This window comes from Ixodes scapularis, unplaced genomic scaffold (assembly GCF_016920785.2).
Source record: "Ixodes scapularis isolate PalLabHiFi unplaced genomic scaffold, ASM1692078v2 PGA_scaffold11__112_contigs__length_91849675, whole genome shotgun sequence".
Taxonomy (NCBI): Eukaryota; Metazoa; Arthropoda; class Arachnida; order Ixodida; family Ixodidae; genus Ixodes; species Ixodes scapularis.
Window position 1 is genome coordinate 50,584,558 of NW_024609837.1, and position 53,441 is coordinate 50,637,998.

Here is a 53,441-nt window from a genome sequence, read left to right on the forward strand (position 1 = left end):
GTACGTTATTCAAAAACTTCCTATTATTTGTTCTCATGAGCTGTTTGGACGCGAACTCCAAGCACCGACCGCGAACACCGAACCAAATACTTTTGGCCGAACAACGAACGCCGTAACGCCGTAACGCCGTAACGCCGGACGCCGGCGTCAGGCGTTCAATTTTGAACAGTTCGTAAAGGGTTCATAACAGTTTATCGAACGCCTTCTTATTGAAGCAAGTCTTAAAGAACTGGCGCGTTTTATTGAGGCTCGATTTAGAGAATTTAGAGAACCCTCAGTCTAGAGTAACGCCGTTTATCCAAAGGGGGAAGCTGTCTAAAAAAAAGTAGCGCGTCATTCACTAAGGGGTGTCTACCCAAGTATTTAGCCCTCCCCCCCCCCCCCCCCACTTTCCCCCCCTACCCTTCCTGTTTCTCCCCTCGTAACCCAGGGTAGACATAAAAAGTTTTGCGTCTCCCACTTCCGAATTGTGACTCTATAAAAAAAAAAAAAAAAATCGCTAAGAAGAGGCTCGTCGCCATGTTCTTTACACTGGGTTTCCCTATCTAAATTTTGATAAACGGGGGTCTCCAAACTGGCGTTTGCTAAAATGAGCTTCATAAGATGAACGCCTCCGTTTGTCAAAGGCTTCCAGTGTGAAGTTTGCAGACAATGACAATTCCTGTCTGCGTCAGGCGTCGGTTCACTATGGCGCTAGGTTCGTAGCAGACGAACTTTTTATCCGGTCTGTTAGCAGACAACTTACCTTGTTTTGTGTGTGTGTGTTTTTTTTTTCTTGCCTTTTTTTTTCGTCTGCGAATGATTTTTCGCAGTACACGAGCCGCATTCTTCACTCGCGTAACCAGACAAACTATCTACGAACGCTATCTTAGCTCGCTACGCGAGAGGAAGATTAGATATCATTCTCGCTTTCGGGGTAACTAAAACCAAACCCCTGGGACGCATCCCCATCTTGCATTTTTACCGTTTCCCCAAACGTAGTCGCTCAACCATAACGCAATTACAAAAAAAAAGAAAGACAAGAAACTTGAGTGAGCTCAAAGCATTGTTTCCACGCTTAGGGAGACATACGGCTTGAATTCATCAACGTGGCGTCCAGCGAGATTTCTAGCCGGAAGTACATCATGTAAAACCGGCCTTTAATCTCTTTACGACCGACAATAGTTTCTAAAAAATGTGACCACTGGATGACATATTTCAATAAATGTCCAGTCGAGACCATATGTAAGATAATTATATATATATAGTCTGATTACTTCCGTGCAAACATCTAGAAATGCGGATAATATTTCTGAAGGTAATAAAACAATTTGTTTGCAGGGAAGGAAAGGCTATTTGTTTTACGAATTTTGCAATAGTTTTTGTCTTCCACTTTTTGTGTCTGCGTTGCTTGCCGTTGAGTTTGGCACGTGCTGAAAATGACCGAAGCTATGTTTCCGGGTGTCCATCTTTGGCAATCCAATTGGACTTGTTTCTGCGCCTGTGGCATTCTGAATAGTCACTCAAACAGGAAACTGTGTGCACGCTTGAGTATGGCTCACATCGATAGGTCCACAATTTTTCGTATGAATGCAAGAAGTGGTGGTTTCATGCTTTGGGGCCGGTATACCTGAACGTGAGGAAGGCTCATTACGCCCTTGAGCAGGTGTATTCCTACTGGCTTCACAATTTTGATGATGATCATTTTCGGAGAGCAATAATTGCACTTTGTACAAAGTACAAGTTTGTCTGTGTATGAAACTCTCCCAAGCGTCCCCTGGAAATTAGTTGACAATAAGTTGAAGAGGAGACAATATATCTTGACGAAATTATTCTAGAGCATCTTCATTCCCTGCCATGTTTATTTGTTGTTTTTTTTTCAGCTTAAAGGAAACTATATGATCTCCCACACAACAACGTAAAACCAAAAAAAAATGAACTTTAATTTTATTTCCAAGCACAACTTTTTTTTTTCTTCAGGCTAAATAATAATTCCGTGTTCCTTCTCAAGGTAAAAGCCAGCTTGAGCTTTTTCGAGTCGAATATGATGTTGAGAACAACTTGAGAAAGTCGAAGTTCGGCTTAAGATAAAGTCACATCAATGGATTCGGGGATAAGAGTGAAACGGAGTATAGTTATCATGAAGATCTTGTGTTTTTGGCACTTTTTTTCTGAATTTAGAGTATTTATTTGGGGTTTGTTTGTCTAACACATTCCGTGCTTTTGGTGTCATTTTTTGACGTCGGACATAAACATCGAAGTTTACGATGATTATGGGGGTTTAAGTTTTAAAAAAAACAAGAGAGCGGCATGGAATTTCCAAACATCAATATAACTTGCGCGGGATCCTAGTACTTGGAATGCGTTCCGGTACCGATAATAACGGGAAAATGGCCGAAGGTTAGGAAAACTTAAAAATAGTTGTGGATTAGGGAAGCGGGGAGAATGGTACCTGAAGCACGAAACCTTGTATTCATAATCCAGACGAAGACAAGCTCGTGTTGTATAATCAAGCTTGACCAGTTAAATTTTGAAAAAAACAAGGAAGCACTTAGATGTGCTGGCTAGAAGCTTGCTGCACTTGTTTCGCCATCGTCTTTGTTGGGGTGTTTTGTTCCTATAGTACACCATCCAATAGAACTCGTGGACCTCAGTCTTTTTTCATCTGAACAGGCTGGATAAGTGCATCGGCCAATTAAAAGGCTTCGTGAATCATGGAAATATGCTCGACCCGTGAAGTCAACGACAAGCTGTTCTCCTTCACGGTCATCTTGCAGTCGTTATACGTCGGCGAGGTTCCAAATGACGCTATGTACTGATTAAAAGAAATAACACCACTTGTTTTCTCCGCAATAAAGTCGGTAAAGCTACAACTTCCTACGTTTTGTAGCAGTGTTTGGTTTAGCAGGTGCTTTGCTTTCCCCAAGTTTTGCATAAGCAAAAATCAGATCTACAGTTGCGGAATACATTTATCGTCATGCGATCTTAAGACATGTGGAAGTACTCTTCATCTGATCGCTTCTTAAAGCTACCTTTGATAATTCAAACCGAGGTGCCGAGGAATCTCATCTGATGTGTCCCTAATATTATAAATGTTTAGTGCGTAGTAATTAGTTTGGGTCCTAATCAGGACTTTTCAGCGTTTATACATAAATTTACACCTTTTTTGGGACGTCCCAGCCCCTGTCGTTGAGTATGGTACAAGACATTAAACATTTCTTTTTTACATTCTAAGTTATTGGGTGAACAAAAGGTAAGGGCGCAAACGAGCTGGTGTACATTGCACATGGTTGAAAAAACCCCGAGATTGCGGGTAAACGAGACAACACTAAAAAGTCTGCAGGTGCATGGTTAGAAATTAGAATGCATAACTCCTAGCATGTTCAACATGTTTTCCTCGCTGTTGACAGCCTCAAGAACTTTCCAAACACTATAAGTAACTGCGGTCTCGGCAAGCAAAAACAAAACACTTCTTCAACAAAAAAAGTGAAAGTTGTGACGCGTGCTTCCGTTTTCAGTTTGGACACCAACCACGCAAACAGCACGACGTTCCTCCTCGCCTTTCTTGTTGTCGGAAGATTGTTGACCGGCAACAACCGCGGAGGCCTTGACGATATTTTGCAGAGCGTGTGGGTGGCTTTCCGAACCTCTGTGGCGAGCGTGCTCTAAATGAGAATTCCACTGGTAAACCTGGAATGGTATTTAAAATCTGCTGGGGAATCGAAAATACGCTTCATGCGACATGCGCATTTTTGAAGCGAGCCGCCGTAGACTGTTTGATGTTCAAAATGGCCGCTACTCAAGCTCGCCTGAGCTCGAACTTGATTAACCGACTGAACTCTCCGAAGACCAATTACTACTTTCCTTGTCCAGCTACGGAAGCAACACTTGACACAGGTCGGGTGCATTATCTGGAGTCCATGTAGCAATTAGAGGGGAAGAGGTCGGCCTTTGCCACTGTCCCATGTGTTTCGGCACCCTCGGAACGTTGGTGAAGCACAGTGATCGCAATCGAATGCTGAGAAGGCTTTGATAAACCGAAAGCGGTAGCAAACCATAACTTGCACGGTAGTTGACCTGTCTAAATAATTTTAATTCTGTTGTGTGAATGTTTAGACAGCCGGACAACTTCAATTGACGTCTCTCAGCTCTGGATGAAAATTTTAGCCAGTGCAGTCTACAACCGCTAGCATATTGTATTTAACGTGCGCCACACAGTAGTGACGCTCGGCCATACCCCAGTGCGCGTATTGCAACTTACGGAGTAGAATCATAGAGCCAACCCAGGGCCCGGACTGGCCTATTTGAACGCCCCGATCCGTCGTGCGCCGAAGGTGACGATTTCGCGCTTGCTGTTTGTCGTTAAAAATAAAAAAAAAAATGGCTCTCACGGAGGACGGCAGCGCGGTCGCTTTTTTCGGAGGTGCACTCGTGGACGGCAGTGTTGCGGAATGGACGCCCCCATTCGATTCTAATTCCATTCCGGAGAATTAGAGTTTTCGACCATTGCATTCCTTTCAACTTCTCTAAATGCAGCCATTGAACCTATTCCCACTCCTGGAATGGCTAAATTCCACCATTTCATTCACCTAAATCCTAAACGTGAAAAAAGGGCCATTGACATCCGCGTTTTCTTACTAAAAAAAAAAAGCAGCGTAAAGCTGCTGACACGAAACGCGTAGACGAAAGCAGAAGTGTTCAAAGGCTTCATGAAAGCGCTCATTCTACTAAGCCGAAAAGTGGTCGCACAAAGCGCTCCGTGCCACTTCGTGCCATTGCAAACTTCGATAGCGCGATGAAGTATAAAAAACCTTGCGAGTCGAAACAAAAGCTGAAAATTAAAACCAGAGTTTTCTTCGAACACAGACCGCATGCCATCTGCAAATAGAGGGTTAGCGTGTTGTTTGTTTGATAGGGCCTTAAAATGTCTAGCTCACGCGTGGCGCAAGAAACTAGCAATTACTCTCGGCTTCGAGTAATTGCGCAGCAGCAACTGTAGTGCGCTGTTAGAATCTCCACGCACTACGGCAAGCACAGAAAACCGCTGACAAAGTGCAATTGGTACACGGCACCAGCACAAGCGACTGTAGGACCATATTATGGAACCTGCCTTAGAACGTAAACTTTTACGTTTGTTGAACTATTCTGGTGAATTTTTAACACATTCATTTTAATTCTTGATTTCTTTTCCACGCAAACACTAGGAGATCGGCTGGTTTAAAAGCAGGGAGTCGAACCAGTCGCTCTTCCGGCCCAAGTAGGGTTTTGGTTCAGTATCTTTTCATTTCGTTCCGGTCCGCTTCTGGTTTATAAGCTGGTTTATAAGTTTATAAGTTTTATGCTTTTGAATTAACGGTTTGGTTACCAGTTCCAGCAAGCACGAACTAGTTCAAAACGGTTTTTAATGAAAGAATTCCAAGCTCTCAGGCATTAACAAGAAAAGGAGAGTTCAACGCGGCGTCGTGTTCATTAAAAAAAATCGTTCTTCAGAAGTCGTGCTGCTGAAACAAGGACAACAAAACAAATCTGTGCTTAATTTCGTTTTCAAATTTTAAATTGTTTACGCGAACACCGTTTTATCAATTTTACGTGGTTATACAGGATATTGGTAACTATTAAAGTACTGTACTCACATGTGAAGTCAATCAGCCTGCACGCATAGTGACACCGTGGCAGTAGTAGGCACCTTTCTCGCGAACAACTCAGAAAAGACAAATTAGTAGTTAGCTGTTTAAACAGCACGAGTTTAGTCTGCAGAGTATGGCGACATTAATACCCACTATAGCTGAGAAATTTAGTCAGTGCAGTACGACTGCTAGTCTGGGGTCTTGATGGGCTCACGCAGTATTGACACACGACCGCACACCGGTACAATGATCATCCAGATCAAAAGGGCAAAACTACCCACGCCGCACGCCCAAATGACTTGCGCGAACGACTGAGTTGAAAAGGTTGAAGAGGAGACGACAGCGAACGCCGATCGAAAAACGATTAATACAAAACAAACAAAAAAGGACAAAACTACAACGGGCGGCTTGATGTTTCTGGAAAACGAACACACACAAAACTGAAAAATCTTCAAGCAGCGTCCAAGGCACTGGGTAACTGGCGACCGGTGCCGCAGTGTCGCACAAGTCGCGGTATCGTCAGAGGCTTCGCCTCTTGGCGCCTCCAGATTTTGTCACATCGGAGCAAACGCGCCGACAACGTTCGCCTTTGTTGTTTTTGTTTTGATGTTTATGTTTGCTTTCTGGTCCCTTAAGGAATATTCAGTCGCAGCAACAAAAGCAAACATACACGCGCACGAGCGCACACACACGCACACATACCTACAAAAATATATCTTAATACTTTCGGCATAGTCAGATATATTCCGTTTCACTGCGACGGACGCTGCGAACAACACGAGCCAAATCATAGTTCACAGCTTGCCTCGTGATTTCGCGTTGCCTGCGTCTCTTCACCCAACCGGAAGGACACGGGACACCCTCCGAGCGATGGATTGGCTCCGGCGGGAGGGGTCAAAATGCATGTGTATATTATAGGGCCGGCTCGATTTTGGGAACAGTGGTGGGGGGCTGGAGCCCTATTAGCCTCCACCCTGCCTACGCCACTGCCACTTTGCCGAGTCTCGCGGAGCCAGGAACAACACCTTGGTTGTCTACAACTATTCAGTTTTGGTTGCTTCACTGAGAGGCAGAGCGCGCCATTTTCATCCTTGAAGGAGGATAAGTGAGTGAGAAATCAAGCCGCCAGGCCACCTCCAGTGCAATAATGCTGTTTCAAGAGCCACTTACCATTCGCTAGCGGATTGCGCCATCGGCCTGCAGGCCCGGGATGATAATCGACGCAGCTCGCATAAGAACCAAGCCCATTCCATTTACACTTCATTCCGAGCAAAATACACCTAATTCCATTCCCATCCCATCCCGGAGACGCGAAAATGTGAAATAATTTCGGAATCATTCCGATTCCGGAGTGGCAGCTCTGCAACAGTGGTGGACTGCGATGTGCATCACTAGGGCCCGTGTTGACCGCGACCCAGTGATACATCCCACCGAGCGATAGAATCACCTAAAGTGATTCTGCCAACCTCCGGCAAGCTCCGTTGATTTCTGTGAAGCCACTTCGGCGGGGTTCGAAGCGCTCCAGGGGGCTGCCCCCTGCACAAATCTACGAGCGGATGACCAAATTCAGCCGTATCTGCGAGCGAAAGATGTGCGCTCCAAAAGGGGCACTTTTGGCACGCTCCATATCTGCAAGCACAATTCACCATAAGCGTCTGATCAAGGCAGGGATGGGCAGTATTTCAAATACAAGTATTTGAAATACGTATTTCAAATACTTTGTGTATTTTGCAATTGTATTTAATTACAAATTGGGTAATGTATTTCGCGTGTGTATTTAAATACTAAAACGTGGGTATTTCAAATACAATTGTAATTAAATACAATTTTGTGGGCAAAAATACATCTTGTTTTTATGCATGTGGTTGTAAGATATAGTCTCCATCCTTTATTCGGCCATGGGGCTTTTTTCTTTTTCTCCTCCGGCCTTATTCTAAAGGCACTGTCCAGAGCAGGAAGAAAACTACGTTCTGTACCAAATGCAGTGTCTCTTAATCAAGCAGAAGCGTTTAGTGACTTTGAGATTACGGTGCTAGTCCAGGTCAAGAATAGTGACGAAATCGACGTTCACAGGCAGACTGGCTAAACAAATGCCCGTGACAACTTGTGATGCTTTCCGGCCTGATTTCCATCCATATTTTCGCCTAGAACATTTTAAATGCGCGGGTCGTCCAGACCTTCGTAACTGGTGCGAGTTGCAACAAAAAAAAAATTCTCTAGCTAGTGCTGCGCGTCTTGGTCGTCTCAGTTCTTTGTTGGTCTATACCAAAATGTAATCGACAAAAAAAAGCTGCTTGAACCTCTGTACTTTTTTCACCTATTACGTCCAAGCTGATTACATTTTTTGTGATTATATTTCTATTACGCTACTAGAGCCTCGCACACTAACTCCCGAGTGTGCGATGCAAAATTAAAATGAGATACCCAGAAACCCGTTGCAAGTGCCTTGAAGTCGCTGACGCAAATTTTGAGGAATGTATTTGGAAAAGTATTTGGAGGAGACCAAATGCATTTGGTTGTATTTGTATCTTGTAATTAAATGCTTTTTTGGAAATGTAATTAGATTTGTAATTAGATACATTTTTGACAAAGTATTTTGTATTTGTATTTCAATACATATTTGGATGTATTTTGCCCATCCCTGGATCAAGGTTGCAGATGGAAAAAACTTTCCCTCAGGCAAAATGAAAAATGGCAGGCACAAATTGGTCGCAACAGGAAGAAGACCTTCACTTCCGGTACAAGAGATGTTGTGGCCGCAGATAACGCATCCTATTTGGAACGGCCTTTCATTGACAGATAGTTTTGTCGATATTGTGAAGTTTCATCCACAGTTTGTTGCGTCGAAAGGCTTGCTACGTTCGTTACATCCACACATCTGGCAACATTTAGCCGAACACAAACTTGCTGTTTTCGTTATAATTTTCTTCTGTCTTCCTTGTTTACGGGTGGAGAGAGGGGAAGGAGAGGGGGGGGGGGGGCGATATTTATGTAAACAAGCTTCATTAAGCTACAGTTTCTAAAATTAGATATGTTGTTGATGAAATGTCGCAGGGGTGTATGTCCATGAAACGCCACAGTATCGACGAAATATGCGTCGATAAAAAGGTGTCAACAAAAGGTGTTTTCACGAAACCTGTTTTGACGAAACAATAAGGACTCATACCAAAACGTTTCCAAGCTGTTGACTAGCATTTCCTTGTCTGGGGGAACCTTCAGGGCATATCGGAAAACAAAGTTTTAAAAATAAAGGTCAAACACAAAACGATGCGGAGGTCATACGAGTACGAAGGAGAGTGCACAGACGCAGCAGTTAAAAGATGGAAAAAGGTTTATTTGATAATACGAGCAGGAAGAAAGTAAAGCACGAAGTAGGTGAACAAGTAAAACGATGAAAGTGGCACTGCCGAAACGTCGACTCCTGCCCGCTAAGCCCCCTTTTTCACTTCTCTACTAATAATTTGCTCTAATTTCCTGCGTGTAAATTTGTTTTATTATTTTATATATTCCTTTACGGGGGATGGAAGTTCTTAGTTTATGTAGAATTTTAGCGTATATTTGTTTAAATATAATTACGGTGTTTTACTGGATCAACCACAACGTGATTTACATTCTTCCTACTCATATCATTAAATAGGCTTTTTTTACTCTTGCATTCTTTAACTGCTGCGTCAGTGCCACTGATCTGTATGTCCTTTTGCTGGATCGCGTTTGACCAGCTCCGCCTATGAACGGGAATACGGCCGCGGTCGGCCATCTTTTTGGTAGAGTTATATTATCTCTTGCCTTCATAATAATATGGCGGACAGCGCGGTGGCGGTAGGCTGCCATAAAAATAGCCGTGGATCTAGTACACTGTACCGTGGGTGATGTTTCCTGCTTGATTGAAGTTGTTCGACGAAGCAGGTTCTTGAAACCCGGTATGAACGGTAGCCCCACCTTTGAAGACGCGGCGAAAGTTTTACGAAAGGGCAGCATTGGGGGAAAGCAGCGCAAATCGCTTCGAAAGCAGACGCCGCACCGGGGATGGGCCCCTCCGAGGTTTGACATTGTTGACAGGTGGTGGTGTGATTTCGTTGGTGGTGAAGTCTTGTGCTCCCGAACCGTGGATGTGAACTGAATAAGGGTGGCGATGTGGGTTAGTTGGTTCATACTGACGAAAAGGCAAACAGCGCGCAGAAAACGGGGACTAGAGGAAGTGCAGACAGGACAAGCGCTGTCCTGTTTGCGCTTCCTCTAGTCCCCGTTTTCTGCGCGCTGTTTGCCTTTTCGTGGATGTGCTCGCGATCATTTGGAGAAATCTCGCGAGTGTATCTATTTTCCGGGGTCTCTCCACAAACTAGTGTGCCGATGTGCCCGTGAGTGGTTTATATATATGTTGTCCCTTATATTCGCCTGCGACGTTTTAAAGAAAATGCATTTAAACGAAGTCAATTGATGTCTTTTCCCGATCATACTGGTCAAAGCCAGAGGCGCAAAGCGCCTTCAGCTCGACCGCTCGACCGATCGCGACTGACGGAGCGCATCTCGGCCCCGGCGGCACCGCGCCCCGTGGAGAAATAGTGCGACCAGCCTCTGCTGCGTCCCGCGATGACGGAGCAGCAGAGGTTGGTTGCACTATACCTCCACGGGGCGCGGTGCCGTTGCGGCCGAGATGCGCTCCGATAGCAAACCGAAACTTAAAAACCCGTCGAATTTGTGCGGTTTTTCAGAAAGCTGTAAAATGCTTCGCGTGCCTTCTATCCTTCTGCAATTTGTTGATATAGTGTATTTTGATGATGCTCAGCAATTTTCTAATTGAAACCATGCCCTTAAACACAATATAAAAAAGTTAGTTACGCAAAAATAATTAACAATCTAATTATCCCGAACTTTAATAATTTTCTTAAACAGGCCCCTGGCCTAGGACCAAAACGACATAAGCTTTTGTTTGTTGCGACGCGTAGTTTTCGCAATATCGAAGTTGTCCACCTTTCGTGAAACAACCTGTATATGCAAGTAAAGTGCCCTTTAATTTCTAAATTTACACAACAACTATATTTTCTCTGTCGTGGTGCCTGACATTATCTGAGCCACTTCTGCAGCATCCATCATTCTTTGCCGATTTTTTTTATATAGGCAGATGTACACTGCTCGCCTCGTTTCGTCACAAGCTGATTTGAAAGCAAACCTTTTAGCACGCTGCGGCGAGTCTCCACAACCGCTGTTTAGACAGCAGCCGCAAGGTGCAAGAAAGATGGCGCTTCGATTGACTGCTGATGAAAATTGTGGTGAGGTGAACCTCTATACGCAAGCGTCTGTTATAACTTTCTAACTTATAGTGCCCACCACTGTCGGCATAGTCGAATTTCATTACCACCCACTGTGTAACCCTGTGACAAACAAACAGCCATGCAACAAACAAACAGCCACGCAAGGCAAAAATAAACTGTATGACGTTTATTGACTTCAAAAACAATAAGCAGCGGTATCTCAATTCGTTGATCAATCAGCAATAGGCAGTATTTTATTGGGAACAATAGCCGACGTTCAAGTTCAGGGTCCATCTTTATAGCAGGGGCCACCGCATCTTTTTGAAACGCCGCCACGATGCCCTTTCTATCTTGCTGTTGCGACTACATAAAGAATCCACTGACTTAGACGAGGGAACGTCAACATGTGACGTTTATAAACACGGGCAGGTGGTTCGCGGCGGAAGAATTCGTCAACCAGCCAATTTAGTCAACTCTACTAGCTTCTAGGAAAATAAAAAAAATGCACTAATGACAAGGACAGAGGCAGAAACAGCTACGACACACGGAGCGCAATCTCCAACTATTTATTTGGCGCAAAGCACAGCAGTATAAGTAGCAGTAATCAGCTGGCGACAATAAAAGGAGAGATGAAACACATCCATCCAAACACGTTTTCTTTTTCTGATAGTCAAACTGATTCCATGCTTGTCCAATCGTGACCTTTTTGTTTGTTTTCTTCGTTTTAGGCCGTAATTTTTTTTTTTTTTTGGTAAGACGAGTGTTTTTTTTTAAATCAGGGTAGCAACCTCACTTATTGCAATGCAGTGGCAGATGCCGCCTGAGTTGTTCTTTATCGACAAAAAGTGTTCCCGGGCCTTCAGGTGCAAACATCGAATAGTCTCGCCAATATAGTCTCCCGCAAAAAGCGATATTTCATAAATAACACCTGAAGCGCATTCCGTGTATCGATTGCTGTGCTCATTTTTGCATTCTTGTGTGCTCGTTTTTGTCTTCATCAAAGGGCACATTTTACTTAGCTTACAGGGCGCTGAAAAGACGAGCGAAACACCGTATCTGGTCAAACATCGAATAGTCTCGCCAATATAGTCTCCCGCAAAAAGCGGTATTTCATAAATAACACCTGAAGCGCATTCCGTGTATCGATTGCTGTGCTCATTTTTGCATTCTTGTGTGCTCGTTTTTGTCTTCATCAAAGGGCACATTTTACTTAGCTTACAGGGCGCTGAAAAGACGAGCGAAACACCGTATCTGGTCGCCAATTTTTTTAAAGTTAAGGAACAGGCCCCGATGGTACGGAATCACGCACCCATGCATTTTTTTTATTTTGCTCGTCTCTTTGGAACCTCTTTTTAGCCTCTGTAGAAGGCGCTCACATTCAGCAGAGAACTAGTGTCTCTGCTGCTGAGACCTACAGCAAAGACCTACTCTGCAGCAGTAACGCTGTCACACTGGCCTCTGAAACTGGTCGCCATTTTATGGGAACGGGAACTTTTTTACGCTGAGGTAGAGCTAGGCATAATGATGGAGATCTTAACAAGCTTTGAGGGGGCACTGGTTCGAAGTCCCTGGTTGGAAGTTCCAGTAAGGTGGTTCGAAGTTCCAGTGAGGTGGTTCGCGAGTTAGAGTGTGGTTTCCTGCCTGCAAGGACTGCTTTCTCGGTAGACATTGAGGATCATTTTTTTTTTTTATTTCATGCCAAACGAGGGCTTGTTCACCGGCTTCAAAAAGAGCATCGAGGAGTTCGGTGAAATTAGTTTCCTGAATGCAAGTGGTGCCGGCACCGAAAGTTTTCTTGAATTGCTGCGATTTTACTTGAATTCTACCGTGATTTCGCACGTGGAGAGTTTCTATGTTCAAAAGACCGGCATTTGTATTGGGAACGCGGTTGGCCCCGTGCTTCGTGATATAGATCTGTCTTTTTTCGACAGGCGCTTACAACGCCTTTGCGATCAGCATGCACTTCGCGTTTTTAGATATGGGGGATGATTATCTTGTGCTTTTAAATGTCTCGGGTTCCTATTTTATTGCCAATACTGTTTTGAGCATTCTATCCCTCTTCATTTCAGCATCCGATGGCCTTAATTGTACCCATTAAGTGGCCGTAAAAAGTACCCTCCAGTTTTTAAACCTAAAACTAACGTTGACTGACCACCACATCTGCTGGTCATACCATCCCAGGACTAAAAATGGTCTGTTGCGCTAGGACAGTGCCCACTCAAAGCTTGTTAAGAGAGCCATCATTATGATTAGCTGTACCCCAGCCTTAGAAAAACCTGTGTACATAAAATGGCGGCCAGTTTCCGCGGCCAGTGCAAGCGCTTTGCTGCTGCAGGGTACTCCCAACACTTAGTTTCTGCTGTGTGTGAGCTCCTTCTACAGGGGCTAGAAACCGGTTCCAAAGAGCAGAGGCGCAAAGAAAAATTGCTTGTACAAGCAATTTTGTGTCATCATGGCCTGCCCCAAACCTAAAAAAAAAAGTGGCGGCCAGATACAGTGTCTAGCTCGCCTTTTCGGGCGCCTTGTACACTCAATAAAGTGTGCCCTGTGATGAAGCCAAAAGCGAGCAGACCAGAATGCAAAAAGGGGCACAGCAATCGATACACGGAGTGCGCTTCAGGTGATATTTATCGAGTACCGCTTTCTTGCGGGAGAATGTATTTTTTGCGAGACTGGGCGATGTTTCAACCTGAGGGAACGGAAACACTTTCTGTCCATAAAAAAAAAAAAAAATTAGGCGGCCATCTGCCACTGCATTGTAATAAGTGCAGTAGCTACCCTGATTTGCCAAAGACACGCGTTCTTGCAAAAGCAAAGAAAGTTAGCGAAAGAAAACCCGTTAATGCTTACTTCGTTAAAAAGAAAGGTCACAATTGCATAAGCCTGCAATCAGTTTCATTATTGGAGAAAGAAATAACTTTTTGATTGTCATGCTTAATCTCTCCATTTATCATCGCGAGCTGATTACTGCTGCTTATGTATTTTTCGATACATGAACCAACTAGCCCGCCAAAAATATGTTACTTCTAGCTCCCACTGGTGCTAGGCCAAGGCGCACAACGTTCGCTCGCCAAATCTCACTTGAATAAAAATGTATTTTTGCATTAAAGGTTGTCACGTCGCTACGGCAAGGGGATGGTCGGTGGCCAGCAATAAAGAAACAAAAATAGTTCACCGGGTAGGATAGCGCACAGCAGCTTGGAACACCTGGAGCGAAAGCTCGTGATGCCGAAAAGAACCAAGGTATCTTGGGTTCAATCACCGCCCCTGTCCCTTTTAATCTAGATGAGCATCGTACCGGCGTGTGATAGTGTATCGCTACTGCTCACGTTAAAAACCTAAAGGCCAGCACTCGTGCTGCGGTGGATGGGTTTCTCATCTACAACTGAAACACCAGACGCCCAACGGATCTGACTAACCTATGACTGTCTATACACACATAAAAATGATTACAATTTTCGCTGATCATACAAAATATAATGTGGCGCAACGTACCCGCCTAGCATTGAAAAGTACCCGCTAAATGTTTAAGTAATTAGAGACTGCAACGCTGCTCTGTCAGGGCCTCCTATAGGGTAAAAGCCCGCGCCTTGGAGACCAGAACCGCCGCCATAACTGGCAGAAACAGAACTAGAAAACATAGTAGAAAAAGGATATAAGACTGCTGGCGCCCTCAGAGACACGTGGGCACTTTCCAGAACTTTCCCATCTGTTTTTCATTGTTTTAGACCGCAACTCTTAGGCGCCCCTTTCCGGCTTGAGCGGCGTCGCCGTCGGCGTAACGGTAAGGTCACGTGACCCCCCAGGTCACGTGACCCCTCAGTACCCTTCCCTCTTCCTGCTCAAGAGCTGCGCTCCAATTCGGCGTTACAGGGAGTTGTAAACGGCTTTTATTTTATTTATTTTTTCTGAACGTACGCTTTTTTTCCCAGTTTATCTAAACTCACGACTAATCCTATTTTCCCATTCACTCAGCGCATCATCTTACCCTCTGTAAAAAAAAAAAAAAAAAAAAAAAAGGGTAAGCAGCCGGTTGCAGTCTCTATTTTTTTTCCTTCCCCGCAAAATACAAAACAACGAGTGGAGTAGCTTGCCCTACGACACCAGTGTGATGCTGCAATCCAGATGCTTGCGTTCATGGATTACCGCTACTCATCTCTTTTTTACCGTAACCCGACTGTTTATTGTTCTGGCTCCGAAAGCGCAGGGCCCCCACTTTCGATACAAGAGGCTCTATGGCTCTACGACCCGCAATACGGGGAGTCCGAATCAATTTCCAAATAGTGCACTCCGCGTAGATCACTGCTTGCGTGATGGCCCATTCTTCCGCAGTAAGGTACCCAACGATCACACTTCATCTTGAGCCAGGAAATGTAGGCGCCACTAGGACAGCATCGAGATGGGTACGTGCATATGGCGATGGAGTTGAGGTAGTAGATCTTGGCCCTCTTGTGAGAGCAACCTAAAAAAAGAAAAAGTAAAAAAACAACTGGAGCTTTTTTTTTTTATTGCAACACTCATACCGTGTATTCTTCAAAACAAAAACCTTCTTTTTCTCGTTTTTTTGTTGTTCTTTTTTTTTGGCCGGCGTGAACGAGCGACTTATCGCACGAAGCTGTAAATCTGAGAATGAGAGAATAGAAATAGAGAATGCGAAAGTTTGAAACCATTAGGTTAATGAGATCAAAGGGGCCAAAAATATTTTTATGAGCCAGTTTTCACCTAAGCCTAATATCGTTAAAACAAAAACTTTATGCACGCACGTGGCATTTATGAAGTGTGAAGAAATTACGGCGAAATGCCAGGCTATTGTGTTGTATACGTGAAACGTTCTTCCACCACAAACGTGTAGCGATACTTTGTGTTTTCAGACGCCAGACGCTGACGCCGCTCTTCTCTTCTTGTTTTAACGCTATTAGGCCTAGGTGGAACGTCGGCCCACATAAAAATGGCACATATGTTTCATCCAGGTAACAAAAGTTCCTAAACTTTCGCATCCAATTCCTAGAGCTAGCGTCACATCCTCAGGGAATTTCAGATTCACGCTATGCGTTGTTTATTCACGCTTGCCGATGAACACGGTTTTCTTGGCTAAAAAACACCCGGTATTTAAAAAGTGCGAAAGCCGTTGATTGTACATTAATGAACATAAGATGTACCGTATCTGCTGGATTGTAATTCGCGGACAATACATGTAGAAAAATTTGAATTTTACGGGGTTGCGGATGACCTACTGCTGCTGACTATACAAGGATTTGTTCTTTAGAGCGCAGCTCTTCGGCGCCCGTTTTCTCATACCTTGGCCTCGGCGCCGCCGTCAGTGTAACCGCTATATACGGGAACGGGCGCTTAAGTTTTCTATATTGCAACACAGCGTGCGTTGCATGATGGGCGACACAGATATTTACATCAATTCACCATCCCCGCTAAATTTAGCGGAGAAACTGAATTGGTGCGTACGTCTGTGATGTCCCCTAAAGCAATAGTGCGCGTGCTGCATTATGGGTACCCAATGTACCCTGCTAGCCCTGTCTGGCCTACCTCCAAAGAAAAAGGAAACACGACCAAAATTATATACAGCATATTTCTCTCTCAGATTCTTTATCACGGTGCATAGCAAAATCAAAATACCTCAAAAGCTACGTTCTAATTTCGCATTTCAGAGAAGCATAAACGTCTGTAAGTTTTACATGTCAATCATTCTGATCAGACATAAAAAATAATTGCGAATTACAGAGTGCGTTAATAAAAATATTTGTATATTCCAAGCTTTTTTCAGGCCGCACTGGTTATACCACGTGGAAAACAGCATGTTTGGCGACTTGCTCATTGCGCGAAGTAGTCCTTACAGAATTTGGTTGTCGAAGGAAGAAAATGCTTTTGGCGTTTGAATTGTGTGCGCTTTCATGAAATAACATGAAGTTAATTCAAGATGTACCTATATATACCTTAATTAAACGTATGAAGGTGGAAAATAGTTACCCTCTGTGAAGAGCCGGTTTTGACTACGGTTCCTGAAGTGTACACAAGTATTCGCGTTTGCAAGTACAAACTCTGGGCGCCGCCATCTAGCTGCTGGGGCACCGACCTTAGTAAGGCGTCGTAATCGAATTATGGCGGCGCCCAAGTGCACCCCACGGGAGCAAGATGGCGGCGCCCGGAGCTAGTACTTGGAACCCTGTATAGAGAAGCGGGCAGTTGTCGAGGTGTGCTAATTATAGACTATCACCTCGCAGAAACCACGTCGCTGAAATCGTTGTCACGAGACTTGATGTAACACGACGTTGTCACGTCGTCAATTTGCCTTCTAAATTTAGTGGGCCAATTGACATCACCTGACGCGAGGTCGCATGACGTAGTGACTCGGAGTCAATTTCACGAATACATTCAGCGAGGAAATGGACGCAACAGTTACTCGTGACGGCTATTCTAGCCAAATTCGGCTGATAAAACACTTTCTGCGATAAAACCTTGCGGAATAAACGGCTTTTATCTGACACTGTTCGTTGCGCTTCACATGTGCATTTTGCTTTCAGCCTTACATTAAAGACTAGAGTTGGGTGAAAACGTTTTCCGTGTTTCTCGGCTAAGGATGCTGCAAGCTTTCTGCGCGAATTGCACTGGTCATTTATAAAGTGTGAGGCGAAGCCTCGGATGTTTGGAGGTTAGTGTTACTGTTGATATTACCTTTCGTTTCAAATTAAGTTCGACCGGATTCAACGCTATGATCAGATAGAGCCAATATATCAGCGCCAAAAGTTCGTTGTCACAACACTCGCCTTTTTTGTCCGGCTGCTTTCGATGTTAAGCCAATTACTTACAAAAAGAACCAAGCGCCGGATCAAGCCGCATTCACTGTGCTTGATTGTAGTAGCCGCTCATAGCCAACCTATATAGACAACGAGCGCCATGACAATGCACTTTTTGGGCTGCCTGGTTGACTCTGTCCGATCGTGGCTTTCACTGCGATCGACGTTAACGTGAAACGAAGTGGAAAGATGTTGAGAATCCGCCGAAATTACGGCATAACCTGGTTAGACTTTTTTTGTTGTTGTTTTTTTAGCTTCTATGCGACGTTGAACAAGCTTTGACTCAGGCCTAATTGTTATCCGCGCGCGCGAGAATTTCTAACAAGCTGATTCCACATGGCGAACTCAGATATATATTTCACTGGTTCACGTCAATAAACGAACTAAAGCATTATGAGTGTATTTGTTGATCTTTATAATGCGTAGACATCGGCAGTAATTTTATGAAATATAAAATAAACTACATCACAGTTTGCCCCAAAAATTTTGATTTTTTTCTGTGAAATGTCGGACAGCACTCTTCGTAAGTTAAACCTCGGCTAGTTTTGGCTAGGTGGCGCAAGTGACCGCCGCTATAAAGGTTAGAGTCGTTAACATCCATCCATTCCTTCGTATACAGTCTCAGTTTGATAAATGCGCGAATTTTCGCCGAACTAAATTGAACCCAGGGTTCGAAAAAAAGTTCTTGATATTCGACAATTTCCACGCACCAGCGATATAGCATCCCGATTGGCGACCTCCTCCATCGGGATAGAAGTCGACATGGCCGATAGGCCCGCGCATTCCAAGTTGAAGAATGCCGTTGCTGGTGTGAATAATGTCCACGAAGTCGGCATCGTCCGTGTCCAGATGCTCGCCTTCAAAATCTTTGCTGGCTGGATCTAAGCCTGGACGGAATTGTGACAGAGATTACAAATGTATGCGTCGCACTAAATCTAGTGTGTCTAAATCACAAAGTGCTTCCAACTGCTCGATCAGAATTACGTGGTATGCGAGCCGCGTTTGCCATACGGACTGCAAGGAAGTGGGGAAAGCGTTGATTGGCTGCAAACGTCTTCACCCTTCTGCTTGCTTACCTTCTCGCTACGCCAAAGCGAAGCGAAAGCACACTTCCGACTAATTTCTATGGGAGAGGTCCGTCATTAAATTGCAAAAGCCCGCAATACACTGAGACGATTCTTCTCTACAATCCAGACTCTCACTAAATCAAGTAAAACTATAGCTCCATCTAGTGCACTGGCGTGCGGCCACAAAGACTCCGACCGTTATGGTATTTGATTCCGGCACAACTCCAGAACCAGCGGAGACCATCATCAACAGCACTGTTCAGTGCTGTCGGTTTATAGGCAGCAGAGAAGTTAAACAAATTGCTTCCAAACCTAAAATAAAGAGATCAGAAGGATCCGGGGCGGACATTATTGGATGGAGACAATAATTTAGGAAATATCCTCGAGATACAATATGTTTACTAAATTCAGAATCTCTTTATTTATCTAATTCGTTAGGTATCCATAAGCAGCCCATATTCGAACGCAGGAGTGTACCTATTTCAATATTATGTACACGAAATGCAGCTTTGCGAGAATATTTGCGGAGACAAAAATATATTACTCCACAAACAAAAATAAAATTAGGACACCTCACATTAAAAGCTCACTAGCTTGTCAAGTACCAATGCTGTCCAGGACAACTGAAGCGCTACCTTAAAAAATACCTGAAACTGAAAACCCGTCAAGTGTTGCCTCATAATAAACGGCTTTCGAGAGAACATCAACTTGAGTCATATCAACAACGTTTGACGTGTTAAAATTATACTGTGTATGAGTGATGGGTTTCAAAATGAATAAAATAATACGCGGCAAAACTAAAGCAATGCATGTCAGTAAAAAGACTCGATGGAAGCCTGCTATCTCTCTGCCACTTAACAGTCATGGAGGCAAACGTAGCATTGACGATACAATAAAAAAAAAAGAGGCCGCATCTCCACGTGGTGAATGATGTTGATTGGGGCAAGCTCTGATGGTGTCGATGATACTGATTTTATTGTTCATAGGTAGTGATGATGGTGCAGATATTTTTTTATTGCTCATAAGTAGTGCTGAGTTCCGGGTTGCCGTTTCGACTTTATTATTACTGCTTTATGGTCGGTGAAATGCAGAGCCAGTGGTTCTTCTAGCGGATCAGCTCGGATCCGCTAGAAGCCATGGGAACGCATCTCCACCGCTTAAGTCAACGGTCCATGTCAGAGAGAGAATGTGTGGTATGGATCGTGGTTATATACTCAGTTGAGCATTTGACCGCAGCGCCCTCTCGTCTATAAACTTTGAGCCAATGCATCCAAAGTTTAACGCGATTATATACGCATTTAACCGCAGCGCTTTCTCCTGTATAGACGTTTAGCGTCAACATGCAACGTTGGAGTGTAACGTAGTGGTTAAGACGTCTGCCTCGTATGGAGGTCCTCAGTTCAAAACCCCGTGCGGGCGTACATTTTTTTTTAAAGAGTGGGCCGATTTCGGGGGCAGTGCAATCGATGCAAGCACGGACGTCGGACGAATTGACGAGGCTAGACCCTAAGGAGCTTCGCCCCTAAAAGCAGTTTTCCAATATTCATAACTGCACGAAAATAGCAGGTTACTTTAAAAGGACACTGACACCACCCAATTTTTATTAATATTTTTGACAGGCGATTAGCTATGGCGTCAAAGGACTACCCGATCAATAATTTGCTACAGCGTCACGTGCATTTTGAATAATGTAAAAAGACGCAAACTGCTCGAAACTGAAACAGGACTGGGGAGGAATAAGAAATATAGTGGAGGAGAAAGTTGGAGGAAGTCACGTGGTGGCGAAAAATATTTGTTTTCCAATCAACGGATTTTTACTTTCTAGAAGCCACAAAAAATTAGCATCGTGTTTATTTCCTATCTTTAATATTGTCTGTGTGCCTTCCTTCCTACTTTGATTATAATCGGTTGTGGTGTCTAAACCACAGAAAACTGCACGTGACCACGGACAACAAAGTGAGCCAGCAGTTCTAGTTTCGCGGTTTTCGGGCGGGAAGAAAACGAATTTTAAACTGCGAAATGTTTTCTGGGTAGTTGGGCTCTTGTATGTCATGCACAAATAAAAAGTTTGGCGAGCATAAATATTCTGTCAGCGCCCCTTTAACAGTGACTTTATAAAGGGCGCAAAAAAAAACAAAGAAAAACAATAGATTGAAACGGATTTAGGCTGAGCTAGTTGGCTCATTGCTTACGATGGTCCAGCAGAACAAGAATTACACCACACACAAAAAACACACCCTTCACACTGCTGATCTGAATGGTACGTTTACCAGCAGTGTGAATGATGTGTTTTAGTTTGTGTGTGGTGTAATCTGTACAGTAGGCCCATCGTAATGAATAGACTGAAAGAAAGATGTTGCCATGTGTAGTTGCGAAATCTTGACAAACTTCCCACTAGCATGTGAAAACGACCAAGTAGGCATAGTCAATTCAATATTTTTTAAATTATTACAAGAATTTGTATTCATTGTGTATCTTAAAAAATCCAAAGATTATATTACCACTGAGAGAACTCCTATAAATTTAGAAGTTTCAGTAATTAGGCCCTTATGTAAGGGTGGAAGTAAAATGAACTTTGGAAGTTATCTAACAATATATTACAAGTAGTTTAGTATATCATAAACATATCGGTCCAAATAAATACGAATAGTCCCCATGATATTGTTTCGCCAATTACCGCTGTACACCATGCTCGTCACAAAAGTATTACAAGTACAGCAACAACCAGTACGGTTTTCACAAAGATAAAAGTAAAAAAGCTTCCCCGTGTTGCATTAACGGAAGCCTTCTTACCAAATTGCTCTGGCATTATTGTTCCACCTGTCGAAAACATTCGACATATTGGTGATTTATTACTTCTAACTGAACTTAACACAGTGGTTCAAGGAGCCATTTTGGACAACTTTTATTAATGTTTATCAGATCAAATAGAGTTGGCGAAAATTTAAAATAGCTCACGTTACTAGGATATTTCATGTGCAGTAGGAAAGCACTTTGCGCTTAATGTTGTTTAACAATTACATAACCTATGTTTCCTTTAAATAAGGTGCCGTGTTTTTTCGGGGTTTTTTATTTGTGCGAATCGCTGTTTTTCGGTCTTTATTTTCAATACCAGGCCATGTATTGAGGTTTATCGGGGCCAATGTTATAAAACATCTGTATATACATAAATTTGTGACGCCAAATACCCCCCCCCCCCCCCTCCTTTCGTACCCTCTTCTCATCCAGGGTCCATGAAACTTACGCCCCTGACCAAAATACTCGAGAAACTTCATCTCTGCAACGAGAACGGAGAAGGGGCAAGGGAGGCGATTCTTCAAGCAAAAAGACAAAACTCAAGGACAGTGCGGGTTGAGTTTCGGTTCACAAGAAAGGAATGCTAAAGATAAAATGTATTTTCCTAAACCCGGGGATTTTCCTATTAAAAAAAACAAGCATCATATCGAAGTTTTTTTGTTTTGTTTTGTCTTCCTTAATTTTGAGAAGACCACTTCGGGGATTCTTTATCGCGGTCGATCGCACCTTGCCGTAAATACGGAGCCCTACCTTTAAAGCATAGAAACTTCCCATGTGCATACAATACAGCGGAATTATCACCATATGAGAGTCGTGGAAAGGCAACTCCGATACTTGAAAAATACATGAACATGCTATCAGATAGGTTCTCGGAGAATATCATTAGAGTAACAAGAAACACCGCATAACTAATGTGCTACCGCAATCCCCACAAACGTGTTTAACGACAAGCATTCATTTCATTTTCGTCAAGGGAGTGCATGCAACTGTACATTGTTACCAAATGAGCATGCCGCCTCGGTGGCTCCGAGGCGAGAGCGCTGGCCTACGTATGCCCATATGGCGGGTTCGAATCCCGGCCGAGGTGACCGCAATCTGACGGAGGCTTATTGCGGAGGAGGCGCCGTGTAACTGAGCTTGCGCTTGCACGTCCAAAAGATCCCCAGGTGGTCCAAATTAATCCCGAGTCCTCCGCTGCGGGCCTGCCAGATGCCCAACGTTGGTTTGGCACGTAAAACCCCCAATTTGATTTGACCAAATGAGCAATTGGTAAAGCCCAGCTAGGTATATTTGTCTTCCAAAAAGATTTTATAAAACCAGCCAATGAAGTTCTTTAACAAAATGGGTGTTACCTTTCTCGTTTAAACAGTGCGTGTGAGCAAAATGATCCCTAGATGGTTTATGTGGCCCTAGACTTCGTTTCAACGTAACTCCCGACACAGCCGACGCTACGGGCTAATGGGAACAAACATGCAGCGTGGAAAGCGCAAAGTCATTAGAGTTTTTTTTTTTACATGTTTGCTTCAGGGACAATACAACATGGAAAGTAACATGACAAACACCACGATGGCGCATTTCGGGCATTTTGTGACTTGTCTTATCAGCGCGTAGCGTCGGCTGCGTCTGCATTTAAAATGAAACGGGGTATAGTAAGTCGTGTTTGTAATACGGTGTTATCGTGTAGAGTCAATACCTAGAAAATAAGAAACTAGGCCTACACAGGCTCCTCAAGAAACTTGCGAATGACATTGCGTATGGGGGCAGTATTAGAATGTAGAGGGCACTGATAAAAATATTGGATTGGGTATGCTCTGATGTCCTAAACTGCATGAGTATTTAATATTAATTGGGCATTACAACGATAAAAGCTTAAGAATTGAGGTAGAAAAAGAAAAACCTCAAATGTACAAAAAACATGCACTAAACAAGGTGTATATTAATTAAGGTATATATATATATATATATATATATATATATATATATATATATATATATATATATATATATATATATATATATATATATATATATATCGGGTGTTTTTGCGAAGACTTTCAAAAATCCTAAACATGAGGGCGTTTGAAAAAGAAACAAATTGTCTTCGGGAAGAAACTACAAGCAACGGGGGGCGTCAGGGATTGACAAAAGCGTACTATTTAGCCAACTAATTAATTAAAATTTGTTAATTAACTTTTTAATTACTGGAATTAGACATATAATTCCAATTAGAAAGTTGCTGAGCGTTATCGAAAACCACAAAATTAGTCATTTTCAGAGAGACTTTGAGCACGTGAGAAGAGTAGTAGCGCACTAAAGTTACCACTCGTGGAGCAGGTACAAGGCTGGGGCTAGATAAGAGGCGGAAAAATGGCACGGGCGCCTTCCCGCAACCGCTAGCCTTGTACCTGCTCCACGAGTGGTACTACTCTTCTCACGCGCTCAAAGTCTTTCTGAAAACGACTGATTTAGCGGTTTTTAATAACGCTCAGCAACTTTCTAATTGGAACCATAAGTCTATTTCCACTAATTAAAAAGTTTATTAACAAATTTTAATTAATTAGCTGGTTAATTAGTATGTTTTTCGCAATTCCTGACGTCCGCCGTGGCTGGTAGTATGTTCCCGAAGGCAGTTTCTTCTTTTTTCAAACGCCCTAATTTTTAGGATTTCTGAAAGTCTTCGCAAAAACAGCCGGTATATATATATGTATATATATATTACAACAATTCGGGGATTCTAAATTAGTAAGTCAATGTACAATTCGATCGCCTTACTCATATTGCAAAGCTGAAAACACCGTTTGTAATGTAAAACTGCTTTAAATTATTTTCATCCCCAAAATGCCACGCGACTAAAACCGCGTTTCGCCGAGAAGTTGTGAACTTTGTAAGCTTTCTTATATCAGCGGACTGTCGCTTGGAAGCGATGGCTTTACCGTCGTTTCCAGGCTATAGTCCGGGAATCGCGCATGTTTAAAAGTTTAAATGTTACGTGGTGCGATCTATCTACAAGTGCGGATTGTACAAGGATTTCTCTTTTCCAGATTGTTTGTTATTAAAATACTTGACAGTTTTTGTGAAGTAGAGATAATGTTAATAATGGATATCTGTATTATACAGTCTTGTTCGTGAGGTGATGAGGCAGGCATTCGCCAACATGTTCTTTGTCTGAGATTGCTTTAGGGGCACCTAGTTCTTACTAAGGAAATTTTTTTTTTATCAAGTGACATTTGCCTTAGCGTATTATTCTACGCTAAGTGTGACAACAGTTTAAAAAAATATGGTAGAAGCGCTCATGCGCATGCAGTAACCAGCCCCCTCTCTCTCTACATGTGCGCTCTAAATTCTGGACGTAAGTATAAAATACGATACAATATAATTTTATTGCATTTCCTGCACCTTTTGCAGAGCTTTGTCTACATACGCTAAGAAGGCTTGAGCGGGGGACGCGAAAGATGCGTTACGGAGGGAAAAGTAAAAAAAAAGTAAACGGAGAACACATTTTGAATGTCCAACGAAATTTCACATTCGAAAGAAAGACGACATCTTTAAACAAATTTCGATTTGTTTCGAGTATACGCTGCGACCAAAGCCGAAAAGGAAGTATGACTAGAGGGTCGGCAGGCGGCGCCCCAGCGCTCAAGTCACACCTCCGATCTGCTCAGCACAGACGACCTACTTCCAGCGAAAATTTACCTCAGCGACCTGATTCAACGTTACCATTGTGTGCCTCAAGACTTCCCGAGCACGTCGATCCCAAACTTGCGACCGTAGGTGCGATATTTTGCATTTTACGACCACTTCAAGTTTCGAAGCGGGATCGCCCCGCTAAGCCTACCACGCTAGCGGCGAGGCCTGGCCAGAGCTCCGGCCACCTCGCCGCCACCGATGGCGGACGCGCCGCTCAGCGCCGCCGCCGACGCAGCCCACCTGTCGTCCGCCGGGTCCTGGGGGGACGAAGACATGGAAACCCGCCAAACGCAAGATGCTTCTCCGGCCGAGAAGGAGAACGACGAAAATACTGAACCTTGGATCACCGTTACGAAGCGTGCCCGCCGCCGCGGGCAGCAGCCACGTTCTACCACGCCGCCCCTACCTCTACCGCCACTGAAGCCCGCTCTCCACCAAAGCCGGCCGAAGGTGCGCAAGCCCCGACCACCCCCACTTCCCGCCGACGACTTCAAGTTGGCGATTCGTCCACGGAACGGCCTGCAGCTCAACAAGGTGAGCCCGGGGAAGTTAGTGGACGCCATCGCTCTTGCGGCGCAGCTACAAATCGGCGCCACCGAATTCAAAGTACGCCTCGACGCAGACCAAAACATTCTTGTTCTGAGCACCCCCTCCCAAGCTACGGCCTCGGCACTCAGCAAAGTGCAGAAACTTATAATTGATGAAACCACATACGATATCGCATCGTACGGTGTAGCCCCCGATAACTCGTGTAAGGGGGTGATTTATAACATCGCCCACGACACTACGCCCGAAATGGTGCTCCAGCGTATTGCAGCTCCCGGCTACGAAGCCCTCACCTGTCGAAGACTGGGCAACACAACAACCATGGTGATCACATTCTTGGGAAAGCGAGTACCATACTACATTGAACTTTCCGGATTTCTGATACGGTGCTACCTCTACAAGCGGACCGTGCCCCACTGCCGAACCTGCCATGAGATCGGCCACAGAGCGGATGTCTGCCCGCGCCCCCCGGTCACGCCCAAGTGCAGAGAGTGCGGCGCGCCGCTAACGACGGAGCAACATGACTGCCACCCCCGATGCTCTTTGTGCGGCGGAAATCACCCGACGGCAACCAAACCCTGCCCTAAAAGGTTCCTCTCGCCCGTCAACCGCCGGAAACCGCAGCAGCACCTGGGGAACCCCCCGCAGTCCCCCAGGCGCGTCAGCTCCCCATCCCCGGGATCCAATGGCCGGCGCTCAGCGTCCCGCCAGTCCCGGTCCCCCACACAGCGCGGAGGTGTCCGAGGAAGGAGCGCTTCCAGACACCGTCCCGGTTCCAGGCGTCGGACTCCGTCGCGGAACCGGCAGCCCTCCCGTTCCAGGACCCCAGGCCGAGGTCGCTCCGCTAGTGCCAGGAGGGGAGGCCAGGGAGCAGCGCAGGCCACACAGCAGGTGAGCTGGGCGCAGGTTGTCTCTCCCGAAGCTCGTCCCCCACCGACCCCACAAGTCAGCGCAGAGCTAGCCCAAGCACACGCATCTATTGCGTGTCTCAAAGAAGAAAACGCTACACTGAGGGCAGAAATCACTCAAGTCCACGCAGAGCTCGCAGCACTCAGAGATAAATTACTCGGAAGAACTAGAGATATTCCGGCACAGAACACACAAAACCCACCCCCCGAGAAGCGCAAACGGGCAGAGAAACCAGAGCCCACAGATTCCCCTAATTCCACACCGCAGCGAGCACCCGCGCAGCCCAACACACTGCCGGGGCTCCCACACGCCCAACATACCACTTCCCAGCAGATCGAGGAGATTGTAGCAAGGGCCATCCAGTCTCTTCATACATCCCTACAGGTTACTCTTAATCAGCAACTCACAGCTATAAAACAGACAGCGGCTCAACAACAACTATTCAATACTCAGATGGAGGAACGCGTCGCGAAACTAGAGGAACGCTTACCAACTCTCGATGCTCGGCGCAACCGGCGCCAGAAGGAAACGACTCACCCAGACCAACCGGAACCCCACATGCTGCAAGAACTACCCCCCTCTCACAACCTCGATGGCTGCTACTCAACATCCAGGCAGTAAGCGCGAGGGTCCCCGAGGCGAAACCACGGTGTGGCAGTGGAATTGCCGGGGCTACAAGAACAAGTACGGATCACTCACACAATACATCTCCACGTCCACAACACCACCCGAACTCATCGCGCTGCAAGAAACGAACACACAAGTCCGCCTACCCGGCTACGTCACGTACAGAACTGACACGGGGAACAGCCTTCACACCCTGGTTAGTAAGCGATTAGTAGCAGTCCAACACCATCTCCAACAATCCGAACCGCTTGCCATTCTCCTCGAGATCATCCCGCCGGCAACCAAGAAGAAAAACCCCATGTTCCTGTTAAATTTATACTGTCGGCCGAAAAGCTCGCCAACGATACTCAGGCACGTGTTGGAGCAGGCCACACACATAGCAGCCAACAACCCGCTGCTAATAGTGGGCGACTTCAACGCAGCCCACCCCCTCTGGGGCTATGCGTACGCCAACCCCAGGGGAAACCTGCTTCACAAACTTATTGAGGACATGGACCTCACCCTCGTCACTGACCCCACAAACAGCACGAGGCTCGGCACAAGTGTCACAAGGGACACCAACCCCGACCTAACCCTCACCAGAAACATCCCCCAAGCTGACTGGACCCACCTGGAGGAGTACCTAGGCAGCGATCACGCGCTGCTAGCCACCACCCTTCATGGGCTCGAATACAAGGCCAGGATAGGCACTGCTCGCCTCACAGATTGGGCCAAGATGCGGGAGACAAGATCACAACGACCCGGAAACGAAGACCGCCAACACCACCTCCACATCCAGGACTGGATTACCCAGCTCCACCAGGATGTCCTGGCACATACTAAAACTCTACAAACGTCCACCACCATCCCGTGCATCGACGCTCGCCTCCTCCACATGTGGGAGGCCCGACGCAGCCTCCTGAAGCGGTTGAAGCGCCAACGATGGAATCGTAAACTCAAGAAACGCATCGCCCTACTCACGGAGGAGGCAGCGGAATACGCCACCTCGCTATGCAGAGAAAATTGGCTATCTCTCTGCGACGGCTTGAGAGGAACGCTGAGCACGTCCAAGACGTGGAAGCTATTGCGCTACCTCATCAACCCAGCCAGTGGCAAAACGGAATCCCACCACAACTTGGCCCGAGTGATCCATCAGTTTCCAGGAAAAGGGGCAGACCTCCTTTTGACCCTCAAAGCCCGGTACTTCCCCACACAACCATCGGAGCCGCTACCTCCGTACACTGGCAGTCCAAACGATCTCCTGGATGAAGACATTCATCTCCATGAAGTATCTGCGGCATTACAACGCCTGCAACGACACACAACCCCGGGAATGGACCAAATCACCAATAAAGCGCTCATTAATCTTGACAGCCCCTCACTACTAGAGCTTACCGCTCATCTAAACAAAGTATGGCGCGAAGGAAGCCTTCCCGAGGACTGGAAAACGGCGGAGGTCCGTCTCATACCGAAGCCAGGCAAACCACCAGACATTGAGAACCTACGCCCCATCTCCTTAACTTCTTGCGTTGGAAAACTCCTGGAGCACATCGTTCTCAACAGGTTGCAACCGTACCTGGAAGACTCGGGCAAACTTCCGACAACAATGGTAGGATTCCGTCCGCACCTCTCAACCCAGGACATCTTACTTCAAATAAAAGAGGAGGTAATGGCACCAGCGACGCGCAACTCTCCCACCGCCCTCCTCGCCCTGGATCTTAAAGGGGCGTTTGATAACGTCAAGCACTCAGCGATCCTACAAAGGCTGAACACCCTTGGGTGTGGGGCCAGGACGTACCACTACATAAGGGATTTCCTGTCGGATAGAAAAGCCATCCTGAAGATCGGGGATCAAGCCACGGACCCCTTCCCACTGGGTGGACGCGGCACACCACAAGGAGCAGTGCTATCCCCTCTCCTGTTTAATATTGCCCTCATAGGACTTCCGCCGCTCCTCGACAACATCCCGGGGATTCGGCATGGCTTATATGCGGACGACATTACCATCTGGTCGTCCACAGGGTCAATCGGGGCAATGGAGAGCCGTCTGCAGGACGCGGCGGACGTGGTGAATGCCTATGCTAAGACTTGCGGCCTCAGCTGCGCCCCCCAGAAGTCGGAGCTACTCCTGGTTTCGCCACGAAAGCAGCACCCTCCCGGCTCGCCCACTATCACCATACACCTGGAGGGACACACCATCGCCCCATCCCGGAGCGTGAAGATACTGGGAATGATTTTCCAGGCGGATCGCAACAACTCTATATTGGTGAAGAGGCTCCAGACTACTGTAGACCAAGTTACCCACATGATTCGACGAATCGCGACCAAGACAAGAGGCATGGGGGAGAAGGATACGCTTCGGCTTATCCAGGCCTTCGTCGTGTCTCGGATCACTTACGCTATCCCCTACGCTTTACTCAACCCGACGGAACTAAAAACACTAAACATAATGATCAGGAAAGCGTATAAGCAAGCCATGGGCCTCCCGACAAGCACCTCCACCGAACGCCTCCTCCGGCTGGGAGTACACAATACGGCCGAGGAGCTGATTGAGGCACACCTCTCCAACCAGCGAGCGAGATTGGGGGACACGGAAACGGGGAGGTCCATCCTCTCACGCCTGGGGCTCTCGGCCCCGCTCCATCACCCGCCTCCTCAGACTGCAAGCCTACCCCATGCCATCCGGAGCAACATTATAGTTCCTCCCCTTCCTCGCAACATGCACCCCGTGCACCACGCGCAACGAAGGGAGGCCCGGGCACGGGCTATTCACAAGCAGTACGGGTGTCAACCCTCCACAGCCTACACGGATGCGGCGTCATACCCCGGCAGAGCAGCCACAACAGCTACCGTTATCATGAACAACAAACCTCGGAGTAGCATATCACTCCCCCGAAACGACCCCCTTGAAGCCGAGGAGGCGGCGATAGCCCTCGCTCTCACTCAAACCGAAGCCGAAGTCATCGTCACCGACTCTCAGCAGGCATATCGCAACTTCGCTAGTGGACGCATCCATGCCTACACGCTACGACTCATCAACCAGAACCCTCCAACGAGACAAGTCAGAATTGTCTGGGCGCCCGCCCACCAAGGCATTCCCGGCAACGAGATTGCTAACCTCGTGGCTCGAGATTTGACCCGCCGAGCCGACGCCGAGGAAGCCGAACCGGAGCGCATGCACCCTCTCGTCTCCTACCAAGAGATCACGCAGCATTACAGGCTAACCCGTAGAACTTACCCTCCTGCACACAAATCACTACCTAGAGAACAGGAAAGAATACTCCGTGCGCTACAAGTTAATACTTTCCCCCACCCCACCAGAAATCACCTCCTAGCCCCCACTGACTTTTCTTCGCAATGCCGCTTCTGCGGAGAACCCGGGTCCCTCCGACATATGGTAGGAGGCTGCTCCCAAACATCACTACATCCCCCCATCCTCTTCCCCACCACCGAGCTTTGGGAGAGAGCCTTGGCCAGCTCCGACCTCGACGATCAGCTACGACTGGTCGCGAGGGCCCAAGACGCGGCCCGAGCTCAAGGCATCCTGGACTAAGGACGCCTCCCGAAGCTTCTTTTGCTCAATAAAGATGTTTATTCTCTCTCTATCCCTGCTCTTTCCAAAGGTTTGGTGGAACCATATCGGTTTTGTATTAACACTGAATTGCCATGCTTTGAAATGATTCTGTAAGAAAATGGTACGCTGCCACCACTTATAATATGAAAACCGTGTTCAGTTTTCAAATTATTTTTAGTGTGACCGTTCGGGACGCAGACCAAATTCGAATAGTTTGGGCTGTCTCAAGCATCGTTGGAGGCGTTACCCACAAAAAGTAACGAAATAGGTTACTCGTTGCATGCAAATAAAAGTAACAAGTCGCCGACCTACCTACCTCACAATAGAGGCAACCGGTTAACGTTACGGGTTAGCTCAAAATAGAGGAAGGCGGTTACCGTTACGGATAAAAGGTAATCCACGCTCTTTTGAGCTACTTTATTTATGAAATAAAACGTTTACTGCTTTGACGTTACAGGTATGCATAAGCGCCATATCTATGTTGCATTGCAAAAGCAGCGAAGAGTGCGCCCTCAGAGTCTTGTTGGACTGTAACAAAAAGTAATATGACTTGAAACCTAGAAACACAAAAAAATATATATATAGAGTGGAAAATTTTAAGACTTTAGGAAGACGATGCAACGAGAAACTTAACTACGTTACCCGTTACCCGAAATAAGTAGCTTAAGTACGTTATCTGTTACTGCCTCGAAAACGTAACGAGTACCTAACTACGTTACCGAAAGAAACTATCCTGATGGGCAACGCCGTTACTTGTGATGCGTTGCCGCCAACACTGGTTTACAGCCGCCCGATAGTGATGATTACAACAATGAAGATGATGAATATTATACCGATGATGACGCGGGTGACTATATAAGGAGCGTTTAAAAGCCTGAGTAAGAACTGCTTACAAAACTGAAAAGTTCTGCTGTAGTTATACCGCGCATATCCCCAACAAACACATTTTAGATTATGAACTGGTTCATAATTTTTTTTAAGAAAATGTTAAGGGCTTATTCTCTTTTTTTCTGTTTCAAATTTGTAGGCCTGCTCCCTTTGTGCTGTATCGGTGGCTGGGACACGGTCAGGTGATTTTGATTACCTTTTTGTCCCACCCTCCTTGACAATTGTGTCAAAATAAGATCAATCGATCATTCAATATATCAAGTAGTTCTCCGTAAAGATGTGATTTGATTTGGTGTGACAAATGTAATAAGAAAAGAAGAGTTGGCTCACCTGTAATCCTGCCTATCTTTTGACCATCCAAGATTGACTTGAGGCTCTGTGCGAAGTATGCTGCCGCCTGGGCCCCGAGGCTGTGACCGATGTAATGCACATTGGACACTTTGAGAGCACCGGCTTCGACCAGCGTCTTCACGAGCCATGCCAGTCCGTAGGCCATATACCTCGCAGACCGCTTCGCATCGGAATAGAGCTCCTTGGCTTTTTCGAACCAGTCCACCACGATAACAGTGGCGTTTTCCTGCGCGCAAAATAAAAGATAAAATGTGGGCCTATACTTTGTCTCACCTTCGCTTCGATTATTGTTAGCCGTGCATGCCAAAAGCGCGAGCTAATTGCTTTGGAATAAGTCTTGGCGCCTGCACAAGAGATCGTGCAGCAAGCGCTCCAGTCAAGGCAGTCAAAGCTAGCCGTTCGCGTTTGCACAACCTTCGCAGTTAGCACAGACTAAGGTGAGGCAAAAGTATACTGTATCGACTTCGAGGCTACGCCGACGCGAGCGAAGGAGTAAGTGAGGCCCAAGACCAGGGCCACGCTTCCACGTGCCATGCAAGGGCATTCGAACACCGAGCCGCCTCCAGCGAAAGCTGTCTTCCTCACTAATAACTTTATAGTAAAAGCTTATGACGCGACAGCGTTTAAAGACGGACCAACAAGCAGAAAGGACAAAGCCCTTCCTCAATTCTTCCTTTCCATTCGAGAAAGAGGGAGACTTTCCTGCTTTCTGTGGGGAGTAGCTGAGAGACTCGCTCCTATGGGGATAGGAGGAGAGAAGTGTGCGAGAGGGAATGGTAAAGAAGGAAGCTGGGATCCGGTTTTCTGCCAGGCAGAAACCGATTCTGTAAAGCGGCCTTTAAGCTAACGATCTGTTCCGCTTACTCGGTACATAACAGCGGCCACAAATATAGGGTGTTTTGAATCGCTTTTGGGGAGTAAGAATGCATGTAATTAAGCTAATATACTAAATGCAATGTAGTTTTTCTACAAAGGTGTCTTTAGGTGGTGCATTTCTCATGCTCAAAATTCGTGAGTGTATAATTTCTAGTAGGAAAAGCAAAAGAAAAAACTATTTCTTTTTTTTTTTCATACTTGGGAGGAGCTCGGAAACTAACCTTGGGGTGGGCACTAACACTCAAATATGGCACCACATGTTACACAAACTTGAGAGCTTATCTGAGAACCTAAAACAAATCCAGCAGACCCGAACCTGCGTTGTGACATAGACGATTAGAGCACTTTCAGCAATTTGTCTTCTGGCATAGATTTATAAATGGATGGTTGGTATGTTGCATTGTCCCCTTTGAATGAAGCGGTAGCTTGCGCCACCTAGCCCGGAAACATTTACCAAACCCCATCCCTCCGCTTTAAATTTGGCTACAAATTCCGTTTCTCGCTGAATTATCTGCCCCAGTTTTTGTGTATAATCGTGCCCCTCTAGACCACATGCAACAACCTTCCAACCTCTGTTTTGGGATTATAATCTCCTGCTTCTTCGTTTTTCCACCTCTCGCCAGCAAAAGCCAGCGCTCCCGCCACTACTGCTACCATTTCAGGGAGCCCAGAACAAAGTCCCGTGCACTTCAAAACCATATGTTCATTTATACCTCAGACCACGGTCTTATGGAACCACCTTGCAGCGTCTGCGGCATTCATATACGATACCATCGCTTTTAAACAATGCCTTAACAGTGTTAACTTTTAGCATTTCATTATTCTGTTTTTTTTTTTTTTCATTCTTAGGATTGTTGTTTGTTTGCTTTTGATGTCTCCTTGTGACCCACTCCCCTCTGCAATGCCCTCGGGCCCTGAGGGTATTTGAAATAAATAAATAAATAATTATGTTCTTGCGTTTCGCTACCATTACGGAACGTGGCACATACGTGTCGATTCTTTTTTTTTTAATTTAACAAGCCAGTTCTCGCTTCATAACACTAAAGATCTTCCCTGTAAATTATCAAACGCCCGTTTCTGTCTTATGTCCTGTTTTTGTTAACTATACATCGCTAAACCGAAATTATGTTGCTACCCCCGCCCCCCCCCCCCCCCCCCTTCCCCCCATACACACTCAGAGACACACACAATTTTCCTCCAGCTTCTTTTACTTCAGTGTCCACTGAGCTAGACCGCTTGGCCCCATGATAGAAATTTAAAGGTCATCTGGGGGTTGAGTTCGTTGGTTTTGCATTTTTTGTTGTTGTATATATATGCCCTTGACACCCAGCGCAGTACCCCATTTCAAAAAAAAAAGTCAGGCCAATCACAACTTTCCACATAGCCCTGACCACTTGCATCCCTCCATTGAGTTTTGTGAAAACTGAACGCATTTTCTCTTTCATAATTATATTTATTTTATGTTCCTCTGGATATTTGCTTCACTCACTGTGAAATACCTTCAGATATTTGTATTTTTCGACGCGCTTTATTAATATGTATAATGTCTTCAGGGGTTTCACTTTTTCGTCGTTAAGCACCTTTACTCCATACTTGTCACTACCGAAATTGAAGCCCCTGACGTCGCCTTCTTCCCTACAAATACCAGTTAGTTTCTGCGGATATTTGTCAGTGGTAATATATACCATGATCTCCTTCGAGAGTGGGCCCTTCGTTGAAAGCTGTGCCATCCTTGCACAATGGCGGAAATGCGCGCGGGATCATTGCGTTTAATTGCGCCGTGGCAGCACGAGCCCACGTACAGAGAGAGAAAACGTCCGAGCCACCCGCTGGGACGTTTAAGTGGCGTCCCGCTGGGACGCCACTTAATGTTCCGCGGTGCGACTTGGAGAACGAAATATTCGCCAACCCAAGCTGCGGCTGGCGAACATTTACTAACTACTGCTTCTAAAGCTTTCCCTCTTGGGGCCCTGAGTTAGAAACCCCGTGGGGGAGCTTTAAGGTGTGTTCTGGCTTCTACATTTACCCAGTTACAACGCTCCCGCCCAAGCGGATTCCTTTGGTGTTAGAAAGTAGAATTTTTCCTGGGGAACTGACGAAACGAGTGCTTTCGCCCTTAACATATGAAGGGCGCAGGGAAGATCAGAAAATGAAGAGTCAGGCTCATCGTCGCAGTTCGCGCCAGGCTTTTTTCATGTGTAGTCATATTCTTGGTTTCTGGACTCGTCAAACGCAAAGTTGGAGCCAAAAGTTTGCGCAGCGCGCGGAACGGACTGCGGAAAAGAAAAGCGCGGTGCAATCTTCGAAAGCGTCCAGTCGGCTCGCTTCGTAAACGTCTACACCAACTTTCTGTTTGGCGAGTCGAGGGCCAATATAGCTTAGCCATTTAATGGGTTCCTCAGAAGTATACAACAACGCACGGAAACTAATTTTATCATGCGTTCTGCAGAAAAAAAAAGTTTATATATATATATATATATATATATATATATATTATTGGCTCCTTTCTATGTAAATGCGTTTTCTCTCACCATAATAATAAAAAAATAGTTTATACGCCTAAAGATGCCCGTGCATGTACTTTCCCGTACATACCCTTGAGAGGCTCTTTCCTCAACCCTCTAATACTGAAGCCGAAATTACGTAAGGTCTAAATATTAAGTTTTCTACGAAACACTGCGAAGGGCGTTTCGAGTTGCTCAGTTTCACGCTTCATATTTCGGTGGAAATATGTTTTTTTGCAGGTCCTTCGTGGAACTCCGGTCGTAGATCACCGTGACTGGCTGTTCGAGTACCCTGGGGTATGCTAGGCGTTTGGGCATTCTTAGGGTGTATATTGATAATAACTAAAAGAAGCGGCTGTTTGAAGTATAGCGAATGCGCCATAATTCACACTGTGCCGGTGAACTCACTATTTCATTTTCGCCTGTGATTATGCCTACAATTGTTGTCAAACGAAAGGCTAGACCTTTACGGCAAACTTCTTTTCAGATCCAATGAAACCCTCCGCTTGGCACACGTGATTAAGTAACATAAAACATACCCTTAGCTACGTAAAGAAATACAATATTATATCACACCTGGAATCTACTTGTAAGAAAATCTTTGAAATATGAAGTTTTTCTGGGAATGTCACGAAGAATCGCTAATTTCTCGCTTCTGATTTATTTTAAGTCTTTCCGACCATCAAGTGCGTGTACGTGTCTGTGTGGTTTTTTTTTTTTTCTTTTTATTGTCATCTTTATATCTGAAAATATTACATCGTTACTACATACACTTCAGTCCGAGAAAGTGAAGACAGCGACCATTTGTTTATGATTCTCGGATTCTACGCCAGGCCAAGTTTTGATGCGAGCAAGAGACGTCCTTCTGATACGACAAGGTGTTATCGTACGCAAAGACAAAACCTCAGCAAGACACTTTAAAAAACATCACAAATTCTTTTCTCAAAACAAAACTTACAGCTGCACTCACCACGGGGTATCAGTACAAAGAAATCATAATCGTCCTTAAAAAAGGAAGTTTTGGAGTTTGAGTTTAACTAACAGTTCAACAATAAACCTTAGCGAGGAACATGCTTGTCGAAACTCGTCCCCTTCTAAGCGTCCCGTAGTTTAAAAAGCCTGCCGATACTTAAAAATAAATATAGGGCGGTTCAACGGAACGCTTTTTCACTTTTGGTATGGTGCCTGGAGTGCGTCTCTGACAGGTGTGTTTAGCGTCCCATGTCACCCATACAACAAAAAGTGGTTCAGAAACGGCAAACAAATGACGTCGCAGACGCCTGAGTGTCGAGCTGGCGGAGGTCGCGATCCTGGCGGTTGGCCGTAGAAATGCTAGCGAAAAGCACGAGCGACCGCGAGTGTCGCTGTCGTCACGGCGTCCCAATTTCGAACTGTCCAAGCTTCCGCGGACTGCTACACTGGAGAGCGACCTGCAGCGGAACAGGCGTCTGCCTCCTACACCACAGCTATTGGGACGCCGCCAGGATCGCGACCAGCGACAGCAAGACGCTTCCATGACGTGATCAGTCGAAAGTCGGGGGACCACTTTTTGGGCGCTGTAGACACACCAGTGGGAGACGCGTTCCAGGTACCGTACTTTTGGTAAGCCGTGTTCCGCCATATTGATCAACCACGCCCACCGCTCTCTCCATTTTTTTTTCAGACGCTTAGTTATTGGCGTTGTTTTTGGCATTCGCGAAACGCGTAAGGATGACGAGTGTCCCTGCCGATTACGGAACTCAGTATGTACGACGGGGGACGTATTTCGGACCACTGAAAGCATTGTCTACTCCGTTTTAGTTATACATTCGGAGTCGAGTCGGCGGAATCGGTAGCGGCCATTTTGGCAATCGAGGAGTAAACTTCTAGAACGGTTGCTCGTCCGATGTTTAAATAAAAATTGGCATGTAGACAGGTCGAGTGCCAGCGAGTGCTTGTTTTACGTTCCCGACAACTCTAACAAACGCAAACAATCAAAACGCATAAAGAAGCGAAATTTAGTAAACACTGCCTCGGCGCATAGACAGACGACAGTTCATCGGCCGGCGTAATTTGGAGCCGGAAGTAAGTCACGTGAAACCGCCTTATACATTTTCGAAATTTTACGTGCACTGTTGGTTCTAACTTACCACCCGAAGGAGCTCGTTCTTAATGCCTGCCAGTTCCTCATCCTTGACCTTGCCAGATGAAGACGAAGAGCTTGAGATACTTGAGAAGGACGCAATCGAACCAAGCCATCCGTGGACGAGCAGGTAAAGCTTCTGGTCGGGATCCAAAAGAGCCGCAATAGAGGGAAAATCGTTCACGTGTGTTGCGAATTTAGCGGCATAATAGTAGTCAGAAGTTCCGTTACGTTTCCGATTCGTGTAGACTTCATATATAGCGCTAATATCTTCCGGGCTTCTCCTTGTCCTGTTTCTCCTGTCCTTGAAACGTATTGCTTCAGAATTTAGGTCCAGGTTCTGACTACTGTATTTGGAAGTTAGATGACCCCCCCTTGAACGAGATGCACTCGTGTCATCTTCGGTGTTCACCGGAGCTGTGACTGCGATTCCAGAGCTTTTAGAGCTATCCTGATGAGACGAATGCCCTTGGTCGAAAAGGAAGACACCTGGAACATGGGGAGAGTAAATCACGGACACCGGGTGCGAGCTGAGCTAGATGCTTACCAGAGAGTGCCAAAATTAGTGCAACAAAGTTGCGCATGGTTCTTCGATTGCCGAGCCGTTTCACTCGCGCTGTAAGTAGAGATTAATATAAAGTATGTAATGAATATCAACTAATTTAAATTAAAATGTGTAAAACTGCCGAAAACTACAAGAACTACCAACCAAAACAAAAATACAGCAGTAGTAATAATAATAATAAATATAATAATTATTTATTGTCTCCGTGCCCCAAAATAACCTTACGGTTTTGAAGTGGTGCACATACGTACACTAAAACTAAAAAAGTGCATTGTAACAATGCCGCCTTAAACAGTAGGCAACATATGTTTATGCGTGAAGGGGCCAATTCACCAAATATATCTAAATTTGGCGACGCTAAATTGCTAAGTAATAATTACATGCGTATTATTGGTGACATTTTTTTCCTTGAAGAGAAGAGTTCTGCACAGCCGAGCAAGTACTTTAAACTTAAAACAGCACAAGTCAACGTACAACTTTCCGTGTATAATTTTGTGTAGAAACAACACGTTACAAGAGAGTCTGCGAGTTGATAGACATTAAGGACGCAGACTTTTCAGTGAGTATTCGTAATCATAACATCTATTAAAATACCTATCATAAATAAATTCAGTGAGTATTCGTAATCATAACATCTATTAAAATACCTATCATAAATAAATTCAGTGAGTATTCGTAATCATAACATCTATTAAGATACCTATCATAAATAAATAGAATAAAACAAATTTGCACGGATTCATTACGTCGCGCATCAGCAGTTGAGAAATATTTCCAAATTACACTGCCAAACTCAAGCTTTCTACGTACCAGACAGGAAAGAAACAAAGAATGCATAAGCGATTAGTGAAGTCATAAGATAAGCATGATAACACGCCCAGCATTCAAATTGAAGAGGCGATTATCTACGTGACATGATAGGAAAAAGATAGTTCGGTGTCAAAATCAATCCCAAGGTCGTGAACGATAGTGACTCGTGTAATAGTTTTTGAATGACGTACATACGTACAGTAAAAAATTTCGCGTTTTCGTGACATTGACAGTAGTTTTGTTTTGTCTGTAATATTTACAAAATATTTGCTGAACACAGCCCAGAAACACGTACAATATCATCCTGCAAAAGAACGCACTCATCGGATGATCCCATATTGGTAAATATCTTGATATCATCAGCGAACATTAACAGCTGTTAATATTCTATGCACAAATGGAGGTCTTTATAAAAATGGCGAAAAAGAAGGGCCCAAAGTTCGATCCTTGGGATAGCCGAGATGTTGGCATGGAAATTTATTCATTTATTTATTTTCATTCTCTCAAGGCCCGGAGGCTCTACAGCAGACTTGTACACGTTACTGAAAAAAAGTAACTGATTACAATTACAATTACTACAGTCAAAAAAGTAACCGATTACCGTTACTGATTACTGCCTCCCAGAAGTAATTGAACAATTACTGCAAAGTAATTGATTACTTTTCAAGTTACTTTCACGTTACTTCTTATTGCGATGACAGAAATACACAAATACACAGTAAAATATTGCGTACACAATTTTGTTTGGTTATTGTTCCCTTTTTTGTTTTCAGACCCGGACCTTGTCGTGTAGCTGACGCGTCGACCTAAGGAACAAAGCCCACTAAAAAGTCAATAGCGAGTTCCCGCTTCCCGTCGACTTTATCAGCAATCTGCAACGAGATCCGGAAATCCCCAGCCAAGGCTGGTGGCGCGCTTGTAGAAGAGCGTGGCGTAAAAGAAAAAAGGATTTGCCGACTGATCCAAGTTTTATTTTTTTTAGATGTTAAAAAAATGTCAATCATTTTTGCTCCATGGCTGAGTGACTATGCTGATTTTTGTGAGAAAAAAGAATTGTGGGATGAAAAATGTAATTGGTAATTGTGTAATTGATTTTGTAATTGATTACAGAAAAAAAGTAATTGAATTACTCCGAGCGTTACAGCTTGACAAATGTAATTGAAGCGTTACAAAATTACACTTAACTGTAATTGATTACAAGTAATCAATTACTTGTAACGCGTTACGTACAAGTCTGCTCTACAGAGAGGAGTGGGTGATACAGATGAAATCGTTGGCAAACTTCTTGAAGTATGTGGTGCCCAGGATAGACACGATGGAGGCAGGGAGGTGGTACCAATCGTTAGATGTTCTTGGTATAAAATAGTCAGAATAGATGTTGGTATGACATGTCGGCGTGCCAACCTTACACGGGTGATCGTTAAGAGGTGACACATACTACGCGGGAAGAAGTAGTTGATATTATAGAATTGGGTTAGTATAATATATTTTATGAAAAAGACAAAGACGAAAGTATTTAAGGCGTAAAGCGAGGTCATGTAAGTCCGAAGTTGTCTTCATTGATGAAACACTAGCATGACGAGAATAATTAGAAAGGGTAAAACGGGCTGCTCGGTTCTGGACTGATTCGAGAATGTGTGATAATGTTACATGTCCCGGATCCCAAACGGATCAGGCGTATTCGAGTTTTGGCATGACTAAGGTTTTATATAATTGCAGTTTAACCGGAAGATTAGAGGAACGGAAGTGGCGGCGCAAAAACCCAAGCGCACGATTAGCAATATTAAAGACATAGTCAACATGCATGTTCCAGGAAAGGTTATGAGTTATGTGAATACCAAGATACTTGTATGAAGAAACAGCATCTACTGGTATATTATTAAGGATGTATATGGCAATGGTCAATGTTTTTAGAAAGTTGGGAAACAGGCATGCTTTTACATATAGTAACGTTAAGCTTCATTAGGGATTCAGCGCACCAGGAAGTAACTACGTCGAGGTCTGACTGTAGTATAGCACCCTCTTGGCATTAGTAATTACGCGGTAGAGTACACAATCATCCGCGAACAATTTGATAGAGGACAAAATTTTCGATGGGAGGTCGTTAATGTAGACTAGAAACAAGAAAGGCCCCAGGACACATCCCTGTGGTACGCCGGACGTTACAGGAGTAGTAGAAGAATTATGCCCGTTGACAGAAGCATATTGTGAGCGGTTAGAAAAAAACATTTAATACAGCCCAATATGTTACAATCAATATTAAGTAACTCAGTTTCAAGAGGCGTAGGTTGTGCGAGACAGAGTCGAAAGCCTTAGCAAAATCTAACATAATGCAGTCAACTATTAGCCCGGCAACAATAGCAACTAACAGGTCATTAGTAAACAATACAAGCTGTGTTTCACAAGAAAACAATCTTCGGAACCCGTGTTGACAATTAGTAAAAAAAGAGTTGGACTCGAAAAAGGCAACAAGGTGAGAGTAAATGACATGTTCAAGTAATTTACACTGTACACTAGTCAATGATATGGGCCTGTGAAAAAATTTCGGAATGAATCAAAATTAAAGAGAGGGGGGGGGTGCTCTTCAGGAACTTTGAATTTATTCTGTCAATCCCAGCACACGCGGAAATTTTAAGGTTCTGGATTTAACAGTCGACACCAAATGAATGAATACAAACAGGAAACATAGGACTAAAATTAGCGCAGAAAACAATTGTGCTGTGTATTGTGTGCGTGTTCGCCACGCATAACGAACAAGACTTTTGGCACAGGCAACGGTCGGCTGATGTAACCGGAGAGGGCCACGGAGAAGAACGTAACGCCTGGGAAACAACAGACTGGGCGCGGTCGCAGACCGAAGAAGACGCTTCTAAAACGAATGTTATCTAACAGTTAAATAAATATATCCTGCATCATCCCAAATTACCGGTACATCAAAAATTGAATAACAGGTAGGAGTCGCGTGGAAAAAATAAAAAGCAAACACATCGTTCAGGACATTGCAAGAATCGTTTAGATCTACAGGAACAATATTCACATCACAAAGCTCAACCGCACTCGATCTCCTACCGCTGACCACGCTCCAAAACGTTCGTGGGTTATCTTTCAAAATAAAAAGAAGTGTACACTGATAAAACTCCTGGTTTGATTGTGCGACAGCTTGTCTATGATCCGTATCAGCAGCTTTGTAAGCGTGCCAGTGCTCAGCACTTTTTGTTAATTTTGCGCGCCGAAATAACCGTTCCTTTTTGTTTCCAAGGTGCCTGTGACTTAGAGCGGATGCGCTTCAGAGGAGTGTAGTGGTTAGTTAGGTCACTCACTTTTTGTTTGAAGAGAGACCAATTTGGTTCAACCGTTCCCGTTTGAAAACGTGAGATGTAAATGGTTAGAAGCGTGTCTAATTCATTATTAATTGAAACAAAAGCGGCATTTTTGTAGTCGCGAATAATCGTAAGTGCTTTACATGAGGAAGCAGATGCCTGCAGGTCAAACTGAATAACACAATGGTCGCTTAAACCTGGTAAATAAGTTAAGGGAGAAAGAAGCTCAGTGGTTTTAGTGAGAATGAGGTCAAATACATGGGAAGATTGAGATCAATCAATCAATCAATCAATGTTTTTATTCGTGCCCGGGAACAACCTTGCGGTCTTGGTACAGGTGCACTGTGTTAACATGTAAGGCAGAACAGGGTATAAAGCAATAGTACGGACAACACAAACAACGGACAAGCCCTAGAAAAATACACTTAAAAATTATAAAAAGTAAACACAAAGTCACAACATACGATAAGCTTAAGGGTACTACCGCCAACACCAATTGCTAGAAAGAAAGAAAAAAAATGCATTCAAAGTGGGGAATTTCGGCGTGAACGCCGCAAGTTAGTGCATACAGTTCTAATTTAAGTGATGGCCTTTAACGTTTTTACAAACTGCAGCGTGTTATTGTTAAATATGTCGAGTGTTTCAGAAAAAGAAGAATTATAAGTATGCCCAAGTCTGGACACAGGATCGTGGAGGTTGAGTAGACGCCTGTTGCAGAAGGACGCATTTTGCCTTGTTGTTTTTAGAGGAATTTTTAAGAGTACTCTTGACGTCAATACCGTGCAATCAGTGACGGCGTGGACAAGTTTGTATAAAAATAAGATATCGGCAAGTTCTCTCCTACGAAGCAGGGTAGGTAGTGCCACGCTACGCTGAACAGGGACAGGGACATCAGTAGTGGTGGGTACAATGCGCGCTGAGCAACGATGTCTATAGATGGAAAGAAACTTGTTCTGAACCCGTTCTATTTTCAAGGAATTTGTGGCACAAATTCCATTCCATACAACAGAAGCGTATTCAAGCTGTGGTCGACACAATGCACTGTAGAGTATAAGAAATGTGCAGGGGTTAATAAACTCTTTAGTGATGCGGCACGCACTACCGAGCGTGCGCAGAGCTGCGTTCACGATGTGATCCACATGACTGGAGAAGATTAAGGTGCTGTCAAACACTACGCCAAGATCTTTGATTCTGTTCATACGTTCCAAAAGGTCTGTCTGAATAACATATGGGAATACAATGTTATGTGTCTTACGAGTGTACGACACGACTTTCGTTTTAGAGCTATTTATCTTTAGGTCATTCCCCCGGCACCATTCTTCAAAAGCATCAACATCTCTCTGTAGCAAAACACAGTCTCGGTCTTCTCGTACCTCCATAAACATCTTAATATCATCTGCGTACTGAAGAAATGAAGAGTGACGAATCACAGTCGAAGAAATGAAGAGTGACGAATCACAACATAATAATAATAATGTGTTTTATTCCCTTTACAAATACATATAAATAATGCTGGCCTACAAAAGCAGTATCCTGCTTGTGCGTGGGACCAAAAAATCCAGCGAAATACATATCAATACATCAAGATAAAAAATCGAACGAGTACAATGTGGCCATTGATACCAACATTAATACAAAACAGAGCCGCAATTCGGCACAAAACAAAATGAACACAACTATCGAAATCATTAAGAGGCAAGTATGCAGTGATGGGAGTAAAGCAGTGTTTATGGAGGTAATGAAAGGCACCAATTTTTTATTTCTTTTTTTAGTACTTTTATTGAATTTATTTTCATTAAGGGCTCAGTGAGCTCATTATATAAGGTGGGAATAAAGTGAGCTCTGCATCTGTTTACGTATCGAGTGGAAATTCTGGGAATTTTAAACCTTTCTTTGCGCCTTAGGTCCCTAGGCTTGTGCACTGGAACCTTGAACGTTGCATCGTAGAAATAATTTATAAACGTAACATATCTATGAAAATATTTAAAGAATAAAATTTGGAGCTTCTTTGCTTTATCTTCCATATCTAACGTTCCGTACGGAGTTCCGTATGTAATGTTTTTTCACCATAGGTTTTAAAATTCTGTCTAATGCATTTGTCTTGTATGGAGAACAGTAACCATATAATGTGATTCCATATCGTAGAATTAATTCAGCTAACGACCCGTACACCAGTAGTCTTATCTTTACGCTGCATAAGCTTCTTATTCTGTTATGTTTTTATCAGCATTATTTACTTGGCCTCGGAAAAGAAATATGGGAACTGAGTAATCGAGGAAAGAACAAGGATAGGGTCCCACTGACTGACCCTTAAAAACCCACGTTGAACATTACAACATTTCTTGTTGAAAGGAATAAGAATGACGCGAGTAAATATTCATCTAAAAGACCTTCGAAAGTGCACATAACAAAGGTCTTTAAGACGAATATTTACTGGCGTGCTTTCTATTGACTTCAAAAGAAAACAATGACAACAAACATCAATTGACCAGGCGAAGTAAGATAACACAAGGCGCTTATGTAACTCAGCGTTCACACTCATGAAGGTGGGAAGCTTCTGGAGGCGACAAAACCCCACCAGAGGTAAAGCCGGGGGAAACTTTCCGTTTAGAGGGACACACCCGAACGATGACTAAAAACGAATAAAGCTAAAAGACGCTTTTGGACGAATGTACAGGTGATTTGGCGCCAACGGCTGTTTTGGTCAAGCCTGTTTTGGTCACCCACCGACCTCGCCCTCCACATCCGGTTTCACTTAAGAGTTTGTCGTTTGCTGACCTCAACCTGCATGTCACTTCCTCTTCTTCCTACCTCCATGTCTTCGATGCACTCGAAGAAGAATAGTAAAGTTGCTGGGATATCCGGCGCGGAAGTTCTTCCGCTCCTTGAGCATCTCGTGCGTTTGCATCTACCGTATCTCCACCAATGACGACGTGAGCAGGGCTGCCTCGTCATCGCTCGTTCTGCACGCGTTCTGTATACTGACCTTTGATTGGCTTTCCCCCTTTGCAATCCACTGCGCGAAAGACGCATTTTAGAACACTTGCTCACCGTATAGCCCCTCAGGGCGTTGCTAAATATATTAGCGTTTCCTGCTTCGTGATTCGTTGCTCGGCGTCCGTGTCTGCCAATGCGGCAAGCTCATTCGCTGAAGAGCGACTATGGGTACTCAGGACTGCAGAGTCAGCCTTTCTGAAACTGTCAGGGACCATAATTCGTGCATATCGGGAAATATGACGCAGATGAGAGAATGTCTAACAAGTCAGAATTGAAAGGCGCTAGTTTTCAACCAGCTTTCAACTATACGTGCCCTTTCTCGAATAAAGGTATAATCTCTGACAGCTTAAGAAGGAAGGAAATTGCTCTCGACGCTTCGTGATTCGATGGTCGACTTTCTAACGCCGAAGTCGCATTGGATGCGAAATTGATCGTAAAGTGTCCGGGTCTTGCCACCTCATGTGGTGCTTAAGCCGTCAGTGACCTTAGTTGAAAGTTAAGAACATCTCCTTTCATACTTCCATGATCTTGTCCAATTTCCGACATCGTATTTGTGCCAAGAAGGAATGTAAGTGCGCCAGTCGATATGTACTGCTCCTGCATATGTCTTGAAAGTCAGTTGGTCTAACATTAAACAAATGCTACGTACGTTTACACTCTATAATATCGCACTCCCCAAAGCGGGGAAATTCACAAAATCTCCTATATTGAAGGACGATGGACAGCTCCATACGCATACATATCTTTATGTCCGACGTGTAGATGCATACTTATTTATACGGCGGTCAAATTTATAAAGAGCCATTTTGGGTAATGCGAAATCCCACTGAAATCCCACAACACTGTGCGAGCGGCTCCATCCACCATCTTGGTTATGTAAAGGATATCTGGTGTTTTGGGGCGGGTGGAAGGTTGGGGGGGGGGGGGGGGGGCAGTTGTTAATGGGACGACTGGGCGTCGTCACTTTCCAAGTTTCTGCCACTCTACGGGAACGAAAGATTGGGCTGTTGGGGCGTCTTATTTCTGGGGACACTGAACTGAGCGCAACGCAGTAATATGCCGGCCAAAGCAACACGCCTTTACCACGAAACGTGGTCGCTTATATCCGTGTGTTCACGACTCAGCGCTTGTCTGCTCTTCTTCCCCCTCCCCTTTCCCCTCCATCGACGCACATATATACTATCACAAACCGCTTTGTCAACTAATGAGAAAAAAATATTGGATGTCAACTAACCACTCAAATATGTCCGCAATCGCGAAATATTAAGGTAGGCTAGTCGGCAAAGCATTATGCACTCGAATAGCTCGGGGACACACAACGACATGACCACACGGACGGGACTACACTTCGTCTCATTGTATGTCTGAACGGAGCAAAAAACCCGAACACACATATTAAAATCGAAGTGTACGGGCCTTCTTTGTGTGTGAATGGCTTAGCTATAATAGAACACGCACAGAAACGTGACAAAAACCATGACGTTGCGTTTTTAACGCCGTTTGATTGTTCGCATCGGATCATTACGTCGGCTCCGTATTCGCTCTCAAGCTGAAACGAAGTCAAGAGCTACATTTACATCAAACTTCAAAGACATTATTAAAGACATAGAGGATAAGTTCGAGGGAATGAGAGCATACAAGCTGCAAGAAGCAAAAGTAGGTATTCGAGCAGGTTTAAAAACATCCTAATCTAAATTCTAAACCACCGAGAAATACAATAACGGACAAGACGTACGACTTTTGGCCTTCATTTGATCTGCCGGTGCCTCAGAGCCTAGATTGTGACATAGAATCTGTTTGGCGCTTATCGAATGAAAAGGTTCAGCCTATGTGAAAAGTGCAACTCACATTCTGCCGTTTCATGAAGCTGTTCGTGGAGACTGGTCCCTCGAATTCAGTGCGTTGCGCATTTATGGCCCCCAACAAGGAACCTAAAAGCGTTGTTTTTTATCGTTATCGTGTTTCCAAAATTACTTATCACGCTCACATATGTGAACCCTATAACCTACGCAGCTCGAGTTCCGGGAATGTGACACGTATCACCATAGCCCTCGTTTCTGAATTATAAATTTTGTTTAAAGAGATCTGAAATAGAGTACTTCAAGGATTTATCGCATCAAGGAGTGCGATAGCCACCCTCCAGTTCGCCGCTCGATGAACCGCAGAGAATGCTAGGAATTATCCAAGCCAATCCAGTGCTTTGAGTGTACCGCGTGACTAGACGGCCAGCGCGTGGCTGCGTCCCTCCAGAAGGTCACGTGACACGAACATTGCACGGCATTGGCTCCGATGGCTCGTGGCGTACTCTCGGGTCCATCGTAAGGTGAAAACACAGAATGTACGAAATTAAGCTCGACTTCTTGGTTGCCTCCCGCGGCTTCGAAATTGCAGATGGTTACGCAATGGGGGAGCAAGAAGACGTATTGTCGAGGAGGTCCGTCGAGTTGGGCGCTGTAGTTCCGGGAATCGGATAGCTTCTTAATTACAGGCTGTTGCTTGGAATATGCGTATCTATTGCAGTTACACTTTTCTGCCGTTTTGCATTGTTCTGCAGTGCATGCAACCCGTTATGTTAGATAGCTGCAGTATTACGCAGTCATGTTTCCATGATGCCGACCGCGTTAATATGAAGGCACTGCTTTTAGCCAAGTTTTTCTTGGGCGCATTGAATAAATGCAATTAGTGACCATAAGGTCATTCACGCTGATTTTATGTTTTCGCCGACGTTGCCCCCTACTCAAAATAAAACAATTCGCCTCTACAACAAAGGAAATTATGAAGCGATAAATAACCACTTAACCAATTTTTTTACTGACTTTGAGGCTGCTTATCAAAGTCGATCCACCCATGAAAATTGGGTACTACTCAAGAACAAGTTTAACGAATTAATAAATACATTTATTCCTAAAATCAGTTTTCATGTTAGCCGACAGAAGCCATGGTTCACTAAAACCCTTAAGAGGCTGGAAAATAAAAAAGCGTCTTTTTCGCTCTGCGAAGTCAAAACCAAACCCATGCGCGTGAGAAAGGTACTACGAGGCCGAAGCAACATATTTAAACGCTATCATTGAAGCCAAGCGCTCATTTTTCCTTATTGACTTACCAAACATATTAATCAATAACCCAAGAAAGTTCTGGCAGTTCATAAACCCTCAGCAGACTCCCGGTTTAACTCTTGCCGATGAATCGGGGAATGTGCTTAGCGATAGTGAGTGCGCTAACATGTTTAATATCGCGTTCTCATCAGTCTTTACTCAAGAGTCCGACGCACCACTCCCACCCGTAATCGTAACTATTGAATCGGAAATGCACTCCATCTCATTTTCCACTGCCGGTATTTCGTATATTATTGATAACATCAAGTTGTCATCATCAGCGGGCGTCGACGAAATCACCTCGAAATTTTTGAAGAATTGTAACCATGTATGTTCATCATTTTTCTCACTTATGTTCTCGCAGTCACTTTTCACAGGTGGCATTCCAGATGACTGGAAGGCGGGGAAGGTCGTTCCCGTTTTCAAATCAGGCAACAAGGACTCTCCATTAAATTATCGACCCATTTCCTTAACAAGCGTACCCTGCAAAATCATGGAACACGTCATTTATACCCACGTTATGAACTTCCTGGACTCTAACCAATTCTTTCACCCTTCTCAGCACGGGTTTCGCAGGAACTTCTCCTGCGAAACTCAACTAGCTCTCTTTCTCCACGACTTGCATACCTATCTCGACTCTAACTGCCAAACTGACGCTATCTTCCTGGACTTTGCAAAAGCCTTCGACAAAGTACCTCATAGACGCTTGCTACTAAAACTTTCTCGGCTAGGATTAGACCCTGACGTCTTGAAATGGATACAGGAATTTTTGACTAATCGCTCTCAGTCCGTCCTCGTTAATAACCAGTCCTCCAACTGCCTACCAGTATCATCAGGTGTCCCCCAGGGCTCCGTCTTGGGCCCACTGCTATTCCTCATATATATTAACGACTTACCCTTACACGTTACTTCTCAAATCCGTATGTTTGCCGAAGACTGCGTTATTTACCAACCAGTTACTAACATTTCTGACCAAATCAATCTACAGGAAAACCTCAACCTCATCCAGGAATGGTGCGACCACTGGCTCATGTCACTTAATCCTAATAAATGCAAACTCATGTCCTTTCATCGCCGAACCAACCCTTTCCTTTTCCCTTTTTCAATTGCTAACACTCCTGTCGAACTAGTACAGTCCTATAAATATCTTGGTGTCACCTTAGGTAGCGACCTATCATGGCGCGCACATGTCACTAACATTATCTCATTAGCAAATAAAAGTTTAGGATTTCTAAAACGCCATCTACGTACCGCTCCTCAAAGCATAAAACTGCTAGCATACAAATCACTCGTAAGGTCAAAGCTGGAATACGCATCCCCCATCTGGAGCCCGCACCAAGCCTATCTCAGTTATGCACTCGAACAGGTTCAGAACCGCGCCACCAGATTCATCCACTCATCTTACTCCTACAAAGTTAGTATCTCATCCTTAAAAGCTGAATCGGGCCTTTTAGACCTCTCCTCTCGTCGCCATACTGCTAGCTTATGTCTATTTCACAAGTTTTTCTATTCTCCGCTTCATCACGCGCCCTACATTGTACCCCACGCCCGCATCTCTCTCCGAACAGGTCACCCATTGCAGGTCACCCGTCACCGCACTCGAACTGCCACTTTTTTTCAATTCCTTCTTCCCCCGTACTGCAACAGACTGGAATGGCCTTGCCGGCGATGTTGCTACGATCACCTGCCCATTAAGGTTTGCTGAAGCTGTGTCAACCATCAATCCAGCGTAACAACCTATTGTTCAAGTTATTGTAAGTTTTATATTCTCCCACCCCTTATGTAATACCCCTCCCGAAGGGGTCTTTAAGGAAATAAAGTGAAGTGAAGTGAAGCATGCCTTCTTGTCTCGTCATTATAGACTACTCCCACTATAGACAAGTTCAGGGGGAAGGAGGAGGGGAAAGGTGATCATATTAACGGGACATCGCCGTAATTATTTCAGTTGCACTTCTCTGCAGCTTTCCTTTGTTTTGTCTAGCCGCAGTTATTTTCCGCAGGTCAGCTATCAGCTACTGATTCAGGCAGAGACCTGATCCTCAAAAGGTTTGACGCAATTTTTTAATGAAAACCATTTATTCTCTGATTGATGCCTTCGATCCTTTGATTGATGCCTTTGCCAGACACGCTTTTTCATTTTTCTCTTTTGAAAAATAACTGACGTTTTCCGCGTATAATAGATTTTGTATTTACAAAAGAACAGACATACAAGACCGCGGTGATATTGAAGTGTACAAAAGAGTCACATTTATTCAGCGCCCCTGTCATGAAGTTTTGCATATCACAATAATGATCTCAACCTCAAAATTAGACGAGACTTCATAATACAATACAAAGTAATTTCATTATAGTTTGCACAGTTTACGAGCTAATGGCCATATAAACCAAGAACGCTTGCGCATGGAACGTGGCAGTTGAGGGCACAGAAACCAAAACACACAAACAAAATCTAACGGGAAAAAATATTTGGAGGATCAACAAAATCGTTCACAATCTGCGAAGATAAATTTTATTTTTTTGTAATATTTACATTGTTGCCAGCATTCGCAGTGACCAATGCTTTGAAACCGATCAGACCTATACATGCGCATATCTAATATTCGATGAAACCTAATCAGTTTCCATTAATGCTGAGTCAACCTCCTGCAGAGTGTAAAAAATTTTGTTTAGCCTCTACAAATGTGTTCTCGTTTGATTTTTGCTTTCTTCTGCGTCGCAACAGCCACGGCCCATGGCCGTTGCTGCGAAAAGAGGGCTTCTCTGTGGGTGGCGTTCCTTGAAAGTTGAAACTACGCCGCGCGCAAGCCAATGGGGTGGCTGCTACAGACTACAGGCTTCACTCCATGGGACAGGGGAATTTAGGTGCCGTTTGGAGCGGCTTCAGAGCTGAGAACGCCGGTTCGCCCCATAAGACAGTTAATGCATTCGCATTAATAACGCACTTAGGTTCCTTGTCGTAGGCCAGAAATGAGCAACGCGCCGAATTGGAGCTTCCAGTCTTCAGGATCAGCCCTCTGATTAGTTAGAATGTGACTTTTATTTGTTCACCTTGGCAGAACCTTTTCAGCTGAAAATTTTGAAACAGCTTATTTGTCATAATCTAAACCCCCAGGCACCGAAACATAAAATAACGGCGAAGAGGTGTACGCCTTGTCAGTTATTTTATTTGTCCTAGTCTCCGGGTTTGGATTATCCTGTGTCCTAACCAGATCGCTTGCATGCTTTTGCTTCTTGCAGCTTTTATGCTCTATTTCCCGCAAACTTATCCTAAAGGTTCTTTTTTTTTTTTTTAAGCGTGATGTAATTGTAGCGTTTTACTTCGTTTAACTTCGAACACGTAGCCGACGCTACGAAATGATGGGGCCAATCGAAGAAAGTCAAGAACACAACGCACAGAAACACGACGAACATGTTCGTCGTGTTTCTGTGCGCGTTCTACTATCGCTAAACCATTCATGCACACAAAAAACATCCCAATAACTTGCGCTTCTCATAGGTGCATTCGTGCCTCTGATCTGCGTTCAGACATCTGATAAAACTAAGTGTAGCCGTGCCCGCGTGGCTGTGCCTTTATGTGACCTTCGAGCTATTGATGTTCAGCATGGTTCGCCAACTACTATTTCTATATATTTGATTAATTACAGAATGTTGCTACTTTCTATCGAGATTTTTCTAACTAGTTAACAATGCGATGTGTGTGTGCATGTACGTCTAGAAGAAGGGGGGGGGGGAGGAGAAGGAGAGCTCGGAGAAGTGAGAACTTTTAAACAAGCGACCACGCTCCGAGGTAAAGGTGCGTTGCTTTTGCTGACACATTACGTTGTTCTCCACTGTAAGGAGCAAGTGAACACAGATCCGCGCAGAAAAAGAATATATTCGAGCTTTCCAAGTGTTTTGATTATTTCCATGTCTTGGTGAACATGCAGCTTTTAACGGTAACAATGGCCCCCTTTCAAAACCCCTTTGAGCAACGTTGGCGTCACCAATTCCTGGCACGAAGCGTGTAATTTTACCCGAGTGCCGCCCGAACTCTGATGTAGTCCTCGCGTCCAATGCATGCTCAGAGAACGTGCCCGAGAATTGAGTAACTCGGACATTTGGCACAAGCAGCTACTAGACGGTGCGCAGTCTCGAAAATGGTCTCTTACACAGACCTGATTATTTCGACAAAGACCGAAGAGCGCAGGATGTGTTCAAGGCAGCCTATCACCTCGCAGAAATCGAGGCGGCATGATTTGGGGTAACATGGGCGTGGGCGATTCAATTTGATTTCCTCGTTAAATGTACGAAGGAAATTCACGTGACGGTTTTTGGAGATGGTCCTTTTGTGACGGCTCTTTAGGCGGTGGTTATCTTATAGAATTCGGTTGATAGAACACATATCGCATCAGAAAAGGCAAAAAAGCGGAAAACAAAATATCCAGACGTATGCACATAGTGGGGGGGGGGGGGGGGGGAGATCCCATTAATAGATGTTTTATTCATTCGAATGGCTTTCTCAAACTGAGATGTGCTGGCTTCATTTGAGGTCACATTCGAGGATAGATTTATTCTCTTGCTTATGGCGCCAATCGGTAGATGAGTCTTTTGGAGTCCATGCCGCATGGTCGTGTCCAGTAACGTTCACCAGGGATTTTGCTTTGAATCGATAAATAGGTAGCAGCAACTTAGCTGAATAACTAATCTAAACAAGGAAAAGCCCTGCGGTGCGTTGATTAGCGTAGCTATTAAAGTGGTGTTTGGCCGGATGTAAATAAATGAGCACACATGACCGGAAGAATATAGTCCAGATTAAATGGGCAGTAGATCTAAGTTGAGGCGATTCACAAGCCAGGTGGACAACGCCACGCTTGTAAGCTCGAAGCAAACATATTGTTTTCAGTACAGCTTCATATTCGTATATCACCAACCACTTTTTTAAGATATGTGGATAGCAAAACGACAACACAGGACGGATATAAAACGTTTATGTCTCAGTGCTTAACACTGAGACCACGAAACAACAGGGCACAGAACATTCCGGACTCTCGGAGACCACCATTCTCTATCGATTTTCTTATA

The 53,441-nt window shown here is 44.7% G+C and overlaps 1 protein-coding gene across 1 annotated transcript; it reads right to left on the minus strand.

Annotated features, from left to right (window-relative positions):
- Window positions 1-15,099: 15,099 nt before the first annotated feature.
- Window positions 15,100-38,177, minus strand: LOC8027318 (endothelial lipase-like). The gene is made up of 5 exons (XM_002407726.3): window positions 38,141-38,177; window positions 37,601-38,082; window positions 32,071-32,317; window positions 18,378-18,554; window positions 15,100-15,320 (listed from the first exon to the last, which is right to left on the minus strand). The coding sequence occupies exons 1-5, from the start codon at window positions 38,175-38,177 to the stop codon at window positions 15,100-15,102; spliced, it is 1,164 nt and encodes a 387-aa protein (XP_002407770.3).
- Window positions 38,178-53,441: the final 15,264 nt, after the last annotated feature.

Bases quoted from the DNA above. Each gene is read 5' to 3' on its own strand.
- LOC8027318 (XM_002407726.3), bottom strand. From the start codon at position 38,177: ATGCGCAACTTTGTTGCACTAATTTTGGCACTCTCTG. The intron at 32,318-37,600 runs GTAAGTTAGAAC...TTTTGCGCGCAG, and splicing joins AGAACGAGCTCCTTCGGGTG to GAAAACGCCACTGTTATCGT. The intron at 18,555-32,070 runs GTGAGCCAACTC...AATTCCGTCCAG, and splicing joins AAAGATAGGCAGGATTACAG to GCTTAGATCCAGCCAGCAAA.